The sequence below is a fragment of the Scomber scombrus genome, chromosome 4 (genome assembly GCF_963691925.1).
Source record: "Scomber scombrus chromosome 4, fScoSco1.1, whole genome shotgun sequence".
In the NCBI taxonomy this organism is placed as follows: domain Eukaryota; kingdom Metazoa; phylum Chordata; class Actinopteri; order Scombriformes; family Scombridae; genus Scomber; species Scomber scombrus.
This window is the reverse complement of record NC_084973.1, coordinates 34,325,610-34,378,109: the sequence shown is the minus strand read 5'-3', so window position 1 is coordinate 34,378,109 and position 52,500 is coordinate 34,325,610. Positions and strand designations below refer to the sequence as shown.

Here is a 52,500-nt window from a genome sequence, read left to right as displayed (position 1 = left end):
GACCCTTGATCTCCTAGGTAACGACTTCGACAGGGACAAAGTGCTTCTCGTGTCGCTCGGCAGCAGAGAGAGATAAATGGATGGAGAACCTGCGGAGAGCCGTTCACCCCAACAAGGACAACAGCCGGCGTCTGGAGAACATCCTCACAGTGTGGGTGATCGAAGCCAAGGACCTGCCCGCCAAGAAACGGTCAGTACACCCGCTGCTACACCCGCTGCTACACCCACAGCTACACCTGCTGCTACACCCGCAGCTACACCCGCTGCTACACCCGCAGCTACACCCGCAGCTACACCCGCAGCTACACCCGCTGCTACACCTGCTGCTACACCTGCATGTAGCGGTGTTACATATGCATATAGAGGGAACTACACAGCACTCTAACTCTAACTACATGTAGAGGGGTGAATGAATGTCCCCTGTGGTGCAGTCTGAGGTCTATGCAGTATTAGGACCTGTTTTGTGGTAATCCAGGTGTGTCCGTGTGATTCTGTGTCGGTTGAACGGAGCAGCAGCACCTCGGCTTCTGACTGGAACCAACGTTGGCCCACAGCTCAGTCCCTTTTAAACCTGGGACTTATGAACAGAGTCTGGCTGGTTGTTCGCAGGTTAACTGGCAGCATGTTCACGCTGTGACCTCAGAGAGTTTAAACATATAACGAACACAAATATTCATACAGACGTGCTTTTAACTGGCGAGCATCAGTGCCGACCCCAGTCAGTCCGGCTCTGTTATGAGGGCTGAGCCTCCGGACCAGACTACGGGAGCTACTTGAAGCTAGGGTATGTAGTTTTGTAAAGCTAGCAAGAGAGCTAGCAAGATTTTAAAATATCACCTCCTCCTGTAGTTCTGCAGAGAAGTGTGCTGTTTTTTTCCGGCAACAGCGACAGGTGAAGACTGTGCACGTGCGAAGTAGGCAGAGAGAGAGGGGGGCGGATGCAGAACTAGACATGAAGGCACCTGATTGGTTTTTGCTTTTCGGTGTCACAGAGGTCTGATTGATCCGTTCCTTTTTCTAAAGTCATAATGTATTGATACCTCTGATAATAGAAGGACCATTTCACCCAGTATAACAAGAAGTGCCTCTGAACAACATAACATACCCTACCTTTAACAATCACACCTTTTGAGGTGGAAAACAATGAGGGCCTCATGACAGTAAGGACAAACACGGTGGAGCCAGTTAGCCTGTCGACAGAGAAGCACTGCAACACTTAGTTACTGCAGATACTTCTGTGTAGTGACTGTAGTATTTGTACTTCAGGTACTTCTGCGAGCTGTGTAGTGACTGTAGTATTTGTACTTCAGGTACTTCTGCGAGCTGTGTAGTGACTGTAGTATTTGTACTTCAGGTACTTCTGCGAGCTGTGTCTGGACGACAGTCTTTACGCTCGGACGTCGTGTAAACTGAAGACGGACAACATATTTTGGGGAGAGCGTTTCGACTTCAGCAGCCTGCCGTCCGTCGGCGCAGTGACGCTTCACCTCTACAAGGACACCGACAGAAAGAGGAAGAAGGACAAGAGCAGCTACGTCGGGTTGGTCAACATCCCCGTCGCCATGGTGACCGGCAGACAGCTGGTGGAGAAGTGGTACTCAGTGAGCACGCCCAGCACCAGCCGAGGTGAGTCAGCAGTTACACTTTTATTAAAATGGAAAATAAGAAACATTTGTGACTGAAGTCATCTTGTTACTGCAAGACGCATGTTAGAGGACAAGCAGCATAAAAATAATGTAAATACAATAGTTCAATTCATCCTCTGAGCTCTCATCAGTTTCTAATGACCCAAACTGTCTCCAGTCATCATGAACTGACCCAGTTGTGTTTCAGGTAAGTCTTCGGTTCCCACCGTGAGAATCAAAGCTCGCTATCAGAGCATCGTCATCCTGCCCATGGAGCAGTACAAAGAGTTCGCAGAGTACATCAGCTCCAACTACCTGCTGCTCTGCAACACGCTGGAAGCCTCCATCAGCCTGAGGGCCAAAGAAGAGCTCGCTGCTGCTCTGGTTCACATCCTGCACAGCACCGGCAAGGCCAAGGTAGCCCCGCCCACTGCACATAGGTCCCGCCCACTGTACATAGGCCACACTCACTGCACACATAGGCCACACCCATTGTATATAGGCCCCGCCCACATCACATAGGCCACACTCACCACACACAGAGACCACACCCACCACACATAGGCCCCGCCCACAGCACACAGGCCACACCCGCTGCACACATACATGCCACACCCACTGTATACATAGACTACACCCACCCGTCTAACAGGTGACCTTTGACCCTTGTGTGCAGGAATTCTTGACGGACCTGATGATGTCAGAGGTGGACCGTTGCCGAGACAACGACCAGCTGATCTTCAGGGAGAACACGTTGGCCACAAAGAGCATCGAAGGATACCTGAAGCTGATTGGACAGAAGTACCTGCAGGACGCTCTGGGTACACACACAGTACACAACTACACACACAGTACACACAATACACACACAATACACAACTACACACACTGTACACAACTACACACAATACACAACTACACACAGTACACACAATACACACACAATACACCACTACACACACAGTACACACAATACACACACAGTACACAACTACACACACACAGTACACAACTACACACAATACACAACTACACACGCAGTACACACAATACACACACAATACACAACTACACACACAGTACACAACTACACACACAGTACACAACTACACACACAGTACACACAGTTCACAACTACACACACCGTACACAACCACACACAGTACACAACTACACTCACAGTACACACAGTACACAACTACACACACACAGTACACAACTACACACAATACACAACTACACACGCAGTACACACAATACACACACAATACACAACTACACACACAGTACACAACTACACACACAGTACACACAGTTCACAACTACACACACAGTACACAACTACACACACAGTACACACAGTTCACAACTACACACACAGTACACAACCACACACAGTACACAACTACACTCACAGTACACACAGTACACAACCACACACAGTACACAACTACAATCACAGTACACACAGTACACAACTACGCACACAGTACACAACTACACACACTACACACACAGTACACATCATGAAGCTGTGACCTCAGAGTTTTGACCTGATGACTGAACAATAGTGTGTGTATGTGCCTGTGTGTGTGTGTTACTGTCTGTCTGTGTGTGTGTGTGTGTGTGTTTGTGTGTGTGTGTGTGTGTTACTGTGTGTGCGTGTGTGTGTGTAGGTGAGTTCATTAAAGCTCTGTACGAATCAGACGAGAACTGTGAGGTGGATCCGTCCCGCTGTGCGACCTCTGACCTTGCAGAGCACCAAGCTAACCTGAGGATGTGCTGTGAACTCGCTTTCTGCAAGATCCTCGATTCATACAGGTACACACACACACACATACACACACACACAGACACACACACACACACACACATACACACAGACATACACACACATACACATACACACACACACACACATACACACACACACAGACACACACACACACACACACATACACACAGACATACACACACATACACATACACACACACACACACACACAGACACACACAGACTCCTTCTTGTCCCTTCAGTTGTTCTCTTCTTTAAGAACAACTCTGAGCCACTTGTACGCTGCCTATAAAAAGTTTCACCCAAAGTAATAATAATATAAAATAAGTGGTTGTATAAATATTCACCACATTTAAATCAGTGTTTAGTAGATGTGCCTTTGAGTCTGTTTAGATAGATCCGCACCTTTACTCAGTCTGAGGTACTAGTACTTTACTGTAGTACAGTCTGAGGTACTTGTACTTTACTGTAGTACAGTTTGAGGTACTTGGATTTTGAAAAGTACTCGATGAATAAAGTCTCATTATTATTACGTCTTCCATCACTGCTGAACTCTGTGTCATGTTTGTCTCCAGGGTGTTTCCACGGGAACTGAAGGAAGTGTTTGCATCATGGCGACAGGAGTGCGGTAACCGGGGGCGACCAGACATCAGTGAGCGTCTCATCAGCGCCTCGTTGTTCCTGCGTTTCCTGTGTCCGGCTGTGATGTCACCGTCTCTGTTCGACCTGATGCAGGAATACCCCGACGAGCGCACGGCGCGAACTTTGACCCTCATCGCTAAAGTCATCCAGAACCTCGCCAACTTCAGCAAGTGAGTCTGTCAATCAAACAGGCAGCCAATCACAGTCTGCCACAGTTGGATCATAGTGAATAGTGGAGGTGCTGGAGGGCTGTGAGGCACTGCTGACACTCAGTACCTGTGTGCTCACCTGTAGCCGTACCTGTGTGCTCACCTGTAGCCGTACCTGTGTGCTCACCTGTTACCTGTTCTTGCAGGTTCGGCACTAAAGAGGAGTACATGCTGTTCATGAATGACTTCGTGGAGCGGCAGTGGAGCAGTATGCAGCGTTTCCTGCAGGAGATTTCCAACCCGGACGGACTGAATCACACCGCCGGCTTCGACGGATACATCGACCTCGGCCGAGAGCTGTCCAGCCTGCACACCCTGCTGACTGAACTAGACCAGGTAACACACCTGACCAGTATCACACCTGACCAGTATCACACCTGACCAGTATCACACCTGACCAGTAAAACACCTGACCAGTAACACACCTGACCAGTAACACACCTGACCAGTTACACACCTGACCAGTAACACACCTGACCAGTAACACACCTCCACCGGTCTGTCCTTCCTCAGTCCAGCCTGGCGAAGCTCGGCCCTCTTCCTCGGATCCTCAGAGACGTGTCGGCGGCGTTGGCCAACCCGGGCGGCGTGGTGAATTCGGGGGGCGTGTGTGTGTCGTCTCCGGAGCCTCAACGTGTGGTGTCTCCGCCTCCTCTGTCTCCGCCCCTCTCTCCTCCTCTGGCGGCCTGCAATCCCTCCATCGGCCTGCAGGGCGGCGTCGGACTGGACGGAGGGTCAGCAGATGAAATGTGGCTGATAGTGTTTCAGTTACAGATGTGTAATTCTTCTTTAAAGTAATGTTTGTGTGTGTGTGTGTGTGTGTGTTTGTGTGTGTAGTTTGGTAGACTTCACCAGGCTTCCGTCTCCGACTCCAGAGAACAAAGATTTGTTTTTTGTCACTAAAGGATCGAGTCTGCAGCCGGCGTCAGGTGACCGTTGACCTTTGACCTTTATCCATGCTGTTGTGTAAGCCCTGAGCTCAGTGTTGTGACCTTTGACCTTTGCTGTGCTGCAGGCCGACAGGGCTCTCCGGCGCCGAGCTCTTCGTACTCGGAGCCCAATGAGAACGAGGCGGGCTTTGAACTGACCAATGGGGGCCGGCGTGAGGGAGCGGAGCTGACCAATGAGAGCCGCAGCCTGTCTCTGGTGGACCTGCAGGACTCCTCCCCTAGCGACGGCCTGGACGACAGCCAATGGCAGCGCAGGACGGGGCTGCTCCCCCTGTCCTTCCAGAACCCCGTGTATCACATGACCACCACGTCACCACGGCAACCGCAGCAGCAGGCCGACGCCACGCCCTCCGACGGTTCGGTGGGGTCGCAGGGGGTCGCAGAGGACAGAAACGCCATGGCAACCAAACCGGCATTTCTGACCCAGATGTCTGTGGGTCTGAGCGGGCCTGAGAGGGGGGGGGAGCGGGGGGAGAGAATGTCGGCCATGTCGAGCAGCAGCAGTGGAGAGGAATACTCCCGCCGAGCGCTGTCACTCACTGACACGCTCACAGGTACACGCCCACTTTACACTGAGCTGCTGACAGTTACTGAAGCCTTTAACATTCACTCTGACCTGAAACATGATTCAGTTACTAGAAACACAACAACAGCTAAACAGACACAAACATTCATTCTATCTTCCTGTCTGTGTGAGGTAAAGTATGGGTGTGATACATACATGATATATAAAGCAACCTGAGACCATAGACTAAGTCTAACACTAATGTGTGTGTGTGTGTGTGTATGACACGTTTAATCTAATTGGCCCTAATGTTTGATGATGTCAGTTTGCTCTTGCTCCGCCCCTCAGGTAGCTCCGCCCCCCCTCGTCAGACGTCATCAGGTCCTCAGAGACGCATTGACCAGCCCCCTCCCCCCTCCTCCGCTCCGCCGGGCCCGCCTCGCGGCCGGACACCTCCCAGCATGCTCAGCGGCGCCGGAGGCTCCGCCTACCCTCCTCGCCCCGCCTCCGGCAGCATGATGTCATCGAGTCCCGATTGGCCGAGCAGCGGCCAGTCACGGCTCAGACAGACATCGTCGTCGTCCAAAGGAGACAGTCCCGAAAAACAACGATCCGCTACCAAGGTAACCGGTCTGTTACCATGACAACCTGCCTGGCACTGATGGGATTACTGTTGTCATGGAAACAACAGGCTAAGGCTTGGTGGAGTCTAATTTCTGGTTCAGATGGTTACTATAGCAACACATCAGCATGTTTATGTGTGTGTGTGTGTTCAGGCTCCGTCTCCCTGTGCGTTGGACCGTACGGCCGCCTGGCTGCTCAACATGAACTCTGCTTCGTCCTACGGAGAGGCGGAGGACGATCGCCATGACGACACGCTCATCGATAAGGTAACAGCCCTGACCCAGCATGCTTTGTGAGCAGGCGTACAGGTGTGTTTAAGTGTAATCACCTGAAGTCTCCTGTGTGTGTGTGTGTGTGTAGTATCAGCAGGAGATTGCATTGCTGCAGGAGAAGTTACGAGTTGCAGCGCTGCGGCAGGAGGAATGTGAAGCTCACCTGCTGGTCCAGGATCAGCAGAACCAGCGCATGCTGCAGGAGTACCAGGTGAGTCACACCTGAGATATCTGCATGTCTTCTTCTGCTGTTCTCTGTTATTTACATCCTGTTCGTCACCTGATCGTGGTCGAGTGGTTTGAGGAGCTGGAAGCAGCTCCTGGTAGGGTCTCCCAAGGCAAACTGGTCCCAGGTGAGGTTCCAGACTAAGAACTATTCACAGAATCCGAATGAAGCAACAAGAAAGGGAACTTAGAACCTCCCAAGCAAGAGGAAGACCAGGTTACCCTCCTGGAGCCAGGCCTGGGAGGGGAGCTTGCTGGTGAGTGTCTGGTGGCTGGACCCTCCACCACCTGCAGGGATAATGTCTGGGGGTCAGGTGTGATGGGTAGAGGTGTCGTAGGTTAGCTCTAGGGACGTGGAACGTCACCTGGCTGGTGGGGAAGGAGCTGGAGCTGGTGTGGGAGGTGGAGTGGTACCAGCTAGATATAGTTAGTGAACTCTACACATAGCAGCGGCTCTGAAACCAAACTCCTGGAGAGGAGCCGGACACGGTTCTGGAGTCAGCAGGGTGAGAGGAGCTGGCCTCCTTGTGACTTGGTGTTTTTGGGAGGAAGACTCTGACTGGTGTCTGTGTGTCTGCAGTGAACAGCAGGTCAGAGTACCCGGCCTTCTTGGACTCTCCATCAGGGCTGTCCCTGGTCTCTGATCCTGTTTGTGTGCTAGCCATGGATCATGGATTTTTTAAAGATTTATTTCAGGCACAGACACGTTTATTTGACAGTTGACAGACAGGAAATAATGGGATGGGAGGGGGGGGGTGTGACATGCAGCAATGGTCCTCTGGCCGGGACTCGAACCGGGGTCGGCTGCGTACGTGGCATGTGCTCTTAACCACTGGACCACCTGTGTGCCCGGGGGGGGTTGGTGTTGTACCGGACCGTCCTGGTGGAGAAAGAGCTGAGCCTGAAGGTGAAGCTCTCAGTGTAGCAGTCAGTCTACGTCCCAACCCTCACCTCTGCTCACCATCTTTGGGTAGTGACCCAAACAATGAGATGCTGGATCCAAGCAGAGAGGGTCTGGGCTCTTAGAGATCGGGTCAGGAGTTCAGACATCTGGGGGAGGCTAGGAGTAGAGCTGCTGCTCCTTCACATGGAGCCAGCTGAGGTGGTTTGGGCTCCTGGTCAGGATCCTCCTGGACGCCCCCCTTTAGAGGAGGTCCAGGTCCAACTGGGAGGAGACACACTGGAGGGATTACATATCTCTGCTGGTCTGGGAACAGCTTGGGCTCTGAGGTGTTCCAGCATTAACGTTCCCTCCGCTGTGACTTCAGGTTCGGTTGGAGGACACAGAGAGCCGACTGAGGAGGCTGCAGGACGATAAAGACCTCCAGATGAACAGCATCATCAGCAGGTGAGCACACCTGTGTGTGTGTGTGTGTGTGTCTGTGTCTTTGTGTGTGTGTGTGTGTGTGTATGTGTGTGTGTGTGTGTGTGTGTATATTCACCTGTCTCACCTGTGCAGGTTGATGGCTGTAGAGGAGGAGCTGAAGAAGGATCACTCTGACATGCAGGCTGTGGTCGACTCAAAACAGAAGATCATAGAGGCTCAGGTCTGTTTACCTGTCTGTCTCTCACCTGTCTGTCCGTCTACCTGTCTGTCTCTCACCTGTCTGTCTCTCTACCTGTCTGTCTCTCACCTGTCTGTCTCTCTACCTGTCTGTCTGTCTACCTGTCTGTGTCTCACCTGTCTGTCTCTCTACCTGTCTGTCTCTCACCTGTCAATCTCTCTACCTGTCTGTCTCTCACCTGTCTGTCTCTCTACCTGTCTGTCTCTCAGGAGAAGAGGATAGTGAGTCTCGATGCTGCTAACAGTCGTCTGATGGCGGCGCTGACTCAGCTGAAGGAACGGTACGCGGTGACATCACAGAGGAACGGCTTGTCGCCTAGCAACACGTCATCGCTGCAGATCACCGAGAACGGAGAATTTCGTAACTCCGGCAACTGCTGAGCGACCGGCCGCCGCGGTCTGATTGGCTGGGATTCACAGGAAGGGGGAGGGGCAGCCGTAGTTACCACAGACCTGTCAATCAAACATCACTTCCCTCCGAGGACGCTCTGACCTCTGACCCTTGTTGCTAGGTTACTCCTCAGTCTCGTTTCTTTGTTTTGCATGTTTCCTCTTTCAAGTGTGACATCACTTCCTGTCTGTGGTCCTGGATCGTCCCCTGCTGGTCTGTTTGTTTTTGATGATGTCATTATTTAACGAGGCGCTGTGACATCATGATTGACAGCTGTGACGGCGGGGGGGGTCTGGCTCCGAATGATGTCACATAGCAAGATGGCCGCTCCCAGGAAGCAGATATTTTGGTTTCACTCGAAAGGAAGTGGAGACGCGTCGTCCGAAACTTTCAATTCAAGAGTCGTTGATTTCTAGTTTAAATCTTTGTTTACCGTAACTTAAAGGAACAGTGTTAGCCTAGCTTAGCACAAACACTGGAAGCAGAGGGAAAGTGTTAGCCTAGCTTAGCACAAACACTGGAAGCAGAGGGAAAGTGTTAGCCTAGCTTAGTATAAACACTGGAAGCAGAGGGAGAGTGTTAGCCTAGCCTGTGAATTGAGTTTGGGGGAGGGGGGGGGGGGGGGGGGCGTTATTTATGTCAGAGCGGGATTTCCTTCTTAGATCAGTGGTTCCCAACCTGTGGTGCTGGGACCCCAAAAGTGGTCACTGGGTGAATAAAAGGGGCCGCGAGATGAAAAGACATAAAACATGTTTTAAACACAAAATTATAATTGTTCTTCAAACTTTCTTGTAGTTTTTTGCTTTGTTATTGTTGGTTTCTGTATTTGATCTCCTCCATAAAACAAAGTCAGCTTCAAGATCAGTCGATTAATCAATAAATCAGTCGATTAGTTGACAGATCAGCGACTGTTTTCATTATTTAAGTCGTTTTTTTTTCAGCAGCTCTGTGATGTGATGATAAATTAATATTTTTGGAGGTTTTCAGACACAAACACTCTTGTCTTTAACGGATATTTTTCACTATTTTGGGACATGATGATGAACAGATGAACCCAGATAGTTAACTGGTGGATGATGCAACACCTGACGAGGTGTCACAGCCTGTTTTATTTCAAGGGGTCAAAGGTCAGACATGCTGGGAACCACTGCGTCATACGACAGGTGCAGACAGGTGTAGACAGGTACAAACAGGTGTAGACAGGTACAGACAGGTGTAGACAGGTGTAGACAGGTACAGACAGGTGTAGACAGGTGTAGACAGGTACAAACAGGTGTAGACAGGTACAAACAGGTGTAGACAGGTGTAGACAGGTGTAGACAGGTACAAACAGGTGTAGACAGGTGTAGACAGGTACAAACAGGTGTAGACAGGTACAAACAGGTGTAGACAGGTGTAGACAGGTGTAGACAGGTACAAACAGGTGTAGACAGGTGTAGACAGGTGCAGACGATGTGTGATCGGTGAGTTAAACGTTAGTTTGTGTTGTTTCAGAAAACCTTATTGATTTTTGTGATGAACAGTTTGTGAACACAGACACACACACACATGTCTGTCCTTCTGTCTTTGTGAGGACCGTCATTTACATCATGAACTCTGACCTGAAGTCACATGACCATCATGATCACATGATAAAACACTGGAGCAGTAATCAGCTGATTTCCTTCCCACTGTGTATAAATTATTAATGATCAGTTTAAAGTTAATCATTTCTACATATTGACGTTTGACTTCTTCATATTTGACAGCTGAGGTGCGTCATCAGTCGAGGTCCTCACAAAGACAGACGTACAAGAACACACACACACACACACACTCAGACTCTATCAGATTAAACTGGACTGTGTTCATGTGACTTTCTGTCTGTCCTTCTGTATTTATGAGCTTTTCATTCTGTTATTTATCGACATCAGTATTTATAAAGATGCTCCAATAAAGTATTACACTATTAACACTGAGTCTTAAATCTGTAATATTTCCACTAAAAGAAGTTTTAACATGAAGGAAAATTTCAGGTTCTGAACTTTTTCTAGATCAGAAATCAGATTTAAGCTCATTAAACGTCTTTGCGGGTCGCGGGGGCAGCAGCCTAAGCACGGAAACCCAGACTTCCCTCTCCCCAGCCACTTCGTTGACTGCTAAGGCTGCTGCCCCCACGACCCGACCCCGGATAAAGCGGCAAGAAGATGGATGGATAAACGTCTTTGTACAAACACATTTCCTCCAGGTGTGTTTCTTCACTGAAGCGATCAGACGACGCTCAGCTGGATTTGATCGACTGATCAGAGATTCAATCAATAATATGATTATAAACATGCTGAGTCTGCAGTTTCCAGCAGGTCACTGAACAGAAGTCCGGTTGTTATTCTGAGTTTGTTTAATTCATCCGAGGATGCCATTAATGCAGCCGCTCCACTGACTGACTGCTGTCTTCTACTGATCAACCTTCACCGGGTGTTTTAACCCCTAACCGGCCAAATCACTGCCTATCAGCTCCAGCCCTGCTCCTCCTTTTTATCCCAGAGCAAAGAAGGGCCTCTTTCTGCTGCCTCCCCAATCCTGCACACGACTGTTTTTAACCCATTGTCTGATAAACCCAGAGCAGTGAGCACTGTGCATGCAGACTGTGCCCTGAACCCTCTGCACCCCCTTCAACAGGAAACAGCCATCCTTTCTCTCTGCACTCCAGGACGAGGTCTTGGTACTTCAGGCTCTTCCTCCTCTGCTCTGACCAGATGACGATGTCAGGCCTCAGCAATGTTTGGACGATTATGGGAAAATTCAACCTCCTTCCCACGTCTGCTCTCACCTCCCACACTTGCACCTTCTGGAGGATTTTGTCTCTGGTCCTCTTTGCAGTAGATGGTCGGGATAAACTGCAAAGATGTTGCTTGGGGCCTGGTTGTTGTGGTCTTTTCTTGCACTGCTCCAAGAACTGTGAGCCCCTTATCGTACCACCACCTGTACCTCCGCTGGGTGAGAGCCGTGTGGCATCTGGTCAGGATACGGTCAGGTGGGCCTTTCTTTCCACATAGATTGTAAAGTGGGTCCTCTCTCAGGCCCCACCTTGCTCAATTGGTGATGTGAGATTGTCTTACGCTGACTGCAAGAAGAAGGATGGAACGACTCCAGCCTCCAGAGTTCGGCCCCATTTGATCCAGCTTCCCTGAGTTGCTAGTTTCACATCCTTTGCCTTCATCGCTTCTTCATTAGCTACCGGTACTCTGTCTGGACCATTTCCCTTCCCTCCTCTGCAGTTGCCCCTTTGATGGAAAGGGGAGGTTCCCAGGCCCTGCCGATCTGTGCACAGGTTCCTGATGATGTCTTCCAACCTCAGTGAGCCTTCAGCCTGCCTCACTGCTGCATCCACTGCCCACTTGTAGTCTGTCCTGGTTGTTAGCTTGCACTTTGCAACCCTGAACTCTTTCACCACAGATGAGAATGGGAGCTGGATCTGGTCTGATGTGATGTACAGCCCCCCAGCTGTGAGGCTAGGAGGGACTTATTGACTCTCCTCTCCACCCCTCCATAGTCTTTGGCATTTCATAGACTGTTAGGAGCTACATCAGTGCCGGTAAATCCAGGACTTGGACTTGCCAGGTAACTTTTTCTATTGATCTTCCTCAGATATCCATCTGCCTGTTATTCTTGTCACTGCTGGTGTCATCAGGCACTTTCCCAGGTATTTTATGGGGTTCTCCTTGATGTTTGGGATAACTTCTCCTTGGACTTCAGTCACCTTCCCCCTCCTGATCATAATTCTTCTTGACTTCTTGGACTTGAAGACCATCCTTGTCCATGATGCCAGCTCTCCAGAGTCTTCAGGATCCAATTTGCCTACACATGTGATGTGGTTGTTATGGTGAGGTCATCCACAAATCCTCTTATTGGGGGTTTCCTGCCTCCAGCAGAAGGCTCTGGTCCCCTGGCCCCCACTGTTGATGCCGTGATAATGGGAGACTGCATCCCGTTAGAATCCCCTTTTCTAAGTCCTGCCACATGGAGGTGTACTTAGCAGTCCTGAATTGCAGCTTGGATGATCTCAGATAGCTGCTGGTCATCCGCCTGATGTTATTTGGGATATTGGAGTCCAATCCAATCCAACTTTATTTGTTAAGCACTTTAAAACAACCAAAGTTGACCGACGTGCTGTACAGAAGAATACATAAGAGACATAACAGCTCACATGAGGCCCAAAATTACATATAAAATACAAAAATAAATTAAAAGACATAAAACATGAGTAAAAATAATAATAGCCACGCAATAAAAAGCAATGAAAATAAGAAATGAAATAGTAGTAGATAAAGTCTTACTAGGTGTCAAAGGCCAAGGAGAAGAGACGGGTTTTAAGAAGTGATTTAAAAACAGAGAAGAGGCCTGTTTAACGTGCTGAGGCAGATTGTTCCATCATCGTTCCCCTCTGAGTCCTCCAAAGCCTTGTCCATGAGGTTGTGGAGTATTGTGCCATATGCATGGGCTAGGTCTAGCCAGACTACTGTTAGGTTGCCCTTGTTCCTATGTATCAGCCGGCTCAGTATGGTGGTTCGTTCCTGGCACCCAGAGAACCCTGGGACCCCGCTCTTCTGGACTGATGTCTATGCAGCCATTCTCCGTCATGCAGGCTGTAATCCGTCTCACCAAGACTGAGAACATCTGGGTCTTCACACATACAAGAGAGATGTTTCTAAACTGGACTCCCTTCTCCTTCAGCACAAAGCTTCCACAGCCTACGTAGTGATAGTGAGCATTTCTTCTAGACTTTATAGGACAGGCAACTTGGGGGGGGGGGGTAACAACAGCAAGACTTGTATTGTTGTTGAATGTTCAGTTAATATAAACAATGGACAGATAAATAGCAGTTAGGTAGCTGGTTGCTAACGTTAGCAATTTATTATTATTATTATTATTATTATGTCCCGAGCAGCGATTCAGCGATGCAGAGGCTCTGATTATTTCCAAACCAACTTTAATATTTGATGTATTCAAAGACATTCTGAGGTGTTTTGGTTTTAGTGAAACTGGTTTGAAGTCAGTCCTCTAACTAACTAATGTTCTCCAGACTTCCAACAGGAAGTCATTTTACATTCACAGACGTCATACTTTAACAAATTCCTCCTGAAGAATTAACCAGAGCCGCTTCAGCCCCTCCAAAGGGTCAGCAGGTAAATGTGAGGGCTGGTGAGATGATTAATGGGAAAGAAGAACAAACTAAGTTCTGATACTGTAGCTGACGCTCATAATAATGTTCTATGGGTTGCCATGACAACACAGGAAGTCAGTGTGTCATTTATATGTTGATATCTGATTTCTTTTTATTATTATTTTATATGTGTATATATAAATATATATATGCTTATATACTTTATGGTCATGGTTTCTGCCAAACCTTTGTTTTGTAGGGAATGTTTTGTGCGCAACCACTTCCTGTCGGGGTTACGTGTGATGAATGTTGTGAGCGGGAATTAGAGTTAGAAAGAGAGACGAGAGAGGATGATGGTGCGGCGGACCTTTTTTCGATGTTCAACTTATCTACTGCTGGTTTGCAAGGCGCACACGGTAGAATAATTATTTTGGTTAATTTTGTTGGGCATTTGTGTCAAAGAAATGTATGACTGAGATTGATGTATGTGATTGCTGAAATGTTTTTTGTTTGTTTCTAGTTTTCACGGTGTTTCATCACTGAAGGTGAATAAAAGTGATTGTGGACATCAGTAAGAAGCGTGGTTCTTAACCGGAGTAGATACAGTGAAAACGTGTCCTAATCCATCCGGAGGTTTCAGCGTGCAACGGTGCTTTCATCCTGCAGCGAGCTACAGGCTTCGGCGTGCAACGTTGCTTCTCATCCTGTAAAGAGCTACAGGCTTCGGCGTGCAACGTTGCTTCTCATCCTGCAGCGAGCTACAGGTTTCAGCGTGCATTACCTGGAGCCTTTTCAGGCTACAACGTAAGTCCTCAGGTTAGACTGTGCAACTTGCTGTACCTCAGGAGGTTGATGGATAGAACATATGCCAAAGATTAATCATAACAAACAAGAAATTAAAGGGACTCAGAAATTCAAAAAGTGTGTAAAGATATCAATTGAATGTTCTGATAATAACTGCTATCATTTTGCTGTTTTTTGTTTGCAAGTCTGAAACGTGAATCTATATTGTATATTACAGAGGCTGAGACTGTTTAAAATTTATTTGGTTTCTATAAGCCTATAAGCTAAGCTCAGGTGCTAACTAAGTGTTAAGAGTGTTATTCTTGTGCTGTTTTGGTTATTTACTACCAACTACAACTGTTATATCCTTGTAACTTATCTTACTCACCCTGCCTTCTCCATATAATAATTCTTGAAGTTTAAAAATGTCTCAAAGTGGTGATAGACAGTCTGATGATATGCTGCAAGTGCAAGATGAAGGAAAGAGTGAAGCATCTGAGAAATCTGAGATAAAAATGAGAAAATCCTCTCGTGAAAGAATATTAACACCTAAAATGCAGGAACTGAAAGAGCAAGAGTTAATTCAAAAGGAGAAGAAGTTTAAAGCAACATATGAGAAGTGGAAAAACAATGTAAGAGACATTCGTACAAGGTTAAAGCAAGTGTGCTCTGAGGGTGACATGTATAACATGATGGATGAAGCTGAGAAGCTAGAGTCCGAGTTAAAGGAGATATATGACAGTATTCGACTCCAAACAGCACCAAGTCAAGAAATTCGGAGAAAAGTAGATGCATGCTCAGCTGTGACAGCAGACTTACTGCAATTGATGAGAGTGCGTCTAACGGAAGATGGAGGTGAATTTGATGCTGTGGCAGAAAGATCAAGGTTACGCATGCTACTCGATAATGAATATGCTAGATCCATATATGGATCTGCAGCCTCCAGAATTACTGCACCCAGTTGTCACCATTCTGGCCACCTCTCAGAGTCACCTAGCATTACAGCTAAGAGGGCTGAGATGACTGCTCTGTTGGCTGCAAAGAAAGCTGAAATTGATATGGAAGGGGCCATTGAAGCTCAACGTCAGCAGTTGAAAAAACTCGAAAATCAGAGAGACATTGAAGTCATTAAGGCAAGGTTAAATGTTTACACAGAAGAAGAAATAAAAGAAAGGGATGGGACATGCAGTTCTGTACGCAGCAAAGTGAATGATGCAAACCCACCCACTCACTACATCCCAGATCAAGAACTGCAAACTGTGCAAAATGAGACAACCTTGGTCCAGACATTACAAGAGTCATTAGCTCTTACTCGCCTTCCAACTCCAGAACCCACTGTATTCTCAGGTGATCCTTTGAAGTTTACAGAATGGAGCACAAGCTTTAAAGCTCTTATAGAGAGGCGGTGCTCTAACCCTGCAGATAGACTGTTCTACTTACAAAAGTACATAGCAGGGGAGGCAAAATCTTCTCTTGAAGGCAGTTTCTATAGGAAGGATGAAGAAGCCTATCAACAGGCATGGGAAAGATTGAATGCCAGATATGGTCATTCCTTTGTAGTACAACGGGCATTCAGAGAGAAGCTCAATAGTTGGCCAAAGATTGGTGGAAAAGAGTACGTCAAGCTGAGAGAATTCAGTGATTTCCTCCAAACATGTAGTAATGCTATGCCTCATATAAAGGGTCTACAGGTTCTGAATGACTGTGAGGAGAACCAGAAAATGCTTGTTAAACTTCCTGAATGGGTGACATCCAGGTGGAACCGTCACGTCACAGAACAGCTGGATCGAGGTAATGACTATCCAAGCTTTCATAACTTTGCGTCATTCATCTCTAAAGAGGCACGCATAGCATGCAATCCAGTGTCATCCTTACATGCTTTAAGGCACTCTACTGAGATACCAGTGAGAGAGATGAAGCGCTCAAAAGCAAACACATTTGCCACAAATTTGAAAGCCCCAGTTCCATCGAGCTCCACAGCCAAATTTGACCCTGATGAAATCAAGTCAAGAGATGTTGAGAAAACAAAGAAATGGAGCACACCATTACAAAACTCAAACACAGGCAAGTGTATCTGCTGTGGAGAAAACCATTCCATACATAAATGCAAGAGGCTAATGGAAATGTCTGCAGAGGAAAAGAAAAAATGCATACATGAAAATAAGCTGTGTTTTGCATGTCTGAGAAGGGGTCACAACTCTAGGGACTGTAGAAACAGAGCCATGTGTGGCATATGCAGAAAGAGTCATCCAACTGCATTACATGAAAATCGTTCTCCAACAGAGACACCATCAACACAAAGTACAGTTGATGAAAATACATCCTCACTATCCTGCTGTGTGAATGGAAGTGAAGGTGGAAGTACATCAATGATTGTGCCAGTGTGGATCTCAGCACCTAACGCTCCTGATACAGAGACCCTAGCATATGCCCTACTGGACACACAAAGCAGCCACACATTTGTCGATCAGCAGGTGTGTGAAAAGCTCCAGGCCGCAATGGAACCAGTTAAGCTCAAGCTCTCCACGATGATGGGGAAAGACTCAGTGGTGAAAAGTCAAAGAGTATGTGGTCTTAAAGTCAGAGGATTCTCCTCAAACATTTCCATTGACTTGCCTCCAGCCTATACGAGGGACTTCATTCCTCTTGACCGCGCACATATTCCCACCTGTCACACAGCCAATACATGGAAGCACCTTGTCGACATAACCCAGGAGATACACCCACTGATGGACTGTGGTGTCGGATTATTGATTGGCTATGACTGCTCCAGAGCTCTAATTCCAAGAAAGGTCATCACTGGAGGCGACCATGAGCCTTATGCTGTTAAAACAGACCTTGGTTGGAGCATTGTGGGAAGCGCATCACAACGTTTGAATGCTAAAAACGTGACTGGGCTTTGTCATCGGGTATCTGTCAGAGAGTTACCACCTATAACACCATCAGCTGTCATTAAGGCCCTTGAGTCCGATTTTGCAGACACAAAACCAGGTGACAAAAGCATATCTCAAGAAGACATTTGCTTCCTGCAGATCTTAAAAGGAGGAGTCCAGCAAAATGAGCATGGTCACCTTGAGATGCCTCTTCCTTTCAAAGCACGTCCTCACCTCCCAGACAATAAGACGCTGGCTTTGGCCCGGTTGAAGCAACTTAAAAGGAAGCTGGACAGAGATCCCAAGTTCAAAAATGACTATGTAAGGTTCATGGAAGGCGTTTTCAAAGATGGTGATGCAGAGAAAGTAGACACCCAACCAGAGCGGGGGAAACTCTGGTATATCCCTCATCAAGGGGTGTACCACCCCAGGAAACCAGACAAAATCAGGGTGGTTTTTGACTGCTCTGCAAAGTACGAAGGCACCTCATTAAATGACCATCTGTTAACAGGACCCGACCTTACAAATGGTCTCACAGCTGTACTGTGCCGTTTCCGTAAACATCCTGTTGCAATCATGTGTGATGTGGAGAAAATGTTCCACAGGTTTCATGTCAACAAAGAACACAGAGATTATTTGCGGTTTCTCTGGTGGGAAAACGGGGACACCAACTCAGAACCCACAGAATACCGCATGAAGGTGCACCTATTTGGAGCATCATCTTCCCCTGGCTGCGCCAATTATGGCATGAAACACCTTGCCAGTCAAAATGAGAAAGAGTTCCCCTCTGCAGCTAGCTTCATCAGGAAGCATTTCTATGTTGATGATGGGCTCATAAGTGTGGAGTCAGTTGGTGAGGCGATTGAGCTAGTGAGGGAAGCCCAAGCTCTGTGTGCCAAAGGAAAGCTGCACCTCCACAAGTTCCTTTCCAACAGCCGAGAGGTGCTAGAGTCTATCGATGTTGCAGAACGTGCTGTGGAGGTGAAAAATGTTGATCTCAACCATGACGACTTACCAGTGCAAAGAGTGCTAGGGATAAGATGGAAGGTTGAAAGCGACTGCTTCTCCTTCAAGGTGTCACTTGACGAGAAACCAGCGACACGACGAGGGATTCTCTCAATTGTAGCCTCTTTATATGACCCTCTAGGGTTTCTAGCTCCATTCATCCTTGAAGGAAAAAGGGTGCTACAAGAGATGTGTCAGAAAGGTACAGGGTGGGATGAACCACTACCCTTGGGTTTGAAGTTAAGGTGGGAGACTTGGATGAAGGATTTGGAGAACCTTGAGAAAATTGAGATTCCAAGATGCTTCATACCTGACAGGTTTGGTGAGGTTCAGAGAGTTGAGCTTCATCACTTTTCTGATGCGAGCAGCCAAGGATATGGCCAGTGCTCTTACATTAGAGTGGTGAGCAAAGAGAATGTGCACTGCTCCTTGGTCATGGGCAAAGCGAGAGTTGCTCCAACCAAAATACTCACCATACCCAGATTGGAGCTAAGCGCTGCAGTAACCTCAGCAGCTGTGAGCAACATGTTAAGGGAGGAGCTAGAACTCAAGATAGATGAGGAATATTTTTGGACAGATTCTCGAGTGGTTCTAGGTTACATCAACAATGAAGCCAGACGGTTTCATGTCTTTGTTGCAAACCGGGTCCAGAGAATTAGAGAAACCACTGACACAAGACAATGGTACTATGTCGACACAGGAGAAAACCCTGCCGACCATGCCTCCAGAGGCCTCAAGGTGGCTGACCTTATCAACTCAAATTGGCTCTACGGTCCCAAGTTTTTATGGGAGAGAAAAATAGCCACAAATCAGGTTACATCGGAGCTTCTGATGGGAGATCCGGAGGTGAGGAGTACACTGGTGCTGAAAACTGAGGCTGCAAGGCAATTTGACATCCAAGGGCATCTGTCACGGATCTCCAGATGGATCACAGCGGTCAAGGTCATCGCTCGCATCCGGCGGTTGGCTAAGAGGATCAAAACCACAGAACCTTTAAATGTGGAAGAAAGAAGGCAAGCTGCACTGACTCTCGTCAAGCTTGCACAACAAGATGCTTTTCAAAGAGAGTTGAACATGCTTAGCCAGGAATCAGGAAAACTTCCTTGTAACCACCAACTCTATCAGCTCGACCCATTCCTCCAAGATGGTATAATGAGAGTGGGAGGAAGACTGAGAAAGGCACCTGTGACTCTTGAATTGAGGCATCCAGTAATACTCCCTAAAAATGGTGCTGTCACAAACCTCATCATCGCACACCATCATGACAAAATACAACACCAAGGCAGAGGACAAACTCTGAATGAACTACGAACCAATGGTTATTGGATTGTTGGTGGAAGTAAAGCTGTGGCTCAACACATCAGGCAGTGTGTACAGTGTAAGAGAGCTCGCGCACCACCAGAGGAACAACGGATGGCAGATTTACCTAGCGACCGCGTTGATCCTACACCACCGTTCACTTACTGCGGTATGGACTGCTTCGGTCCCTTCCACACCAAACAAGGTCGTAAAGAACAAAAACGGTATGGCCTCCTCTTCACATGTCTTTGCTCCAGGGCAGTGCACATAGAAATGCTAGAGGACATGACGACCGATGCATTCATCAGTGCCTTAAGATGCTTCATCGCTATCCGTGGAGCTGTTAGACACATCAGATCTGATCAGGGCACTAACTTTGTGGGAGCAAAAAATGAAATGGCAAAGGCTCTAAAAGAACTCAATAAGGAAAGAGTAGCTTCATACCTGGCAGACAGGCAGTGCGACTTCCAGATGAATACACCGTACTCAAGTCACACTGGGGGTGTATGGGAGCGTCAAATCAGGACAGTGAGAAGCGTACTGTGCACAGTCCTGGCTGACAGTGCTGGAAGGTTGGACGATACTTCCTTAAGGACTTTCTTTTATGAAGCTATGTCCATTGTAAATAACCGTCCGCTCACTGTCGATAACATCAGCGATCCCACAAGTTTAGAGCCGCTCACACCAAATCATTTGATCACAATGAAATCCTCTGTACCACTTCCCCCACCAGGCAAGTTCATCAGGGAAGATCTGTATGCTAAAAAACGGTGGAGAAGGGTTCAATATCTGTCCGAGCAATTTTGGCACAGATGGAGAAAAGAATATCTATCAAACCTTACTCTCAGACAGCGATGGCTTGCACCAAGGCGCAACGTGGAAGTGGATGATATCGTGATCATTAAAGAGGAGGACGTCCCTCGCAATGACTGGAAACTTGCCAGGGTTGTTGAAGCACATGAGGATGACGACGGACTAGTACGAAAAGTGACAGTGCAGATGGGGGAGAGGAAGTTAGGAAAAAGGGGGGAACGCCTCAACCAGCCTTCCATCGTTCAAAGATCCATTCAGAAGTTAGTGGTTCTAGTTAAAGGTAGCTAAAGGTGGTCATTACACAGTAGTTCATCCATAATTGGGTAATATTTGTGTAGAAATGTAAATTCTATTGTTAATTTGTTCATTTTCTATAAGGACACAACAGAACAATGCCTTGAAATTACCATTGATTATTTGGAAGAGTGTAAATGTATTTGACATCTACAATTGTGTTAATCAAAGGGTAATTTGGTGGGAGTGTAGCTGACGCTCATAATAATGTTCTATGGGTTGCCATGACAACACAGGAAGTCAGTGTGTCATTTATATGTTGATATCTGATTTCTTTTTATTATTATTTTATATGTGTATATATAAATATATATATGCTTATATACTTTATGGTCATGGTTTCTGCCAAACCTTTGTTTTGTAGGGAATGTTTTGTGCGCAACCACTTCCTGTCGGGGTTACGTGTGATGAATGTTGTGAGCGGGAATTAGAGTTAGAAAGAGAGACGAGAGAGGATGATGGTGCGGCGGACCTTTTTTCGATGTTCAACTTATCTACTGCTGGTCTGCAAGGCGCACACGGTAGAATAATTATTTTGGTTAATTTTGTTGGGCATTTGTGTCAAAGAAATGTATGACTGAGATTGATGTATGTGATTGCTGAAATGTTTTTTGTTTGTTTCTAGTTTTCACGGTGTTTCATCACTGAAGGTGAATAAAAGTGATTGTGGACATCAGTAAGAAGCGTGGTTCTTAACCGGAGTAGATACAGATACACTAATGTGTTTCAGTGTTTGGACTTTTTCTCTAATCTTTGATTGTTGCTGAAATATTGGATCATTTGAACATTTATTGAAATGAAAGCATGTGAGAAGTTTAGAACCTACACACACACACACACACACACACACACACACACACACACACACACACACACACACACACACACACACACGTGACTTCCAGTAAAGCAGAAGGAGGAACAAACAGACAGGAAGTGAAAGTTTTCAGTCAGACGCCATTTCACATCAGAGCAGAAGGAGGAAAACAGTCTGAGGAAGGTGAGTGTTAATATCAGGACTGTAAATAATGATTACTGTCATTATTGATCAATCTGATGATTATTTATCACATTAATTGTTTAGTTGATTAAAGTGTGTCAGTAAAATATGAACTGACAGAGTTTGAGGTGTTGAAACGTTGTTTCCTGTTGTTGTTTCCTGGTTTGTGCGTCCTCACAGCGATGTAACGTGACTCCTCGCCGAACTGTCGGTAGAGGTCCACTGATAAACACCTCAGTATTCAGACATCGAACTTTGTTCAGCAGATCATTAAAATCCTGTTTCAATACCTTTTGATTGTTGTTTGACAACATCAAGTGCTCCTGTGTGTATGACGAGAGATTTCACTGTCGGATGCTCAGCAGCGATTTCCAGAATTTTCTCTGAGATATCGGACACCATGTCGTTGGTAAAACGAGTACTTTGGTGTTTTTGTTAAAAAGTGTTTTATCTTATTCACAGCTCTGTCACCCACTATCAGCGTTTGAGGCCCAGTGGTTAGCTCTTTCTGCGGCCTTTGATTTAGCTTCATACCTTTCTCCGGTGCTGGAAGATGACCTTTCTTTTGGGGAGTCAGGGTCTCGTAAAAGCGGAGCAAATCTGTTCTCTAGTAGAATCCCTGTGTCTTGGGTCGGTTTGCTCTTACTTTTTGTTATAGCCACAGTCCACGGCTGATTTCTCCTTGGTACTGGGGTTGAAGAGACCCTCCTGTGCGATGGCAGTGCAGGCCACCCAGTTTCATCACAAGTCTCCAGGTGCTCGGTTCTGCCTGTTAACCGTCTTCCCATATCTGAGGGAAGCGATTTATCTGTATGCTTTGGCTTTGCACCAAGAGAGTTCCAGGGAGGACTACTGGTTGATTTACTGCCGTAACCACCAGCCTCCTGCTTCTTGGTGGTGCTAAGTAGCTGTCTGTTAGCCTGCTCCTGTCCACTGATTTGGGTCATCAGTAGAGTGGTTTCATTTCCATATTGTCCATTTACCTCCACGTTGACTTCTAGTCGCTGAATTTTCGTCTCCACTACTGCTATCTTCTGGAGAAGTTTGTAGTAGTGATCCGTGGAAAAGGGAGGCATCTTGCTGCTAGTTAGCTTAGCTTAGCTGAGCTCCTCAATCCCAGTCACTATAGTGCAGGCTTGTGCTGCTGATAGGCCACACTCACGAAGTAAAAGAGTTTAAATAATAGTGGTAGCCTTCAGATACTTTCATAAATTAAGCTCCCAGTGATATAAAAGTATCCAGGACCCACATTCCATACATTTTGTAGCAAAAGGAAAAGATTGCAATGGAAAAAAAGAAAGTCTGTACTCAAGCAAAGCAGGAAGTACCGACCTGCTAGAGAGAAGTCACAGTTAAGAAGCACACACATGTTTATCTGAAGTCTGTTTGTTGGATTTAAACCAGAGTCAAAGTTTCTCTTTGTGATGACTAGAAAACACACATGGTTGTAGTTAAAGTCATGTAAACTAATAAGAAGCTACTAAGTTGAGAGGCAGGACTGGGTTTATTATACTGTGTATGTGTGTGTGTGTGTCTCCAGTGTTACTGGTTTACCTCTCAGACTCCAGAAGATGAAGAAAGAGGAGGAAGAGGAGGACGGAGCAGAGTCTGTAATATCCAGCTGTCTGTCTATGAAGAGTGACCGGTCCAGAAATCGTCCTCCAACCTTCAGTAATGAACCTGGACCCTCAGACACAAAGTAAGAGACTGTTTCTACTGTAAACTGACCTGAAGATGATTCAGTTTGGCTCAGTTTCCTCCTGCTTATTTTTCCTGACTTTTAATGTCATGTGACATAAAGAATGTGTTCATGTCCACAGAGAGAGGAAGATGAGGGCTGTTTCTGTGGAGGAGCAGCTGTCCTGCTGTTCTTTGTGTCAGGACGTCCTGAAGGATCCAGTCTCTACCAGCTGTGGATACTGGTTCTGCAGACAGTGCATCACCTCATACTGGGACCATCATCAGAAGACTACTGATTCATCAAGAGGCCCCTTCTGTCCCAAGTGTAGAAAAAGATCCAGAACCCGACCTGGACTGCAGACAGACAGTCGGACCAGCATTGTACAAAGTAAGACTGAGGATCTGTCTGCTGATGTCATCATCTCTGAAAACAGGAATCTACCTCCTCTATCCTGCTGAACATTAACAGTCACACTGATTTCTGTTTCATTCTACCTTTTTTCTTCTCTTTCAGCAGAAAGTGGTCTGCAGGAGGTTTTAGATGAACACCAGATCAGTCTGAGCAGCACATGTGAATGTGTGACTCAAGGAACTGATGAAGCAGGAAGTGAAACCTTCCTCATCAGCATCTTCACTGAGGTCCACATCACAGAGGGACAGAGTGAAGAGGTTAATACCCAACATGAGGTGAGGCAGCTTGAAGCAGCTTCCAAGATGAAGACCCTCCATGACGCTCCAATCAAGTGTCAGGACATCTTTAAAGTCTTACCTGACCAACAGGTAACTGAAGAGGTTAATACCCAACATGAGGTGAGGCAGTTTAAAACAGCTTCCAAGATGAAGACCCTCCATGACGCTCCAACCAAGGATCAGAACATCTGTGAAGTCTTACACAGAGTCAGAGTGGTTCTGATGAACGGCGTCGCTGGCGTTGGAAAAACCTTCTCAGTGCAGAAGTTCACTCTGGACTGGGCACAGCGCTCCAACAACCAAGATATCAGTCTGCTGATTCTGTTCTCGTTCAGGTCGCTGAACTTGATCAAAGATGAGCAGTACAGTCTGCTCATGCTGATCCATGTTTTCTATCCAACATTACAGAAGCTCACAGCAGAGAAGCTCGCTGTCTGTAAAGTTCTGTTCATCTTTGACGGCCTGGATGAAAGCAGACTTTCACTGGATTTCAACAACAGTGAGGTCGTGTCTGATGTCACACAGAAGTCATCAGTCAGTGTGCTGTTGACAAACCTCATCAAGGGGAAGCTGCTTCCCTCGGCTCTCATCTGGATCACTTCCCGACCTGCAGCAGCCAATCAGATCCCTTCTTCATGTGTTAGCAGGGTAACAGAAGTACGAGGCTTCACTGACGCCCAGAAGGAGGAGTACTTCAGGAGGAGATTCACTGATGAAGAGCAGTCCAGCACAATCATCTCACACATCAAGACATCCAGGAGCCTCCACATCATGTGTCACATCCCAGTCTTCTGCTGGATCACTGCTACAGTTCTGGACCACATGTTGACTCCAGACCAGAGAGGAGAGCTGCCCAAGACCCTGACTGACATGTACTCACACTTCCTGCTGGTTCAGACAAAGAGGAAGAAGAACAAGTATGATGAGGGACATGAGACGAGTCCACAGGAGCTGACGGAGGCTGACAGGAACCTTCTTCTGAAGCTGGGGAGGCTGGCGATGGAACAACTGGAGAAAGGAAACATCATGTTCTACCAAGAAGACCTGGAGCAGTGTGGTCTTGATGTCACAGAGGCCTCGGTGTTATCAGGAGTTTGTACACAGATCTTCAAAAGAGAGAGTGTGAGCTTCCAGAAAACAGTCTACAGCTTTGTTCATCTGAGCGTTCAGGAGTTTCTGGCTGCTGTCTACATGTACCACTGTTACACCAACAGGAAGACAAAGGTACTGGAGGGTTTCCTGGGAAGAGAAGAAGATGATGAAGATGATGAAGATGATGAAGAGGAGAAAAACAGAAAAAAACACAGTTACTCATCTCTGAATGACTTCCTGAAGAAAGCCATGAGGAAATCTCTCAGCAGTGAAAATGGCCACCTGGACCTGTTTGTCCGCTTCCTTCATGGCCTCTGTCTGGAGTCCAACCAGAGTCTCTTAGGAGGCCTGCTGGGTCAGACAGACAACAGTCCACAAACCATCCAGAGAGTCATCAACAACCTGAAGGAGATGAACAGTCGTTATATCTCTCCTGACAGAAGCATCAACATCTTCCACTGTCTGATGGAGATGAACGACCGCTCAGTACATCAGGAGATCCAAGAGTTCCTGAAGTCAGAGAACAGATCAGAGAAGGAACTCTCTGAGATCCACTGCTCAGCTCTGTCCTACATGCTGCAGATGTCAGAGGAGGTTCTGGATGAGTTGGACCTGGGGAAGTACAAAACATCAGAGGAGGGACGACGGAGACTGATCCCAGCTGTGAGGAACTGCAGAAAGGCTCGGTAAGTCCAGATGTGATTAACATTATAAATCAGTGTAGATTAGTAGTTTAGTTCTTCAAATATAAATAAAATAAAATTATTATTATTGTTAAATAGTTGTTTATATTTGAAATAACATGTCAGTTATATTTAGTCTCAGATGTGTAAATAATGTTTCAGTTGGTTGTTTCTAGCTGTTAAGTTAATGAACAGTTATTCTATTTATTTCTAGTCATTATTGGATGTTACAGTTGTTTCTTCTACTTCTCTTCCTTTGGGTGTTGGAGGCTTCATTCAAACCTGGTGAAACACATGAAGGACTTTAGAGGTTGTGGTTGAGGTTTTATTACAGCAGCATTTTATCACAACATATATCAGTATTTTACAGTTAGCAGTGAATGCAGTAAAGTTATTATTACATGATATATAATCAGACATACAGGTAATACCTGATTTTACTCGGCAGGCTTTAAAATAAGATCTGAATCATTTTGATCTGTTTCTGAATTGAACTGTATTTATTCTATTAGTAACACCCTGTAAACAGTTTTCATGCCTTTACAGCACTTTGTAAACTAGTGTTTGAAACATGAAGATGAAGAATTATAATAATAATTATTATTAATTATTAAATGTTATATAAATGTAGTATGTTGCTGTGACAGTGATTTAGTATCACTAGTAGAGAATAATCATCTAATCATCAAACTGATTCAGTAATGTCAGTTATACAACAATATGTAAAGTTAGCTAACGTTAACCAACATTAGCCTCCGTAAACTACTGGTCATAGAGACTAAACCCCTGAGTGTGTTGAACCGAGCAATGGAGCCTTTTATTTCTCATCAGTTCATCTTTTTATTGTAAAGAGGGAAGTGGTGTTACATGGTGTTGTTCTGAAGTCTTTCTGATATTCTGTTGGTCACAGAAAGAAACTCTCAGCTGTTTTCTCTCTTGTTGGTGTAGAGAAGAGTAGTAGCAGGAAATGCACAGAGGTCTGATCAATATATAAGAGCAGAATGGCAGAATTCAGCCTGTTTAAAGAGATCTGATACACATTAAAGCTCAATGTTATATTTTAATGCTGATACCCTGATAACATCTTTCTGATGACATCATGTTAAAATAATTCAACCTTATTGGTTTGTTCATTGTGTTTGTGCTGAATCAGTTTTTCAGATTCTCAGAAAAGAAAGTAAACAACTAAACGTCTAAATATTGAATACATTGATATTTAATGATGTACAGGTGTAATATTGTCAGGTCATTAGTTTCATTAGTGTTTGTGAACAGTCAGTAAATGTAGCTGCTCATGGATGTGAACCTGACAGCAGCAGGTAGCAAAGAGAGATGATCTTTATCAACTGGAACTGTTCACTGAGTTGAACTGAGTCTAAATATCCTGCAGTCACATTAAACATAGTGGACAGTAAAAGTGGTTTTCTAATCAAGATGTCCTCATGTTAACTTTGTGGAGACAGACATGGGATCAGATCACACAGACACACTGTGCACATTATGAAGCCTCAATGTAACTCCATGTTCTCTCCTTCATCTGCAAGATTAAAGCTAAACAAAGATTAAAAGTCTGCAGGTCTGAGAGAGAGTGATGAGAATGATTGTTTCATTCAAGCACAGTGAGACCATCAGCTGAACTGGGAGTGTTCTGGTAGCTTACTGGTTAAGATGCTTCCAGTATAACTGCAGCATCCACTGATCTCTCTCCTCTTGTTATAATACTACTAATAATACTAATAGAGTCATCAGGCTGAAGCATCAGCTGGGCTTTGGGCTGGATCACCTTATCAAAGCTGCTCAGTGTCTCCCTCTCTCTTCCACCAGCAACATCTCTTTTCTTTCTTTGCTTCATGTGTTTGTTATTGTCTAGCACACATTTCCCCTCATCCATGCACTTCCCTACACTACTGATTCTACACATTACACATGGAGTTCACATTTACTTTGTTAATAACTTACTTTAATAAATTATTTTAGTTTTTGAGATTCAAACATGTGTTCTCCTTGTTTGTCTGAACCTTGATCCAGTTCATGATAATATGTTGTAATATATGTGTCATTACAGACTTACTGCCTGTTACCTCTCAGACACTGAATGTGAAGTTGTGACCTCAGCTGTGAAGTCCAACCCTCATCTGACAGAGCTGCACCTGAATCTCATCAAACTGTCTGATTCATCAGAGAAGCTTCTGTCTGCTGTACAGGAGAGTCCACACTGTAGACTGAAGACTCTGGAGTGAGTTCACTGACTGTAACTTTTTCTTTAATTCACATCTTTCACTGTTTGGTTCATCATTTTCAGGATTATGTTGAATAATAATAATCTAAGAGATGAAACTAAATAATGAGCATGACAGGTTTCTTTATTGCACACTAAGAATAATAAACATGTCAATCATAAGCCCATATAATAAAAACAGAGTTCCATTACCAGCAGCGATGCTAACGGGCATGATGAGTTGAACAGCTACCAATGTGAACTTGTCCAGTCTGCCCTGTTGCATGATGGGCCATAGCCAGCAATGCTAGAGATCAGGACTAACTTGTACTTATTAAACTAGGCAGTAACATACAATGATGATTGAACTCAGAGATGATTGGAAGCTCCAAGGAGCTCAGCAGTGAGCAGAGATTAGAGAGCAGCTAAAGAATGGTGAGACTAAACATGAAGCACCAACCACCAGTTATATGCAGAGCTTACCATAGCTGTTAGCTTTACACACCTTTCAACTGGCATTTATTGAAGAGCCATCAGGATGCTGTAGATGACCAACAGCCTAGATGTTGAAGAGGAGCTGATAATGACCTCACATGTCTGCTGAGTACATTACATCATTAATAAATAACCTGAGTCTGAAGATCAACGTGCTCCTTCATTTGATATATCTGTAGACCTTGTTAAAGGAGGAATAAAAGAGGTCAATGAATTCATCTTCAGAAGAAAAGGGGCTTCTAAAATCAGACTGTAAATAGTTAGTCCTTCCTTCCTAGAGAATAACTACACACTCAGTCTGTAGATCACCTGTCATCTACATCATATTGTCATAGTCATAATGACAGCGACGCTAAATAAAATACCGTAACCAGTGAAATGACAGTAGAATGCATGCAGCTCAACATAATAACATCAACATTTGACTTTTACTCTGAAATGCTGCTGGTGTTGTAGCCAGCGATGGTGAAGCTGCTGATGCATCAACTTCAACTTATTTATATCACTTTAAACACAATATCATTGGTCCAGAGTCCTTCACACATAACAACACTAAATTAATACAAACACAATAAAAGAATCTGAATGATGCTGCGAGAGCCAACAATGTGATGCTTCTGATAGTTCTATAAATAACATAGAAACACTCTCAGGTTTACAGTAACATAGCTACACACTGATGAAGATGAAGTCCTTACTGATGAAGATGAAGTCCTTACCGATGAAGATGAAGTCCTTACTGATGAAGATGAAGTCCTTAATGATGAAGATGTAGTCCTTACCGATGAAGATGAAGTCCTTAATGATGAAGATGAAGTCCTTACTGATGAAGATGAAGTCCTTACCGATGAAGATGAAGTCCTTAATGATGAAGATGAAGTCCTTAATGATGAAGATGAAGTCCTTAATGATGAAGATGAAGTCCTTACTGATGAAGATGAAGTCCTTAATGATGAAGATGAAGTCCTTAATGATGAAGATGAAGTCCTTAATGATGAAGATGCAGTCCTTAATGATGAAGATGCAGTCCTTAATGATGAAGATGCAGTCCTTACTGATGAAGATGAAGTCCTTAATGATGAAGATGAAGTCCTTACTGATGAAGATGAAGTCCTTACTGATGAAGATGAAGTCCTTACTGATGAAGATGAAGTCCTTACCGATGAAGATGAAGTCCTTACTGATGAAGATGAAGTCCTTAATGATGAAGATGTAGTCCTTACCGATGAAGATGAAGTCCTTAATGATGAAGATGAAGTCCTTACTGATGAAGATGAAGTCCTTACCGATGAAGATGAAGTCCTTAATGATGAAGATGAAGTCCTTAATGATGAAGATGAACTCCTTACCGATGAAGATGCAGTCCTTACCGATGAAGATGAAGTCCTTAATGATGAAGATGAAGTCCTTAATGATGAAGATGAAGTCCTTACCGATGAAGATGAAGTCCTTACCGATGAAGATGAAGTCCTTACTGATGAAGATGAAGTCCTTACTGATGAAGATGAAGTCCTTACTGATGAAGATGAAGTCCTTACTGATGAAGATGCAGTCCTTACTGATGAAGATGAAGTCCTTAGTGATGAAGATGAAGTCCTTACTGATGAAGATGCAGTCCTTACTGATGAAGATGAAGTCCTTACTGATGAAGATGAAGTCCTTACTGATGAAGATGCAGTCCTTACTGATGAAGATGAAGTCCTTAGTGATGAAGATGAAGTCCCTACTGATGAAGATGAAGTCCCTACTGATGAAGATGAAGTCCTTACTGATGAAGATGAAGTCCTTACTGATGAAGATGAAGTCCTTACTGATGAAGATGAAGTCCTTAGTGATGAAGATGAAGTCCTTAATGATGAATGAAAGGAAACTAAAGTGAAAGACGAAGCATGAAAATAAGTGTTAGCTGTCCAGAATCATCAGTATCAGAGGAGCATGGTCAGCTCTGTACAAATGTTAGACATAAAATAAACTCTAACAGTGATGTTTACAGCTACGTACATGCAGCACTAGCTAGGAAGCTTACTGCTGAATCACTGGAACACAAATGCAAAGTTACTTTATGAAAAGCACTTGTGATAGATGTTACCTGTGAGCAAAGAAAGATGCTTACTTACTTACTGGACATCTTTAGAGTGGCCATGTTTCATGAACATTGTTTGATGAAGAAACAAAACAGAGCGAGGAAGCATCTTCTCTCAGAGAAGATCTTTGGCTGGACACAGACTGCGGCTCACTGAACCAGGCACCTGAATCAACCTTAATTAGGACAGCTGATCTAATCTGTGTGGGACTTGACTTTTGAACAAAGGCTAGGTAAAACTATTGCTGCTTGAAGAGAGGAAGTTAAAGTGATGCAGACAGCAACGGAGCTACAATATCTAGATAGAAATCCAAGTACTAGGCTACTAATATTTGCACACACATGTTCCCACAGCAGCAGAGAGCAGTCACGCTGACTGAACACTGCTTCAATGAACAGGCTACAACTGATAAACATGCAGTGAGTACAACAGCAGACTGAGCTGGTTCACAAAGCCTGATACTTGACATTTCTCCCAAGAGTCAACTACTTGAATCTGAATCATCCTGATATGCAGCAGCTCTGAAAGCTCTGAGCAGAGAGGGAGAAACATTTAAAAAGACAGCTGCAATATGATAGGCTGACAAAGAAGGTGTGTCAGCGTGCTATTGGTTAGATGTGAGCAGGTGATGTGAACAGCTGACGTCTTAATTGATGCCCCAGAAATGACAGAAAGGAAACGAAGAGCTGTGAGAAAGATCAGAATGACTGAGGGATGAGAAATAAAACTATAGATGTGAGCATTAAAAAAGATGCTCTTCCTGTCTGAACTTTCTCTGAGCTTCATTTTACATTTAATAAAAAGATGATGTGAAGATCAAATGTTCATCAGAATAATGAGCATCAAACTGTTTCATCATCAAATGCATGAAGTAAATATAAAGTGTCCTCTTTCATGATAACATATGTTGTAATATATGTGTCATTACAGACTAAATGGCTGTAGACTCTCAGAGACTCACTGTGAAGTTTTGGCCTCAGCTCTGAAGTCCAACCCTCATCTGACACGTCTGAACCTGAGCTTCAACAAACTGTCTGATTCATCAGTGAAGCTTCTGTCTGCTGGACTGGAGAGTCCAGACTGTAGACTGAAGACTCTGATGTGAGTTCACTGACTGTAGCTTTGGTAGATTTATTAATATTTATTAAATTTAAATTCTTCAGTGAAGTTTCAAATGTTTGGTTCATAATTTTCAGGATTAGCTGAACACAAATGTGTAGAATGTAAATGTTTTCAGGAATTTAAAATCCAGTCTTGTTGTGAGTAAAAATGACTTCCAGAGTTTAAACTAATATGAGGCTTCAGCAGTCTGAGTTCCACATATCAAGTAAGTATGTTTGTGTTTCTTCAGTGTTTCCTTGCTGAGCTGCAGTGGAGGGATCCAAACTCAAAGAGGGAATTTAGTTCTAAATATTCTGTTTAAACTGATCAAGTTTACTTGATGAAGGAGAAATATTTCTTTATTATTATTATTTAATGTTTTAATGAATAATGTCTGATCATTGATATTGATGCTTCAGAACACACACACACACACACACACACACACACACACACACACATACACACACACACAGACACACACACACACACACACACATAAATATACACACACATACATATACACACACACACACACACACACATAGACACACACACACACACACACATACACACACACACACACACATACACACACACACACACTCAAACACACACACACACACACACATACACACACACACACACACACACATACATATACACACAGTAACACACACACATACACACACACACACACACACACATACACACAGTAACACACACACACACATATACACACAGTAACAAACACACACACACACACACACATATACACAGTAACAAACACACACACACACAGTAACACACACACACACACACACACAAATACACACACTCACACTCACACACACACACACATATACACAGTAACAAACACACACACACACACACAGTAACACACACACACACACAAATACACACACTCACACATACAATCACACACACACACACACAAACACACACACACACACACAGACAAACACACACACACAGACACAAACACACACATACACACATACAATCACACACACACACACACACACACACACACACACACACACACACACACACACACATTTTCTAAACTTCTACATTTAAATCTTCTTCAGCTCTGAACAGATTATGAAACATTTCATCATTTCAAACATGAACTCTGTTTTCTAAACTGACTTCATTTATTATTTATTCAGATTGATTGACTGCAGTTTGTCAGAGATCAGCTGTGATTATCTGGCCTCAGCTCTGAAGTCCAACTCCTCCCATCTCAGAGAGCTGGATCTGAGAGACAACAAGCTGAAGTATTCAGACATGAAGCAGCTGATTGGTCTTCAGCAGAGTCCAGACTGCAGACTGGAGACTCTGAGGTCAGTAGAGAGTTGGAGTCAGTCTGTGCTGGTTTCAGCAGTTTAGTATTAAACACAGTCAGTATCAAAGCAAAGATCCAGTATTTCCTGGTGAACCTCCAACTTTCTCAGTGCTGCTTTCCTCAGTGAAGCTGTGAGAGGAGAATGATGACAGGCTTCAGGATTGGACAGAAAGACAGAGAGAGAGAGAACAGTCAGCCAATCAGATGAGCCAGAAGCTTGTTGCGATCATGTGTTTGAGTTGATGTGAAGACGACTGTTGTTGTTGTGTTGATGTCTGCAGGAAATAAAGCTGGATTACAGCTGACAGCCTTACAAGATGTATAGAGACAGTGGTCCTCATCATCAAACTGTCACACCATCAAATCTGATCTCAAAGTGTTTGTTCTCTCATTTCAACATTAAACTATTGATCAGTTCATCTTTGTCAGAGCTCTAAGATCAGTCTGACTGCAGCCTGCAAATCACTGGCTCTGATTTCACACAAGCATCATTACGTTTAGTAACCATGTGGTCTTTATACAGACCAGAACCTCTGCTGAAGTCCAGGAATCACAGCAGCTGTTTAGCTGAGAGCTCTGACTGATTGTCATGTGATGATTTAACAGCAGGAAACATCTTCAAATCCCACAGAGACTCTGTAGCTTTAAACTTTGATAAGAGTTGACATGTATCAGCAGTAAATCCATCAGTAAACTGATGAGTGAATGTCTCTGTTTCTGCAGTAATGATGTGTTCATGACTCTCAGCACTTTATTTCCTCTGTGTACTTGAGTGAAATCTGCAGAGGAAACACACTTGATAGTAAAAGTGTGTGCAGGTGTGTGAGCTTGGAGCTCAGTGTGTTCACTCCAACACGTTAACATGAGAGCTGAAAGGAAGCAAGCTACGCTGCACAGCTGTTCCACTTCTGGTCTGAACAGGACTGAAGTCCCTGCTGCTCTTTATACTGGATGTGCTGCATCACTGACTGACAGCTGATGAAGTGAGTCTCACTAAACACTCATTTATCTCCTCTGTTCTTTCTTCTTCTCTCATCAGCTGGCGATGATCTCTGTCAGAGTGAGAGTGAACATCCAGGAGTGTTGAGAGAGGATCAGCTGGATCCTGATGATCCATCTGGAGTCTGGATCTGGATTTTGTCGTCTTCACTTAAGTCTCTTAACTGACTACAAACTGAACAGTTATCTCTGGATTTAGCTGAAGTCAGCACTTTACAGATTAGTTCTACATGAGCTGTTTGATGTAAATAAAGATAAAAACAGGTGTTATAAGTCAGACTGTGAGTCTGGGCTCATATTTATCAAGCGTCTCAGAATCACACTGAGAGTTAACGAGGACTAAAACTAATGAATGAAGCAGAAGAGAATTGACTGTGACTTTCAGCAGGAGAAGGATTACTGCTGGGAGAGAGTGAGACGTCGCTGTTTTACCACAGTCAGAGCAGCAAAGTAGAAATAATGTGTTCTTTCTCCTTATTGAACAATAATATATTTTAATCTTCAACCCAGCAGTGTTTAGTGTTTTCAGACCGTCTCCATGACAACATTACTCCATTTCTATCATCACTGGTTAGCTGTTTGTTTTAGGACTTTTTATCCACTGATCTACCACTTATTTAGTTTTATATGCTGAACACCTTACATTAGAATCTTCTGTATGTTTTGTTAGTTTTGTGTAAAGCGTTGTGTAACGTTGCTTTGGGAAGTTTTCTACTCGTCTGAAGGGAGGCTGGTGGGACGATGCTGATAATAAACAAAGACCTAATTCTAATAAACGTGGAACTAAATGAAGTGTCAGCATGTTTATCCTGTGTGGAGCTTCAGCTGCATGTTTAACATCTATTTTTATTAAAGTTTGTTTTCTGTCTTTGTGTAGAAATGAGAAATAATCAGAATAATTAATATGATCATCCCAGCAGTATTATTAAACTTACATTTTGTGAATGTAAAGACCTACAATAATATGTGACGCTGCCTTTTAACTCAACACACTTAAGGGCCAACTCATTTTAACTATATTATCTCCTGTAGGTATAAATACAACTTTCTTTGAACATTCCTACAGATGCACATTAGTTAACCTACATATAGTTTCTTTAGCACACACATCTTTGTATGTACATAAACTTTGCCTAGACTTGAATGTTTGTTGAGGTGATGAAAACATTTTTCTTGCATTGTTATTCACGATTCACGAATCACAACGGTCTGTCCCTCACCGAGCTCCAACCTGGCGATCCCCTGCAGACTGTAGCATTACTCCTGACCAACCGAGTGATTTTATGGCCTATCACTGACCTACTTGGTTGTAACTAGTCTGTAAATATCTTTAAAGACCATGTAAAGTGAATTCAGACATTTTCTTCTAAACACATTAAATAGGTCATAAATGTATTTCTAAAAAAGGTTAAAAAGCATTTCAAGCATTTAGACTTGAATTGTGGAGCTAGGCTTAGCATAAACCCGCCCTGCTGCTGTAGAGGTATAAATACATTCAGCACACTACTACTACAGTCTACAGTTAGCCAGTTAGCTGAGTTAGCCGCCGAGCTAGCCACCAAGCTAGCCGCAGATCTAGCCGCCAAGCTAGCCGCCGAGTTAGCAGCAGAAAGCTCTCAGACCTAGCGTCCATGTTTCTGGTAGAGGTGGTGACTTTGATTGACAGGTGACACTCGGTAGGGGGCGGGGCTTTAGCGGACTCGGCGGCCACGCCCACAGCGTTTGGGAGCAGAGAAATAGGCAGACTATTACACATCTTTGAAGCCTAATTTCATACATTTGGCAGGGTGGTTAACAACACACTATTCTGTGGTATGTCAAACTCAGAACACATATTTATTCTTACTTTACACGGACTTTAACAGGGCTCTCAAGTTTTGAAGTGAGTTCAGAGTGAGATTTTACCAGCGGCAGCGGGGATTTGGTTGAGCTGGGGATGGATGTCTGACAAATGACGCATAACGCATAAATTCATTCAAACAAAACTATTTATTGACTTCAGATTAAACTTTGTGAGCACTTTACTGCATGTGTGTGTGTGTGTGTGTGTGTGTGTGTTACAGGGATGTCACGGTTATAAATCTTCTTGGCACAATTATTGTCAAAGAAATAATCACGGTGTTAAGATTATCACAATTATTATGCAGTAATTAATTTCACAACAGTATGAATACGTAAAATCAAATATAGTCAAAATATAATTACATTACTCCTTGTATATATTATCTAATATGACCAATTCTTAATCCCCAGGGGAAATGTTTGAAATATTCAGATCATAAATTGTCATGTATACCAAATGTTTGCATTTATTTTAATCGTATTTTGTTTTGCTTTTTTTTTTTATTAATAAATGACACGTTAACATTTAAATTCCCACCAATTCAATGCTACGTTAGTTAAATGGACCAGTATCTGTGCATTTACCTTTATTTTTGCACACATCTGCCGATATGGTTCCAACATCATCTTTTTGTGAAAGTAACAGTATTTAAGAATCTTTACGATTAATTAATTGTGACGTTTAATACCACAATTAATTGTGAAGACAAGTAATCGTGACATCTCTAGTGTGTTATTTTAGTGCATGTGTGCGTGTGTGTGTTGTTTATTGTATGTGTTTGTGGCTTTCTTTGAGGCCTTCAGGACGGGGGTTGGTGGCTCCCACTTGAAACATTGTGGTTCCACACCAGCCATTTTTACTGTCATGACTGATGACAGAGTGCCATCAAGTGCCAGACTGTTTCAAATGCAAAAATTACTACTATGCATTGTCTGGATAAAATACAATGAAATATTTGTCTCACACACACACACACACACACACACACACACACAAACACACACACACACACACACACCAGAGATGGAAATTAACTTTTTTGTAAATTTAAAAATCTACCTTCCACTACCAGCCACTTTTATACTCAAGGATTGATGTGTGCATAACAACCTAGAAACTTTTTTTTGTGCAAGACATGAACATAGTATTCCCCCATCAGTACTTGTTACCATAACGTTAGCTCATTTACATTATTATGCCATACCAATAAGGCTAGGGGGGATCTTAATCTTGCCTTGACTTTAGTTCATGTAAACTCCGACAAAAAAAATAGCTCCTCCTGCCTACCTTTCTTCTTGCACCTGAAAAATACTTTTTACTGGATCTAAATAGATTTGTAGAACCCAGATCTGACTGGAATAAATTAACCTAATCTGCTGCTAGCTGCTAACTACTAGGCTAACTTCCATCCCTGACACACACACACACACACACACACACACACACACACACACACTCGCTCCCACTGCTCTGCCTGGACAAAATATTCATAGACAGTATAAAAGAGACTATTCCACAGCAACAAATAAATGATGACGTGACTTACTGTAATCATTGGGTCTTTCTGTCCTTATGAAACCACCTGCTTCATTTCGGCGAATGTCTGGATGTGTTTAGTCGGTCTCTCTTTTTTTTTTTTTTTTTACCGCGGAATATCAAAATACAGCAGTGCTACTTTCTGATTGGCTGTTCTGTAGATATAGATTTATTTGATTGGCTTGCGCGTGGCACGCGCACGCAGCTTCTGATCTCTCGGGGGAGGGGGAGCTTGGTTCCTACCTGTTGTTAAAGCGGTGCGGGTGCAACTTGGTGGACGTCACCGTGGTAATTTAAATGCGTGAGAAATGCAATGTGTGGCGTGTGAGCGTGTGAACTGGTGGGAATGCGTGTGTCACACGCCAAATGCGTGAGACTTGAGAGCCCTGCTTTAACAATGTGTTAGAATGATGGAAGCTGCAGTTCAGTCTGCGTCCACACGGAGGAGCCAAACCTCCATAGAGCTCAATGCTTTAACTACCACTCATAATACTTATATGGTTCCATCTGAACATGTGACCACTGAGCATGATCACTACACACACACACACTCACAGACACACACACAGACAGACAGACAGCTGTTCAGGTAGACAGGTAGATTTATTCATGATGCTGCTTCATCACATGAAAACAGTGGATCACATGTTTTACACCTGCAGGCTCTCGATGGTGCGCTGCAGCGGGTCCACGGTCCAGAAGTCCCGGTTCCAGCCCAGAAACCAGCCGGTGAAGGTCGGTGGTTCAAATCCCTGCTTCAACGTCACCGTGGGGGTGCAGGGGTCTCTGCCGGCCGGGTCGCTCTCCAGGTACCTTACAGCTACATGACAGTCTGACAGTTAGCACCTGCTTACATGTTCACCTGTCCTCACCTGGTCCACATCATGTCTAACCTCCTGTCTCTCTCACCTGAAGCTGCGGCCTCGGTCTTCTCTTCCTCACGCGCCTCGTTTCCGATCCAGACAAACACCTGCAGGACGACACAGGAGGTGAGCGACATGAGGCTCAAGTCTTGTAACCGTGGTGACGGCAGGAAACTCACCTGGTCCCATGTATCCAAGATCATGACATCATCAGGAGCGAGGTCATCCTGCGTCAGCTCACCTGGAACTTCCTCCATCTGCCAAAATAATGATGAAGAAGCTGATGTTTGAAGTCTTTAACGAACAACAGATTATTGGTCAGTTTGTTAATTGATCGCTCGTTAACGACATCATTGATCATCAAAGTAAACAGCAGAGTGTTAACAGTCATGTGACCAGATCATGTGAGCTGACAGACCAGGAAGTTCCCGGTCTTGTTGGAGCAGGCGAACAGACGAGGAGGATGAGCCTCCATCTGGTCCTTCAGCCGAGGGGTCCGACAGTAGTCCTCCTGGCCTCCCAGAGCATCCCAGAATGCACCTGGAACCACAGACAGGTGGGTTCATGAAGTTTAGCAGGACAGACAACACAGTGAACCCCCCCAAACCACCGTACCCCACCTCACCTTCCTCCTCCCCCTCTTCCAACAGGCTGGGGGTCACCTGCAGGACTTCAGCCAGGCGTTTGGCTCCCTGGACTTCAGCCGAGCTGCTGCGGCCCCCCTTCCACAACCAGCAGCCGGAGGGCGACACCAGGACAAACACATCACTGGAGTTCAGACTGCTGGAGGATGGGTACACCTGAGGACACAGATTTTATCTGAGGACACAGACTTTACCTGAGGACAGAGGGTCCAGCCGTTCAGGGACTTAAATGAGTGCGGTGCATTCAGGGACTTAAATGAGTGCGGTGCGTTCAGAGACTTAAATGAGTGCTGTGCATTCAGGGACTTAAATAAGTGCGGTGCATTCAGGGACTTAAATGAGTGCGGGGCGTTCAGGGACTTAATTGAGTGCGGTGCATTCAGGGACTTAAATGAGTGCGGGGTGTTCAGGCCTGTCTCACCTCCACAGCTCTGGTGTCTCCTGCTGCATTGGCTCGAACCTGGAACAGACGGGTATCCGCCACCTCTGATTGGCCACCCTCTCTTGAGGTCCCGCCCTTGTACACCACCATTGGCTGGCCCCTGAACAGGCTCATGAGGTGGGCGGGCTCTTTTCCCTGAACCACACGCACCTGCACGGCCCCGCCTCCGAGCTCATCGTCCAGCTGAACCGCCAAGATGGCCGACGCTCCGACCTCATCCTGGCTGGACTCCGCCCCCTGCCTGAAGACAGGAAGTAAAGTTTTTGAAAGTTACAATTTACTTTTTTTTTTTTTTTTCATTTGTATTGTCATGACAACAGAAGGGAGACAGTTTAGAGATGAAGACCTCTCACCACATGTAGATGATGTAACCTCGTCTGTCGCTGTGTTGGTACTCGTACTGGATGATGTAACTGTCTCCTCCAAAGAACTGACCCCAAACCCCCGAATCCACCGACACCTTCTGTGATCCCTCTATACGCCACACCTGCTCACAGACAGACAGACAGGTAGAGAGACAGGCAGGTAGAGAGACAGACAGACAGGTAGAGAGAGAGACAGGTAGAGAGACAGACAGAGAGAGAGAGAGACAGGTAGACAGAACGACAGGTAGAGAGACCTGTAGGCTGTGGTTGCCTAGCAACATCATCAGTGTGCATATCAGCTAATAAAGACACTGTCCCACCTGTTTGTCTCCGTCTCCTCCGTCCACCATGCCGTGCTGAGCCGCCATGGCCTCTGATTGGTGGAGAGATGAGACGTCAAACGGCACCTGTCCAATCAGAAGGCAGATCAGTTGTCAGGTGATCAGTGATGAGAGCAGAGCTGCTGATCCTGAATCTGATTGGTTACCTTCTCTATCTTTGCAATCTGATTGGATATGTAGGCTGTTCCCATGCCGACGGTGTCATCAGGGGTCGTCCAGTCCTTAAAGAACTGCTTGAAGAGCGGAGTCTCTCCGAACTCTGGGAGGACCTGGACCTGGAGGGGGACAGAGTCAGGGCAGGGATCAGCTGTGTGTGTGTGTGTGTGTGTGTGTGTGTGTGTGTGTGTGTGTTTACCTGTGTGTGTGTGTGTGTGTGTACCTGTGTGTGTGTGTGTGTGTTTACCTGTGTGTGTGTGTACCTGTGTGTGTACCTGTGTGTGTTTACCTGTGTGTGTGTGTGTACCTGTGTGTGTGTGTGTGTGTGTGTGTTTACCTGTGTGTGTGTGTACCTGTGTGTGTACCTGTGTGTGTTTACCTGTGTGTGTGTGTGTGTGTGTGTGTGTGTGTGTGTGTGTGTGTACCTGTGTGTGTGTTGGGTAGTTCATCTTGTGGATGAATTGCTCTGAGGTCTTCAGAACAGCATGACGCTCCTCAGTGTTCGCATCCTTCCCTACACACACACACACACACACACACACACACACACACACACACACACACACACACACACACACACACACACACACACACACACACACAGGTTACAGACATAAAGTTAGTGGATGGACAGCCAATCAGAATGCTTCCTATAAACCATACAGCAGCCTGACAGCCAATCAGAATGCTTCCTATAAACATTAACAGTCAGATATCATGTTATTATGACTTTATTTATTATATGTATTTATTGTAATGCAGATGTTTGACTCTGTTTATTATACAGAGACTCTGGAGCTTTGTTCTCTGTTATAATATGAAACATGTTTAACTGTTCAGATGTCAGAATGTAGATAATCACTATTAATACGGTTTATATTCACACTTATTAGTATTTATTACTAACTCCATGTATGTGGGTCAATGACGTATAAGGATTTAGAACAACTCAATGTTAGAATAATAAAAACCAGCATATCTAATGCAGTAGTTCAAACATTCAGAATGTTGTGTACCTGAACATCCATATTATACATTTGAAATTAAGTGATTTTAGGGGTTTTTCTAGATTAATTAACACTGGCCTTAAAAAGAGTCATGTGGTGCGACCATGATTCATCTTGAAATAAATTAATATACTTAACACGCTTCACATCTTTTTTTTACAAGTTTTCAGTAATATAAAGTGTTTGGAAACAAAGTATTTGCATTTTTTTTTTTTTTTTTGTAAATGATCTTTTATTTATATAAGATATTTCGAGATGAATCATGGTCGCACCACATGACTTTTTTTTCAGGCCAGTGCCAATTAATCTTTTAAACCCACTAAAATCACTTTCAAATTATAATATGGATGTTCAGGTACACAACATTCTGAATGTTTGAACTACTGCATTAGATATGCTTGTTTTTATTATTTAAAATTGAGTTGTTGAAAATCCTTATACGTCATTGACCCAGATGTGTTTTATCTCTTCAGAATAAAGTTCGGACCTTTCCAGATGAAGATGTGTCCGCTGCCTCCGTTGTCGAGGATGAAACACTCGCTGGAATGCAAAGCATTCTGGGAGAACGGGTTGTGCTCTGCTACCATGGTAACCTCCATGTCACCGCCGGCGTTGGACACCTGAGAGACAGACAGGTAGAGAGACAGGTGAGCACTTCCTGCTGCTGCTGCTTCACAATAAAAGCCAAAGTGATCATGTGACCTTGTAAAGTTTGGCCAGTTTCCTGTTGGAGGCGTCCATCTTGGCGTCGTCATGGTGAGCGTCAGGCAGCTCCGGCTTCTCCCCGAGAACCTGAGGTCAGAGGTCACAGCTGCTGAAGGTTTATGAACTCTTTAGAACTTTCTGCACAAATATAATAAATATAATACGTTTTAGCTCGGGGATGTTGGAGAACCGTGTTCCTACCAGAACCGTGTTCCACAGAGGAGAGGAGGTTCTCATCTTAAACTAAACGCCTCTCATTCAAACCCAAATGTTTGATTCTGGTTCTCATCAGTCCACAGAACTGTTCTCCAGTTTCTCCACCAGGTCTTCAAACTGTAGACAGCAGAGATGTTCTACGTTCTCCTGACGGTGGACTAATGAACTCTGATGTTCTACGTTCTCCTGACGGTGGACTAATGAACTCTGATGTTCTACGTTCTCCTGACGGTGGACTAATGAACTTTGATGTTCTACGTTCTCCTGACGGTGGACTAATGAACTCTGATGTTCTACGTTCTCCTGACGGTGGACTAATGAACTCTGATGTTCTACGTTCTCCTGACGGTGGACTAATTAACTCTGATGTTCTACGTTCTCCTGACGGTGGACTAATGAACTCTGATGTTCTACGTTCTCCTGACGGTGGACTAATGAACTCTGATGTTCTACGTTCTCCTGACGGTGGACTAATGAACTCTGATGTTCTACGTTCTCCTGACGGTGGACTAATGAACTCTGATGTTCTACGTTCTCCTGACGGTGGACTAATGAACTCTGATGTTCTACGTTCTCCTGACGGTGGACTAATGAACTTTGATGTTCTACGTTCTCCTGACGGTGGACTAATGAACTCTGATGTTCTACGTTCTCCTGACGGTGGACTAATGAACTCTGATGTTCTACGTTCTCTTGACGGTGGACTAATTAACTCTGATGTTCTACGTTCTCCTGACGGTGGACTAATGAACTCTGATGTTCTACGTTCTCCTGACGGTGGACTAATGAACTCTGATGTTCTACGTTCTCCTGACGGTGGACTAATGAACTCTGATGTTCTACGTTCTCCTGACGGTGGACTAATGAACTCTGATGTTCTACGTTCTCCTGACGGTGGACTAATGAACTTTGATGTTCTACGTTCTCCTGACGGACTCATGAACTCTGATGTTCTACGTTCTCCTGACTGTGGACTAATGAACTCTGATGTTCTACGTTCTCCTGACGGTGGACTAATGAACTCTGATGTTCTACGTTCTCCTGACGGTGGACTAATGAACTCTGATGTTCTACGTTCTCCTGACGGTGGACTAATGAACTCTGATGTTCTACGTTCTCCTGACGGTGGACTAATGAACTCTGATGTTCTACGTTCTCCTGACGGTGGACTAATGAACTTTGATGTTCTACGTTCTCCTGACGGACTCATGAACTCTGATGTTCTACGTTCTCCTGACGGTGGACTAATGAACTCTGATGTTCTACGTTCTCTTGACGGTGGACTAATGAACTCTGATGTTCTACGTTCTCCTGACGGTGGACTCATGAACTCTGATGTTCTACGTTCTCCTGACGGTGGACTCATGAACTCTGATGTTCTACGTTCTCCTGACGGTGGACTAATGAACTCTGATGTTCTACGTTCTCCTGACGGTGGACTAATGAACTCTGATGTTCTACGTTCTCCTGACTGTGGACTAATGAACTCTGATGTTCTACGTTCTCCTGACGGTGGACTAATGAACTCTGATGTTCTACGTTCTCCTGACGGTGGACTAATGAACTCTGATGTTCTACGTTCTCCTGACGGTGGACTAATGAACTCTGATGTTCTACGTTCTCCTGACGGTGGAATAATGAACTCTGATGTTCTACGTTCTCCTGACGGTGGACTAATGAACTCTGATGTTCTACGTTCTCCTGACGGTGGACTAATGAACTCTGATGTTCTACGTTCTCCTGACGGTGGACTCATGAACTCTGATGTTCTACGTTCTCCTGACGGTGGACTAATGAACTCTGATGTTCTACGTTCTCCTGACGGTGGACTAATGAACTCTGATGTTCTACGTTCTCTTGACGGTGGACTAATGAACTCTGATGTTCTACGTTCTCCTGACGGTGGACTAATGAACTCTGATGTTCTACGTTCTCCTGACGGTGGACTAATGAACTCTGATGTTCTACGTTCTCCTGACGGTGGACTAATGAACTCTGATGTTCTACGTTCTCCTGACGGTGGACTAATGAACTCTGATGTTCTACGTTCTCCTGACGGTGGACTAATGAACTCTGATGTTCTACGTTCTCCTGACGGTGGACTAATGAACTTTGATGTTCTACGTTCTCCTGACGGACTCATGAACTCTGATGTTCTACGTTCTCCTGACGGTGGACTAATGAACTCTGATGTTCTACGTTCTCTTGACGGTGGACTAATGAACTCTGATGTTCTACGTTCTCCTGACGGTGGACTCATGAACTCTGATGTTCTACGTTCTCCTGACGGTGGACTCATGAACTCTGATGTTCTACGTTCTCCTGACGGTGGACTAATGAACTCTGATGTTCTACGTTCTCCTGACGGTGGACTAATGAACTCTGATGTTCTACGTTCTCCTGACGGTGGACTAATGAACTCTGATGTTCTACGTTCTCCTGACGGTGGACTAATGAACTCTGATGTTCTACGTTCTCCTGACGGTGGACTAATGAACTCTGATGTTCTACGTTCTCCTGACGGTGGACTAATGAACTCTGATGTTCTACGTTCTCCTGACGGTGGACTAATGAACTTTGATGTTCTACGTTCTCCTGACGGACTCATGAACTCTGATGTTCTACGTTCTCCTGACGGTGGACTAATGAACTCTGATGTTCTACGTTCTCTTGACGGTGGACTAATGAACTCTGATGTTCTACGTTCTCCTGACGGTGGACTCATGAACTCTGATGTTCTACGTTCTCCTGACGGTGGACTCATGAACTCTGATGTTCTACGTTCTCCTGACGGTGGACTAATGAACTCTGATGTTCTACGTTCTCCTGACGGTGGACTAATGAACTCTGATGTTCTACGTTCTCCTGACGGTGGACTAATGAACTCTGATATGAAACACTGGATCATGTGACTATAATAAACGTGTACGGTTCATTGGTGTCGGATCATGTGACATCACCTCCAGCATCCGCTCAGGCTCCGCCCCCTCCTCACAGAACTGCAGTTGGGCCCGCCCACACCGCTCGTTGTCACGGATACCCTTAGACACCTGTCAATCAATCACAGACATGTGACTATGGCTGTGATGTCATGGCCAATGATGATGTAATGAGATGATGTCACTGGCCAATGATGATGATGTAATGAGATGATGTCACCACTCACCAAGGTCGCCTTCAGCTTCTCAAAGCGGTTACTATGGGAACCGGACCACTGGATGATTTCCTGTTGAGAGAGAGAGAGACAGGTTCACATCTGTCTCACCTCTCACACCCCGTCTCACCACCCCAGCCTGTCTCACCCCTCTCTCTCTGCCTGTCTCACGCCCCCAGCCTGTCTCATCCCTCTCTCTGCCTGTCTCACGCCCCCAGCCTGTCTCATCCCTCTCTCTCTGCCTGTCTCACCCCCCCAGCCTGTCTCATCCCTCTCTCTCTGCCTGTCTCACCCCCCCAGCCTGTCTCATCCCTCTCTCTCTGCCTGTCTCACCCCCCCAGCCTGTCTCACCCCCCCAGCCTGTCTCATCCCTCTCTCTCTGCTTGTCTCACGCCCCCAGCCTGTCTCACCCCCAGCCTGTCTCACCGCTTTCTCTCTGCCTGTCTCACCCCCCAGCCTGTCTCATCCCTCTCTCTGCCTGTCTCACGCCCCCAGCCTGTCTCACCCCCCCAGCCTGTCTCATCCCCCCAGCCTGTCTCACCCCTCTCTCTCTGCCTGTCTCACCCCCCCAGCCTGTCTCACTCCCCTCTCTCTGCTCGTCTCACCCCCCCTCTCTCTGCCCGTCTCACCCCTCTCCCAGCCTGTCTCACCCCCCCAGCCTGTCTCACCCCCCCAGCCTGTCTCACCCCCCAGCCTGTATCACCCCCTCTCTCTGCCCGTCTCACCCCCCCTCTCTCTGCCCGTCTCACCCCCCCTCTCCCAGCCCGTCTCACCTCTCCCAGTCTGTGTCATCCCCCTCTCAGCCCGTCTCACCCCTCTCCCAGCCCGTCTCACCTCTCCCAGGTCCAGGATGAAACTGTCTCCTTGGTTGAAACTCTCCCAGCTGACAGGAACCTCCGTTGCCCTGACGACCCGTCGACCTTTGACCTGTAGAAGCCTATTAACCTCCACGTCATTGGTCAGCACGTGCTGAAATCCTGAGGCCACGCCCCCTTTCTGACAAAAGAGACAGGAAGTGATGTCATCAGTTCTGAAGCAGAGAAAGTTATGTTTACTGTAGTATCAGAAGTAGTACTGCAGTACTGGAACTGGTAGTACTGATGCTGGTAGTACTGGTAGTACTGGTGCTGGTAGTACTGATGCTGGTAGTACTGGTACTGGTAGTACTGATGCTGGTAGTACTGGTAGTACTGGTGCTGGTAGTACTGGTAGTACTGGTGCTGGTAGTACTGATGCTGGTAGTACTGGTAGTACTGGTGCTGGTAGTACTGATGCTGGTAGTACTGGTAGTACTGATGCTGGTAGTACTGGAACTGGAAGTACTGATGCTGGTAGTACTGGTACTGATAGTAGTGGTAGTGGTAGAACTGATGCTGGTAGTACTGGTACTGGTAGTACTGATGCTGGTAGTACTGGTACTGATAGTAGTGGTAGTGGTAGTACTGGTACTGGTAGTACTGGTAGTAGTGGTACTGATGCTGGTAGTACTGGTAGTACTGGTACTGGTAGTACTGATGCTGGTAGTACTGGTACTGATAGTAGTGGTAGTGGTAGTACTGATGCTGGTAGTACTGGTACTGGAAGTACTGATGCTGGTAGTACTGGTACTGATAGTAGTGGTAGTACTGATGCTGGTAGTACTGGTACTGATAGTAGTGGTAGTAGTGGTACTGATGCTGGTAGTACTGGTAGTACTGGTACTGGTAGTACTGATGCTGGTAGTACTGGTACTGGAAGTACTGATGCTGGTAGTACTGGTACTGATAGTAGTGGTAGTGGTAGTACTGATGCTGGTAGTACTGGTACTGGTAGTACTGGTAGTAGTGGTACTGATGCTGGTAGTACTGGTAGTACTGGTAGTACTGATGCTGGTAGTACTGGTACTGGTAGTACTGGTAGTACTGGTAGTACTGGTATTACCTACTGCAGTACTACTTGATTCTTACCATGTACTTTAGTCCAGTTTTGAAGTACCCGGTGAAGGTACTGGACTCGTGGCCCTGGACTTCACGGTACTGAACTGGCGCCCCCTGCAGGAAGTCATCCATCTGGATCGCAAAGATGGCCGCCGCACCACTTTCATCCTGAGAGCACTCTGAACCTGAGAGCAACCGGCCAATCAGAGAGCAGAATCAGAGTCATACCTGAATCAGCTGATTCATCTTAAACAAACATTCGCCAATACAATGTACTGCAGTATTAGTACAGGTGTACTGCAGTATTAGTACAGGTGTAGTGCAGTATTAGTACAGGTGTAGTGCAGTATTAGTACAGGTGTACTGCAGTATTAGTGCAGGTGTACTGCAGTACTGCAGTATTAGTACAGGTGTATTGCAGTATTAGTACAGGTGTAGTGCAGTATTAGTACAGGTGTAGTGCAGTATTAGTACAGGTGTACTGCAGTATTAGTACAGGTGTACTGCAGTATTAGTACAGCTGTATTGCAGTATTAGTACAGCTGTATTGCAGTATTAGTACAGGTGTATTGCAGTACTGCAGTATTAGTACACAGGTGTACTGCAGTATTAGTACAGGTGTATTGCAGTACTAGTGCAGGTGTATTGCAGTACTGCAGTATTAGTACACAGGTGTACTGCAGTATTAGTACACAGGTGTACTGCAGTACTGCAGTATTAGTACAGGTGTACTGCAGTATTAGTACACAGGTGTATTGCAGTATTAGTACACAGGTGTACTGCAGTATTAGTACCTTGCCAGTAGTGCAGGTCGTACTGCAGGCGCCCCCCCCGGGTCTCGGTGCTGTGGAGGACCAGGTAAGCGTCCCCGGTGTAGAACCCTCCGTACAGACTCTCAGAAACAGGAACCAGCTCCATGTTCTCCACACGCCACACCTGAAGCCCCGCCCTCTGACCTGCACGCTCAAACTCAGCATGAAACACCATGATGTCACCTGTGGGGGCGGAGCCTCCGGTCATTACATCACAGCACTGAGAACCTTTACTGTGATACAACATCTGAGGGTTTATTTCATGTTTTTTGGTAAAATGAAAGTAAAATAATGTGATGAATGTAAACTCTGCTGACTTCCTGCATAATAACAAACTTCATCTCACAGCTGATGTTGAATGTGTTTTCATGAGCTCAAAGAAAAGACTGTACTGAGTTCATTTATAAAATCAGTGTGAGTCCATCTTTATATTCTTCTGACATTTGGAAACAGTTCTGCTCTTTAAGTTGAAGTTTTATGTTTAAAGTGGCATCGTGTGTGTCAGCAGGTCTGAATCCTCAGTGAACGCTGCGATGACGTCACAAACCAGCAGCTGCTCATTTCAGATGTGTTGAGTTTGTGTTCGTTATTGTGATCATGAATCAGAAACATCCTGAAGGGAGTGAAGACGGTGAGGCAGCCTGACAAGCAAAACCCAGGGCAGGAAACCGCAGAAACACGTCTGATTACTGTGACTCACCTTCTGCAACAAGAGCAGGAAGAGACTTGCCCAGAGAGAGAGAGACAGGTTTAAACCAGAGACAGTGAACGCATCATCAGAGACAGGTTTAAACTACAGACAGTGAACGCGTTGTCAGACAGACAGGTTTAAACTACAGACAGTGAACGCATTGTCAGACAGACAGGTTTAAACCAGAGACAGTGAACGCATCGTCAGAGAGAGACAGGTTTTAACTACAGACAGTGAACGCGTCATCAGACAGACAGGTTTAAACTACAGACAGTGAACGTGTCGTCAGACAGACAGGTTTAAACTACAGACAGTGAACACATCGTCAGAGACAGGTTTAAACTACAGACAGTGAATGCATCGTCAGAGAGAGACAGGTTTTAACTACAGACAGTGAACGCATCGTCAGAGACAGTTTTAAACTACAGACAGTGAACGCATCGTCAGACAGACAGGTTTAAACTACAGACAGTGAACGCGTCGTCAGACAGACAGGTTTAAACTACAGACAGTGAATGCATCGTCAGAGAGAGACAGGTTTTGAATACAGACAGTGAACGCATCGTCAGAGAAAGGTTTAAACTACAGACAGTGAACGCATCGTCAGACAGACAGGTTTAAACTACAGACAGTGAACGCATCGTCAGAGAGAAAGGTTTAAACTACAGACAGTGAATGCATCGTCAGACAGACAGGTTTAAACTACAGACAGTGAACGCATCGTCAGACAGACAGGTTTAAACTACAGACATGAATGCATCGTCAGAGAGACAGGTTTAAACTACAGACAGTGAATGCATCGTCAGAGAGACAGGTTTAAACTACAGACAGTGAACGCATCGTCAGACAGACAGGTTTAAACTACAGACAGGTTTAAACTACAGACAGTGAACGCATCGTCAGACAGACAGGTTTAAACTACAGACAGTGAACGCGTCGTCAGACAGACAGGTTTAAACTACAGACAGTGAATGCATCGTCAGACAGACAGGTTTAAACTACAGACAGTGAACGCATCGTCAGACAGACAGGTTTAAACTACAGACAGTGAACGCGTCTTGGGGATCAATTGATGAGGAAGATTTAAAACTACCTTCATCTTTTATGCCAGACAGAAAACACAGTTCACAGAATCAGCTTTAAACATTTGACAGACTGATCAATAAAAACACTGATTAATACTGATCACCAGAGAAGCCTGTATTGATCAGTATTGATCAGTATTGATCAGTATTGATCAGTATTGATCAGTATTGATCAGTATTGATCAGCAGTAATGTGATTATTGGATCAGCAGCAGTTTGAAGGTAAAAGTGACAGAAACTCACCGTGAGCTGGATCTAATGCTGTGAACTGTAACACTGAACACTGAGCAGGGAGAGGCAGTGGGGGAGGAGCTGCAGGTAACTCTACCTGTCCCACACACACACACACACACACACACACACACACACACACACACACACACACCTCTGTGCAGCAGAGCGTCACACCCAGCTGAAACACATCCAGCCTGATGAGCAGCTGCTGAGTGTTTTTATTACCGGCCACTCCTTCACTGCAAATACTGCAAATACAAGTACTGCAGTATTACAGTAAAGTACTGCAGTATTATAGTAAAGTACTGCAGTATTACAGTAGAGTACTGCAGTATTACAGTAAAGTACTGCAGTATTATATAGCAGTATTACAGTAAAGTACTGCAGTATTACAGTAAAGTACTGCAGTATTATATAGTAGTATTACAGTAGAGTACTGCAGTATTACAGTAAAGTACTGCAGTATTATAGTAGAGTACTGCAGTATTATAGTAAAGTACTGCAGTATTATAGTAGAGTACTGCAGTATTATAGTAAAGTACTGCAGTATTACAGTAAAGTACTGCAGTATTATATAGTAGTATTATAGTAAAGTACTGCAGTATTATAGTAAAGTACTACAGTATTATAGTAAAGTACTGCAGTATTATAGTAAAGTACTACAGTATTATAGTAAAGTACTACAGTATTATAGTAAAGTACTACAGTATTATAGTAAAGTACTACAGTATTATAGTAAAGTACTGCAGTATTATAGTAAAGTACTACAGTATTATAGTAAAGTACTACAGTATTATAGTAAAGTACTACAGTATTATAGTAAAGTACTACAGTATTATAGTAAAGTACTGCAGTATTATAGTAAAGTACTACAGTATTATAGTAAAGTACTACAGTATTACAGTAGAGTACTGCAGTATTATAGTAAAGTACTGCAGTATTACAGTAGAGTACTGCAGTATTACAGTAAAGTACTGCAGTATTACAGTAAAGTACTGCAGTATTACAGTAGAGTACTGCAGTATTATATAGTAGTATTACAGTAGAGTACTGCAGTATTACAGTAAAGTACTGCAGTATTACAGTAGAGTACTGCAGTATTATATAGTAGTATTACAGTAAAGTACTGCAGTATTACAGTAGAGTACTGCAGTATTACAGTAAAGTACTGCAGTATTATATAGTAGTATTACAGTAGAGTACTACGGTATTATAGTAGAGTACTGCAGTATTACAGTAGAGTACTGCAGTATTACAGTAGAGTACTGCAGTATTACAGTAAAGTACTGCAGTATTATAGTAGAGTACTACGGTATTATAGTAGAGTACTGCAGTATTACAGTAGAGTACTGCAGTATTATAGTAAAGTACTGCAGTATTACAGTAAAGTACTGCAGTATTACAGTAAAGTACTGCAGTATTATAGTAGAGTACTGCAGTATTATAGTAGAGTACTGCAGTATTATAGTAAAGTACTGCAGTATTATAGTAGAGTACTGCAGTATTATAGTAAAGTACTGCAGTATTACAGTAAAGTACTGCAGTATTACAGTAAAGTACTACGGTATTATAGTAGAGTACTGCAGTATTATAGTAAAGTACTGCAGTATTACAGTAGAGTACTGCAGTATTATAGTAAAGTACTGCAGTATTATAGTAAAGTACTGCAGTATTACAGTAGAGTACTGCAGTATTATAGTAAAGTACTGCAGTATTACAGTAAAGTACTGCAGTATTACAGTAAAGTACTGCAGTATTATAGTAGAGTACTGCAGTATTATAGTAGAGTACTGCAGTATTATAGTAAAGTACTGCAGTATTATAGTAGAGTACTGCAGTATTATAGTAAAGTACTGCAGTATTACAGTAAAGTACTGCAGTATTACAGTAAAGTACTGCAGTATTACAGTAAAGTACTGCAGTATTATAGTAAAGTACTGCAGTATTACAGTAAAGTACTGCAGTATTACAGTAAAGTACTGCAGTATTATAGTAAAGTACTGCAGTATTATAGTAGAGTACTGCAGTATTACAGTAAAGTACTGCAGTATTACAGTAAAGTACTGC

At 44.6% G+C, this 52,500-nt stretch overlaps 3 protein-coding genes across 3 annotated transcripts in view; 2 read left to right on the top strand and 1 right to left on the bottom strand.

Moving 5' to 3' along the window:
- Positions 1-8,792, top strand: part of LOC133978584 (disabled homolog 2-interacting protein-like) — a 20,847-nt gene extending 12,055 nt beyond the window's left edge. The window contains exons 7-22 of the mRNA XM_062416853.1: positions 18-190; positions 1,355-1,626; positions 1,834-2,042; positions 2,302-2,446; positions 3,302-3,446; positions 3,996-4,232; positions 4,418-4,620; positions 4,780-5,005; positions 5,109-5,200; positions 5,287-5,775; positions 6,075-6,349; positions 6,503-6,616; positions 6,711-6,833; positions 8,116-8,195; positions 8,307-8,394; positions 8,622-8,792. Coding sequence (XP_062272837.1) covers positions 18-190; positions 1,355-1,626; positions 1,834-2,042; positions 2,302-2,446; positions 3,302-3,446; positions 3,996-4,232; positions 4,418-4,620; positions 4,780-5,005; positions 5,109-5,200; positions 5,287-5,775; positions 6,075-6,349; positions 6,503-6,616; positions 6,711-6,833; positions 8,116-8,195; positions 8,307-8,394; positions 8,622-8,792 — 3,042 coding nt within the window. The remainder of the gene's footprint in view (positions 1-17; positions 191-1,354; positions 1,627-1,833; positions 2,043-2,301; positions 2,447-3,301; positions 3,447-3,995; positions 4,233-4,417; positions 4,621-4,779; positions 5,006-5,108; positions 5,201-5,286; positions 5,776-6,074; positions 6,350-6,502; positions 6,617-6,710; positions 6,834-8,115; positions 8,196-8,306; positions 8,395-8,621) is intronic.
- Positions 8,793-21,969: 13,177 nt separating this feature from the next.
- LOC133978595 (NLR family CARD domain-containing protein 3-like) lies at positions 21,970-35,318 on the top strand. The gene is made up of 8 exons (XM_062416866.1): positions 21,970-22,012; positions 23,553-23,711; positions 23,833-24,080; positions 24,207-26,160; positions 28,223-28,393; positions 31,885-32,055; positions 33,249-33,422; positions 34,464-35,318. Exons 2-8 carry the CDS (start codon positions 23,584-23,586, stop codon positions 34,471-34,473), a joined length of 2,856 nt encoding a protein of 951 aa, XP_062272850.1. The 5' UTR covers positions 21,970-22,012; positions 23,553-23,583; the 3' UTR covers positions 34,474-35,318.
- Positions 35,319-38,357: 3,039 nt separating this feature from the next.
- Positions 38,358-48,598, bottom strand: LOC133978812 (gelsolin-like). Its single transcript, XM_062417146.1, has 17 exons — positions 48,406-48,598; positions 47,642-47,796; positions 46,530-46,691; positions 45,708-45,767; positions 45,502-45,591; positions 42,323-42,412; positions 42,108-42,240; positions 41,039-41,127; positions 40,604-40,732; positions 40,437-40,523; positions 40,105-40,238; positions 39,731-39,992; positions 39,291-39,465; positions 39,084-39,205; positions 38,845-38,922; positions 38,712-38,772; positions 38,358-38,622 (listed from the first exon to the last, which is right to left on the bottom strand). Exons 1-17 carry the CDS (start codon positions 48,596-48,598, stop codon positions 38,453-38,455), a joined length of 2,190 nt encoding a protein of 729 aa, XP_062273130.1. The 3' UTR covers positions 38,358-38,452.
- Between the last annotated feature and the right edge of the window lie 3,902 nt (positions 48,599-52,500).

Excerpts from the sequence above, each read along its gene's own strand:
- LOC133978595 (XM_062416866.1), top strand. The coding sequence starts at position 23,584 with ATGAAGAAAGAGGAGGAAGAGGAGGACGGAGCAGAGTCTGTAATATCC. Across the intron at positions 23,712-23,832 it reads CCTGGACCCTCAGACACAAA|AGAGAGGAAGATGAGGGCTG; the intron begins GTAAGAGACTGT and ends TCATGTCCACAG. Across the intron at positions 32,056-33,248 it reads TGTAGACTGAAGACTCTGAT|ATTGATTGACTGCAGTTTGT; the intron begins GTGAGTTCACTG and ends TTATTTATTCAG.
- LOC133978812 (XM_062417146.1), bottom strand. The coding sequence starts at position 48,598 with ATGGTGTTTCATGCTGAGTTTGAGCGTGCAGGTCAGAGGGCGGGGCTT. Across the intron at positions 47,797-48,405 it reads CGACCTGCACTACTGGCAAG|GTTCAGAGTGCTCTCAGGAT; the intron begins GTACTAATACTG and ends GGTTGCTCTCAG. Across the intron at positions 45,592-45,707 it reads AGAAGCTGAAGGCGACCTTG|GTGTCTAAGGGTATCCGTGA; the intron begins GTGAGTGGTGAC and ends ATTGATTGACAG.